Genomic DNA, 51909 nt, shown 5'->3' with positions numbered 1-51909 from the left:
TAGTTTGCTGTGTGTTGGTTTTTCAATTTTAGGTATCATTTGTTGACTTGGTGGTGTGGAAATTGAGGGTGCTATGCCCATGGACACACAGATTCTTACCATTTTAAAGTTCTATATTTTAGTTATGATTTAGAATAGCTCAATAGTTTTTACTTTATGTTTTTTCACAACTGGGCCATGTGGTATATATGCTTTTACGGCTTTTTTTTTTTTTTTTTCCCTTCCGCATAACTTTTTTGGAGAAAAAAGCTTTTCTCATTTGTATTTTGTACTTGACACTAATTTCTCCCCAAGCTCTCCTTCATTTGTGCCAGCTTCCTTTCAATATGTTCAAGCTTGTTAGGTATTCATTCTTGGGGATGTCTTCTGTTTTGGTATATTCTCGTCTGGATTGGTTTACGTCTTAGGTCTGCTACTCACCTGTTGGGTTGGTAGGTCTTCCATATTGTGTTAATCTCCTAATTTCCTTCTTGATTATCACCTCTATTTACCTTCCTGAGAAAATGTGTGGGAGATAGATCTTGCATGTTTCTTGTCACACTCAATTGGGCAAGTACAGAGTTCCAGGTTGAGGAGAACTTTTCCTTAGAATGATTATTTTTTTTTAATTTTTAAGTTTATTTCTTTGAGAGAGCAAGCAAGCGAGAAGGGGAGTGGCAGAGAGAGAGGGAGAAAGGGAATCTCAAGCAGGCTCTGCACCATCAGCACAGAGCCTGACGTGGGGCTGGAACCCACCAACTGTGAGATCATGACCTGAGCTGAAACCGGGAGTCAGACGCTCAGCCAACTGAGCCACCCAGGAGCCCCTCCTTAGAATTATTTTGAAGGCATAGGCCATTCATGGTTTTCTGTCTTCTAAATGTTGTTGAGAAATGCAATGCTATTCTGATTCTCAATTTTTTGGTATGTGTCCATTCCCTCCAATTCCCACCACAGGCCTATTAGGAACCTCTCTTTTTATGTAATATTTTGGAATTTTCCCAATGATGCACTTGGGGATGGGTCATCCATTGTGCTGGGTACTTTAAACTTTTAAGTATGGAAAGTCAAGTTCTTCAGTTCTAAGAAATTTACTTATTTGTGTATTCTCTCAACTCCTTTTCTCTTTCTGAAAATTATTTGGATGTTGGACTTACTGGGTTAGTCTTCTGATATTCTTTTTTTTTTTTTTTTAATTTACATCCAAGTTAGTTAGCATTTTTTAATGTTTATTTTTGAGAGCGGGAGAGGGGCAGAGAGAGAGAGAAGATGATAGACGATCCGAAGTGGGCCCTGTGCTGACAGCAGAGAGCCCAGAGTGGGCCTTGGACTCACAAACTGTGAGATTATGACCTGAGCCGAAGTTGGATGCTTAACTGGCTGAGCCACCCGGGTGTCCCTAGTCTCCTGATACTCTTATATGTACTCTTGGTTTCCCATCTTTATTTTTCTTTCTGGGAGATTTCCTAAACTTTTTTTTTCTAACCTTTCTATTTAGTTTCCTTTTTTTTCTGCTGTTACTATTTTTTTTTTTTTTATGTCCAAGAGCTTTTTAAAAAAATAATCCTTTGTTTTAATATCCTTCATATTAAAGGCCTTTTCAAATTCTTGGTTGTCTGCTCTTCTTAGGAAGTGGGGCCCTAAAAAGCTGATTGGAAGGTCTATATGGGGTGGGGCTTACTGAATGTCAGCTGCTCTCCTGTGATCTGGCTGAGTTGTCACGTTGTTACACAGGAACAGAATTACATTGTTACATAATTGTTACATAGGAGATCCCTGATACCGGTATTTTTAGATCTTTTAGATAGGTTAGATTCCCTCCTGAAGGCCTGTATGTCTTAGGGATGCCTACCTGGCAGATTTCTGGGAGTAAGGTGGGGCAAGAAGGCTTTGAGTTTCAGTACATAAACTTAATACCTTTGTTTTCAGTAAGGTACCCAAGTTTTTAACTGTGCCTGATGCTCTCCAGTTAGGATAGGGTTTACCCTCTCAAGTTTTGTACCAGCTTTGGGGAGGAGCAGTTCCTTGGGTATATAAAGGAGGGACGGGATCCAATTCTTTTGGCTTCTTAGTCTTTCAGCCTGCCCTGTTTAGTCCCACCTTCATCTCCACGTTCAGTTACCTGGTGTCACTAATCCAACTTGAGCCTTTTGGGAGTTCTGTGATGTAAATCAAGTTGCTTTTCTTTCCTATTGCTGGAAAGAAAAGATTCATCTTTATCATTCATCTAAAAACTTCCCAATTTCCAAAATTTTGTTTTTCATACTCCATTCTTGTGGGTTATTGCCTTTTGTTACAAATTTACTATTTTAAAATAGTAAACTTTACTATTATTAAATCGTTTTAATATTTACTATTGTAGTAAGGTTTCAGAAGGGAACAGAAGCTATTGTGTGCACTGATTCTCTCACATTCTTTAACTGGTATTTTGCCTGAAACCTGTATACCTTATTCATTTTTCAGGCTAAGATAGCTTAATTCCATCCAGACACAGGAACTGTGTAGGTCCCCCTCTTCCTTTCTTCATATTCTTTGTTTATAGCACAGTGCGAAAATGGAGTACATGACCTGGAAAACTTACTTTATTCCATGAACCCTAAACTGTTGATGTCATGGTTAAAAACTCCAACAAGCACTTTGAAGTGCTCTGGCCTTGTTTTTCTGTCCCCAGACTTTGCTTTAAAACGTGTGTGCTTTTTTGGGTAACATGTTGTACACTCATTTTACTGTATTACCAGTATCACAATCAAGAGCTTTATACTCGAGGTGTGTAGCCCAGTTTTAAGAACTGGAGAATTTAATGGAGATTATCTTGCCCACACCTTGAGTTCCCAGTCTAGTTTACTGTCAAGGGGGAACACTTACGGTTTTTCCACATTATTTTGTTCTCAAGCAAGTCCCTATCCCGAGAATTTTCTTTCCCATTTAAACTGGTTACTCTGCTTTTAAAATAACGCATCGTAAAAAACGAGGCAAAACAGTCCCTTTGCCTCCAGGTGTCTTTTTTACACAGTGAGAATGAAAAAGAGGATAGAAGAATTAAGGCTATGGAGATGCTGTTCCTTCAGAAAGGCTGGGCTAAAGTCGTGTTTTGGAGTCTGGAGACAAGGCAAAACTGGTTATCCTGACACGCCCTCACAGTACAAAGTGTCGCTTGCTTCCGAGGGATGCCTTTCCACCCCCCACCCCGCAGCGCGGCCAGTCTGTGCTTCTCGCTCCCGCCACAAAGTTCTGTCATTCTTCACGGGATCTGTTCGAAACGGCTGTTCTAGCTTCTCGGCTCTAGTTTGATCTGTGCCCCTTCTTAAAGTTTCCGAGGCAACACTTCTGAATACTATCCGCACAACGCTGCCAGGCCCAGAGCAGCGGGGAGGGTACTCGAGGACCCGCACTCCCAGCGTGTGTGCAGGTCTCCGAGGGGACTTCGGCTCCGCCCAGGAGCGCGAGGACGGCCCGACTGCGGGCCACGCACCGGGCACCTGCATGCACCGGGGCCGGGAGATTCTTCGCGTTGATGCACTCGGCTGTTCTTAAACCTCTCCAGCCTGGGTCTCCTCTCGACTCTAAAGTAACCCGGGCCTGGCCAGCTCACGCCTCGGGGGCAACCTCTGGGTACCGGCCGCCCGAAGAGGCCACTCTTCACAGCAGCCGCAGTAGGAGACGCGCGCTCTCCTGCTTTACGGCAAGGGTGCGCGCGTTTGCGACAGCGTGACGCCGGGAAAGTTTTGGCGGGAAAAGCGCCGCATTTGGATTCCTGTGGTGGCGGGCAAAGGACGGCCTGGTGAGGAGAGGCAGCCGGTAGGGTTGGAAAGGAGTCTGGAAAAGGACTTCGGGGGTCTACATTCGTTGAGAGGGGCATGGCGAGAGAAAGTTATGGGTGACAAGCGAAGTGGATCAGAGAGATTCCCGCGGAGGGGCGGTTTCCGAGACTGGAGGAGTTTGGGACCAGGGGGACCCTGTTGTAGAGGGATTGGAGAGACTACCTCTCTGCCTGCTGGGGACCCCAAAGGTTTGGGCGCCAGCCGTCCCGAGTGCCAGCTAGCCCTTCCTTCCGCTTCTTGGGGCAGTTTGGCCCCGCCCCAGGCTCCTCCCGGCCTTCTGGATGGCGTGGGGGTGGGAATTGGAGCTGAGCAAGGGGGGAGGAGGGGCGGCAGGCGTCGTCGGGAAACCCTGTCCTCCTCTAGCCCGCAGCCCTTCACCTGTCTCACCCCTTCCCTTCCCCAGTCACCTGCCCCCCAAAGCATTTGTGCCCCCAGCCTCTCAGCACAGCCGCTGCATTTCCTCGGAGGCCTGAGGGCGGCGGTTGTAGCTTCGGTTCGCGTGGGAGTGGGGAGTGTGAGCCAGAATTTAGTATACTTGCTGGTGCTTGAGAGCCTTGGGTAAAATACGGGTGAGGCGGAGGGGGAAACCAAACTGTTAGTTACGTTGAGGGATCGTGGCAGATGGTTGAAGCTTATCCTCAGCCCCATCTTTTCCGGGTTCCTGCCTTTTACAGCCGTGATCCATCCTGGAGTCATGGCAGTGCCCTTTGTGGAAGACTGGGACTTGGTGCAAACCCTGGGAGAAGGTGCCTATGGAGAGTGAGTTTGAGTCCTTTTACCTTGCCTTCACGCTTGCTTTCGTTTTCTGTCTGTTGTCTTGTTTGAGTACAGATTTGTTGTTTTGGAGTTGTGTATTCTATTTTATTTTCATTTATTTATTTAGACAGGGAGCGAGCATGGTTGGGGGGGGCGGGGAGGGGCGGGGAGAGGGGGAGAGAGAGGGAGAGGGAGGGAGGGAGGGAGGGAGGGAGGGAGAGAGAGAGAGAGAGAGAGAGAGAATCTTACACAGGCTCCATGCCCAGTGTGGACCCAAACTTGAGGCTCGATCTCACGACCCTGGGATCATGACCTGAGTGGAAATCAAGTCAGATGCTCAACCAACTGACCCACCTAGGCACACCAGGAGTTGTTTATTATAATACAGTGGCATCTCAGAGAACAGATCTTTGCATTTGAAATCTAAGACCTTTGGGAACTAAAGCCGCGTGAAATTTTGGAAGGATCAATTTTTTTTTCTTCCTTTTTTTAAAACATTTTTTTCTGTAAAGAAGTGGAAGAGACCTGTGAAGTCAGGTTCTCCTCCCACATATTCCTTGCTGGGTTTTAAGCATAGTGGTTAAATGAGCAAATGAACAGACTCTGGAGTCAGACTACCTGGTTTCAGATTTTCACTCTGTTACATACTAACACATTGTTTTGTGTTCTTAGGCAAGCTCCTTAATGTATCTCTGTTTCCTCAGGTCTACCATGACAATAATAGTACCTACCCCATAGGTGCTTAGAACAGTTAGCACAGGCATATATAGCATGAGGTTAATAAATATTAGGTAACGTTATTAAAATCAAATAAATAGAGCATGTGTATATGTGATGTGGCCTAGAATTACTGTTACTCTGTTTTAGTTTACTTTATCAAGCATTTATTAAATAACCTTTGGATACACAACATAATGACTTCTGTAGAGCATTAGCCATCATACATCACATTTCAGAAAGGAGTACTCTCTGTTGAGAACATGGCAGAAACCATCTTCTTGGCTTTTACCGGGTGGAGAAAGTAATGAAGGTAAAATTGTTGGATAAGTCAATATTTAATCTTTTGAAGTCTTAAATAGAATTCACATGTCTTCGTTTTCCTTTTTAGAGTTCAACTTGCTGTGAATAGAAGAACTGAAGAAGCAGTTGCAGTCAAGATTGTAGACATGAAACGTGCCATAGACTGTCCAGAAAATATTAAGAAGGAGATCTGTATCAATAAAATGTTAAATCATGAGAATGTAGTGAAATTCTATGGCCACAGGAGAGAAGGCAATATCCAGTATCTATTTCTGGAGTACTGTAGTGGAGGAGAACTTTTTGACAGAATAGGTATGGAAATAAGATTTAAGATATCTATTCTACTAATTAAGTTTCTAAATTTGTTTTTTAATCTTGGATCTGCTATTTGGTCATTGTCCACTCAGAACTGCTTATGCAACAAGGAAATTACAGGAAGTTTTCTTGTTTTTGCAAGTTATGTTAATACATTAAAGTATATATAGATTCATCAAGGAGAACCTTTTTCCCAAATAGTGCATGTGATTTTGGTTAGGGTTGCTGTTTTGTAGAGTTTAAGAATGATAAACTAATCTCATGGTGAAGTATTGTTTTACCTATACAGTGATTTTTCTTTATAGACATTCCAGTTACATGAAATCATTGCATGCATTTACAGAGCCAAAATAATAGCATGTTGTTATATTTGTTCTTTTTTGTTTAAGTGAAATAACTTGAGAACTTTTTAGAATTGCTTTACCTATATTTAGTAAATTCTGTACTTGCTACTTTCAGCATTCTATGTAGATTCAAAGGCTTGATGTTTCAGAACACTGAGAAGTATGTAAAAATATATTATGTGGATCTAAATTTATTGTCTACAGCTATTGTTTTCACAGTTAAAAACTGATTATTTAGAATCTCCAGTATGTATCTCAGGAGAGAGTTCAGTGTAAAAGAAATCAAGAGGTAAAGACAGAGATCAAAATAAAAAAGAAAACTGACAATAGAACATTTTTTAATAAAACTGTATTTCCCAAAGGAACTTTGCAGGCATTCATAGCTTTGTAGTATGAGGGATTAGATGAAGTTTCATTTTGTTGTTCAATATTTGGTGATACTAGTTTATGTTTGCCCAGGCTTATACTTTGGCAATTACATTTTAGTGATGAAGAAAACAATGTCAGAGCATTTAGAAGAAATTAGGGGAGAATTGGAAAGATACCAAATAAATCATGATTAGTGTAAGATAATCAGAGGCTTTCAAGGTATGGCTTGCATTCTTGATCTGGATAATAGTTTCTCTCTGTAGTTTTCCTGTGATGTTATTTTATTTTTGCCACATAACAGATGGGGAATGTGAGTTAATTAAGTACCGTGTGAATTAACAGACACTAGAGTCTTAATTGCTAGCATAAGATTCTGTTTGCCAGTATACCATCACAAATGTCTAAGCTTTGATTTAGGAGACTCTGTGGTTGTGCCTGATTATGTTTACATGGCAGGCTAACTTTCATTATTAATTCTTATAGAGCCAGACATAGGCATGCCTGAACAAGATGCTCAAAGGTTCTTCCATCAACTCATGGCAGGGGTGGTAAGTACAGTTGTTTCTTTTCCTTTTACATAAAATTAATATGAACGAAGTAAGTTAGCAAAGTATGCCTCTCTCTGTTTCTCTTTTAGGTTTATCTACATGGTATTGGGATAACTCACAGGGATATTAAGCCAGAAAATCTCCTATTGGATGAAAGGGGTAGGTATAGAATTTTGTCACTGTTGCCTAAATTATTTTAATCTATACAAGGCAGAGTTGAAGCTTTTGCATTATTGAAAATTTAGGGCAAAAAATCTGAAAAGTGTAGGAAATTTGAGACACTCAGTATATTTTACAAGCCCTTCCTGATATAGTTGTAGATGAGATAGAGAAATCTAATCTAGATGCAGGGTTAGCTCACTAAATGAATAACTGTATGAATAGTCTTAACTCTTCAGTGAATTAATAAAGGAAAGTTTATGTTGGAATACCCTGGACCATAGCCTTATCCTGTTTGTTCTAGTTAGTTAATTAGTTAATTTTTTTTTCAAGTTTTTATTTAAATTCCAGTTAGTTAACATAGTATAATATTAGTTTCAGGAGTAAAATTTAGTGATTCATCACTTACATATAACCCCCAGTGCTTATCATAACAAGTGCCTTCCTTAATACCCATCACCCATTTAACCCATCTCACAGCCCAACCTCCCCTCCAGCAATCCTCAGTTTGTTTTGTATGGTTAAGAGTCTGTTTTATGGTTTGCCTCTCTTCTTTTTTTCCTTATGTTTATCTGATTCATTTCTTAAAGTGCACATATGAGTGAAATCATATGGTATTTGTCTTTCTCTGATTGACTTATTTTGCTTAGCATAATACATTCTAGTTCCATTCATGTCATTGAAGATGGCAAGATTTCATTCTTTTTTATGGCCGAGTAATATTCCAGTATATATGTATATCACAACTTTATTCATTCATCTGTTGATGAACACTTGGGCTGTTTCCATATCTTGGCTATTGTTGAAGATGCTGCTATAAACATCAGGGTGCATGTGTCCCTTCGAATCAGTGTTTTTGTATCCTTAGGGTAAATACCTAGTAGTGCAGTTGCTGGATCATAGGGTAGTTCTTTTTTGAACTTTATGAGGAACCGCCATACTGTTTTCTAGAGTGGCTGCACTAGTTTACATTCCCACCCACAGTGTAAGAAGGTTTCTCTTTCTCTGCATCCTCGCCAACATCTGTTATTTCCTGTGTTGTTCATTTTAGCCATTCTGACAGGTGTGAGGTGATATCTCATTGTAGCTCTGATTTCTATTTCCCTGATGATGAGTGATGTTGAGTATCGTTTCATGTTTGTTAGCCATCTGTATGTCTTCCTTTGGAAAAATGTCTGTTCATGTCTTCTGCCTATTTCTTAGCTGGATTATTTGATTTTTGAGTGTTGAGTTCGGTAAGCTCTTTTTTTTTTTTTTTTTAATGTTTATTTATTTTGAGAGAGAGCTTGAGTGATCAGGGGAAGGGCAGAGAGAGAGAGAGAGAGAGAGAGGGAGAGAATCCCAAGCAGGCCCTGTGCTTACAGTAGGGCTTGATCTCACAAACCATGAGATGATGACCTGAGCCAAAATCAAGAGTCAGATAGATGCTCAACCAACTGAGGCCCAAGTTTGAAAAGTTCTTTATAGATTTTGGATGTTATTAATAACCCTTTATCAGATATGTCATTTGGAAATATCTTCTCCCATTCCAAAGGTTGTCTTTTAGTTTTTTGATTTTTTTCTGTGAAGAAACAATTTATTTTCTGTGCAGAAGCTGTTTATCTTGATGAAGTCTCAGTAATTCACGTTTGCTTTTGTTTCCTTTGCCTCTGGTGATGTGTCTCATAAGAGGTTGTTATGACTGAAATCAAAGAGGTTGTTGCCTGTGTTCTCCTCTAGGATTTTGATGGTTTCCTGTCTCACATTTAGGTCTTTGATCCATTTGAATTTATTTTTGTATATGATGTAAGAAAGTAGTCCAGGTTCATTCTTCTACAGGTTGCTGTCCCGTTTTCCCAATATCATTTGTTGAAGAGACCATCTTTTTTCATTGGATGTTCTTTTCTGCTTTGTTGAAGATTAGTTGACCATATAGTTGTGGGTCTGTTTCTGGGTTATCTGTTCTGTTCCATTGATCTATGTGTCTGTTTTTGTGCCAGTACCATCCAGGTTTAATGATTACAACTTTGTAATATAACTTGAAGTCCAGAATTGTGATGTCTCCAGCTTTGCTTTTCTTTTTCAACATTGCTTTGGCTATTTGGGGTTGTTTGTGGTTTTAGGATTGTTTGCTGTAGCTCTGCAAAGAATATTTGTTCTTCCAATCCACGAGCATGGAATGTTTTTCTGTTTCTTTGTGTCATCTTCAATTTATTTCATATGTGTTCTGTAGTTTTCAGCGTACAGATCTTTTATCTCTTTGGTTAGGTGTATTCTTATGGGTTTTGGTGCAATTGTAAATGGGATTGATTTCTTGATTCCTCTTTCTGTTGCTTCTTTATTGGTGTATAGAAATGCATCAGATTTCTGTACGTTGATTTTGTATCCTGCAACTTTACTGAATCCATGTGTCAGTTCTAACAATTTTTCGGTGGCATCATTCGGGTTTTCTACATAGAATATCATGTCACCTGCAAATAGTGAAAGTTTGACTTCTTCCTTGCTGATTTGGATGCCTATTTTTTTGTTGTTGTTGTTGTCTGATTGGTGAAGCTAGGATTTCTTGTATTATGTTAAATAACAATGGTGATAGTGGACATCCTTGTCTTGTTCCTGATCTTAGGAAGAAAGCTCTCAGTTTTTCCCCACTGAGGATTATATTGGCTGTGGGTCTTTCATGTATGGTTTTTATGATGTTGAGGTATGTTCCCTCTATCCCTACTTCATTGAGGTTTTGTGTTTTTTTTTAAGTGTTTATTTTTGAGAACGAGAGACAGAGACAAAGAGCGAGTGCAAGTGGGGGAGGGGCAGAGGGAATGGGGGACAGAGGATCCAAAGTGGGCTCTGTACTGACAGCAGAGAGCCTGATGCAGGGCTTGAACTCATGAACTCGGAGATCATGACCTGAGCCGAAGTCAGATGCTTAGCTGACTGAGCCACCCAGGCACCCCTCTTGAGGGTTTTCTTGTTTGTTTTTTTAGAGAGAGAACTCGAGTAGGGGAGAGAGGCAGAGGGAGGGAGAGAGAGAGAATCTTAAGCAGGCTCCATGCTCAGCATAAAACCCAACACAGGGCTTGATCCCACAACCCTGGGATCATGACCTGGGTCAAAATCAAGTCAGTTGCTCAGCCAACTGAGCCACCCAGGCGTCCCTATTGAGGGTTTTTATCAAGAATGGATGCTGTATGTTGTGAAATGCTTTTTCTGTCATCTACCGAGAGGATCATATGGTTCTTATCCTTTCTTTTATTAATATGGTATATCATGTTCATTGATTGCAAATATGGTATATCCTATTCATTGATTGGATGCTTTCAGTCCAAGAATAACTGTGTACTATTGGATTCAATTTGCTAGTATTTTGTTGAGAATTTCTGCATCCATTTTCATCAGTGCAGAGCCCAATGCAGACTCTAACTCACGAACCCTGAGATCATGACCTGAGCTGAAGTTGGACGCTTAACCAACTGAGCCACCCAGGAGCCCTTGTTTGTTCTTTTTAATCTGTGATTTGGATAGAGATGCAAGGAGTTTAGTTATATTTTATGGATGTCATGAAAACTGAGAGAGATGGATAGTGAAAGTGTTAGCTTATTAAGTCAGGATCAAAAAAGATGACAGAAATGTCTGTAGCATGAGGCAGTGATTTTTGTCTGTTTTGTTTAATGGTTATTTAGTGCATTAGAATAGTGTGTGGCCAATAGTAGGCTTTCAAAAATATTGAATGAATGAATACAGCAGGCCAAAGAAGTGGGTCAGGTTTAACTTTTCCAGGACAGAAAAATCTGAAGTTCAGGATTTGGATTTTGAAAAGTAACTAAGTTTAGTTGAATCACATTATCTTTGGTAGAAAAGCAGGTTAAAAAAGACTTTTACCAAGTAACAGATTTCATATTAGTCACCTGTGTGATGTAGTCAGTAGAAAACTAGGGTGATATTGAGAATGAGGAAGATAGCATTCCAACACTGCTTCAGTGAGGCCATACTGGAAATACTGGGTGTCCTGGGACACTACTGTAAAAGGTATGTAGATCACTGAAGTGCTTTTACAGGACAGTGATGAGACTGGTGGAAGGGGCACAAACTATGTAAAATAAGGAATAATTGAAGGAGCCCAGGAGAACGTTACTAGTGGTTAAATACAGTTTTTCTGAACATGTTGGTGAAAACTATACAGAAGCAGTGGATTAGTGCAAGCAATGGACCCTGTTATTGGACCTATCCAAAAATTGAATAGGTTGCTTTGGAATGTAATAAGTTTATAACATGAGAGTCAAACACTAGATTATTAATTATCAGGGAATATTATAAAGAGAATTTAAACATTGCTTGGCTAGTTGGACCAAAGTATTTTTAAGATCTTGTCCAACCCTGACGTTTAGTATTGCTGGCAGTGTTGTTCACAAGTCACTGTACTTTCTTTTCAGCCTCCTAACATTTTCCTGAACTCTGTAATTGACCTTCATACAAGGAGATAAGCTAAGAAAAGCCAGTTTATTTAATAAGTAATGGAGATGTGAATATTTGGAATAGGAAAGCTTTGTTTCCAAACTAAAAATATTGGGTGTTTTTCTTTATAAAGATAAAAGTTAATCATGAAGTAAGATGAAAAACATAAAGAAAAAGGTAAAAAATCACCAGAAATCCATCAGTCAGTTATAACCACTGTTAAGTTTTGGTGAATATCTTTCTGATATCCTTTTATTAACCCATCTACCTAGCTACCTAAGATCCTCCTTTGGTTATTTAGCCTTTTGCAAGTAGCTTCTTAAGGCACATAGCAAACATTTAGACATTTCGAGAATTTGGTGTATGGGAAAAAAGGAACAGAATCATTGATTGATGAGTCCCAAGAAATGAGAGCACAGCTGGAGAATTCCTTTATTTATTTATTTATTTATTTTTATTTTTTATTTTTTAAATTTACATCCAAATTAGTTAGCATATAGTGCAACAATGATTTCAGGAGTAGATTCCTTAGTGCCCCTTACCCATTTAGCCCATCTCCTCTCCCACAACCCCTCCAATAACCCTCACTTTGTTCTCCATATTTATGAGTCTCTTCTGTTTTGTCCTCCTCCCTGTTTTTATATTATTTTTGTTTCCCTTTCCTGATGTTCATCTGTTTTCTGTCTTAAAGTCCTCATATGAGTGAAGTCATATATTTGTCTTTCTCTAATTTCACTTAGCATAATACCCTCCAGTTCCACCCACGTAATTGCAAATGGCAGGATTTCATTTTTTTTGATTGCTGAGTGATACTCCATTGTATATATATACCACATTTTCTTTATCCATTCATCCATTGATGGACATTTGGGCTCTTTCCATACTTTGGCTATTGTTGATAGTGCTGTTATAAACATGGGGGTGCATATGTCCCTTCAAAACAGCACATTTGTATCCTGTGGATAAATGCCTAGTAGTGCAATTGCTGGGTTGTAGGGTAGTTCTATTTTTAGTTTTTTGAGGAACCTCCATACTGTTTTCCAGACTGGCTGCACCAGCTTGCATTCCCACCAACAATGCAAAAGAGATCCTTTTTCTCTGCATCCTCGCCAACATCTGTTGTTGCTTGAATTGTTAATGTTAGCCTTTCTGACAGGTGTAAGGTGGTATCTCATTATGGTTTTGATTTGTATTTCCCTGATGATGAGTGATGTTGAGCATTTTTTTATGTGTCCGTTGGCCATTTGAATGTCTTCTTTGGAGAAGTGTATTCATGTCTTTTGCCCATGTCTTCACTGGATTATTTGTTTTTTGGGTGTTGAGTTTGATAAGTTCTTTATAGATTTTGGATACTAAACCTTTATCTGATATGTCATTTACAAATATCTTCTCCCATTCTGTCGGTTGCCTTTTAGTTTTGCTGATTGTTTCCTTCGCTGTGCAGAAGCTTTTTATTTTGATGAGGTCCCAGTAGTTTATTTTTGCTTTTGTTTCCCTTGCTTAAGGAGACGTGTTGAGTAAGAAGTTGCTGCGGCCAAGATCAAAGAGGTTTTTTCCTGCTTTCTCCTCGAGGATTTTGATGGCTTCCTGTCTTACATTGAGGTCTTTCATCGATTTTGAGTTTATTTTTGTGACTGGTGTAAGAAAGTGGTCCAGGTTCATTCTTCTGCATGTCGCTGTCCAGTTTTCCCAGCACGACTTGCGGAAGAGACTGTCTTGATTCCATTGGATATTCTTTCCTGCTTTGTCAAAGATTAGGTGGCCATACGTTTGTGGGTCCATTTCTGGGTTCTCTATTCTGTTCCATTGATCTGAGTGTCTGTTCTTGTGCCAGTACCGTACTGTCTTGATGATTACAGCTTTGTAGTATAGCTTGAAGTCTGGGATTGTGATGCCTCCTGCTTTGGTTTTGTTTTTCAAGATTGCTTTGGCTATTCGGGGTCTTTTCTGGTTCCATACAAATTTTAGGATTATTTGTTCCAGCTCTGTGAAGAATGCTGGTGTTATTTTGATAGGTATTGCATTGAATATGTAGATTGCTTTGGTTAGTATCAACATTTTAACAACATTTGTTCTTCCTATCCAGGAGCATGGAATCTTTTTCCATTTTTTTGTGTCTTCTTCAATTTCTTTCATAAGCTTTCTGTAGTTTTCAGCATATAGATTTTTCACCTCTTTGTTTAGATTTAATCCTAGGTATTTTATGGTTTTTGGTGCAACTGTAAATGGGATCGATTCCTTGATTTCTCTTTCTGTTGCTTCATTGTTGATGTATAGGAATGCACCCGATTTCTGTGTGTTGATTTTATATCCTGCAACTTTGCTGAATTCATGAATCAATTCTAGCAGTTTTTTGGTGGAATCTTTTGGGTTTTCCATATAGAGTATCATGTCATCTGTGAAGAGTGAAAGTTTGACCTCCTCCTGGCTGATTTGGATGAGTTTTATTTCTTTGTGTTGTCTGACTGCAGAGGCTAAGACTTCCAATACTATGTTAAATAACAGTGGCGAGAGTCGACATCCTGGTCTTGTTTGTGACCTTAGGGGGAAAGCTGTCAGTTTTTCCCCTTTGAGAATATTAACATTGGGTTGTTCATATATGGCTTTTATGATCTCGAAGTATGCTCCTTCTATCCCTACTTTCTTGAGGGTTTTTATCAAGAAAGGATGCTGTATTTTGTCAAATGCTTTCTCTGCATCTATTGAGAGGATCCTATGGTTCTTGTCCTTTCTTTTAGTTATGTGATGAATCACGTTAATTGTTTTTGCAGATATTGAACCAGCCCTGCATTCCAAGTATAAATCCCATTTGGGCGTGGTGAATAATTTTTTTAATGTATTGTTGGAGCCGGTTGGCTAATATCTTGTTGAGTATTTTTGCTTCCATGTACATCAGGAAAATTGGTCTGTAGTTCTCCTTTTTAGTGGGATCTCTGTCTGGTTTTGGAATCAAGGTAATGCTGGCTTCATAGAAAGAGTTTGGAAGTTTTCCTTCCATTTCTATTTTTTGGAACAGCTTCAAGAGAATAAGTGTTAACTCTTCCTTAAATGTTTGGTAGAATTCCCCTGGAAAGCCATCTGGCCCTGGACTCTCGTTTTTTGGCAGATTTTAGATTACTAATTCGATTTCCTTACTGGTTATGGGTGTGTTCAAATTTTCTATTTCTTCCTGTTTCAGTTTTGGTAGTGTATATGTTTCTAGGAATTTGTCTGTTTCTTCCAGATTGCCCGTTTTATTGGCATATAATTGCTCATAATATTCTCTTATTATTGTTTTTATTTCTGCTGTGTTGGTTGTGATCTCTCCTCTTTCATTCTTGATTTTATTTATTTGGGTCCTTTCCTTTTTCTTTTTGATCAAACTGGCTAGTGGTTAATCAATTTTGTTAATTCTTTCGAAGAATCAGCTTCTGGTTTCATTGATCTGTTCTACTGTTTTTTTGTTTTCGATAGCATTCATTTCTGCTATAATCTTTATTGTTTCCTGTCTTCTGCTGGTTTTGGGTTTTATTTGCTATTCTTTTTCCAGCTCCTTAAAGCATAAGGTTAGGTTGTGTATCTGAGATCTTTCTTCTTTCTTTAGGAAGGCCTGGATTGCTATATACTTTCCTCTTATGACCGCCTTTGCTGCATCCCAGAGGTTTTGGGTTGTGGTGTTACCATTTTCATCGACTTCCATGTACTCTTTAATTTCCTCTTTATCTTCTTGGTTAGCCCATTCATTCTTTAGTAGGATGTTCTTTAGTCTCCAAGTATTTGTTATCTTTCCAGATTTTTCTTGTGGTTGATTTCGAGTTTCATAGCGTTGTCTGAAAATATGCAAAGTATGATCTCAATCTTTTTGTATTTACTTAGGGCTGACTTGTGTCCCAGTATATGGTCTATTCTGGAGAACGTTCCATGTGCACTGGAGAAGAATGTATATTCTGCTGCTTTAGGATAAAATGTTCTGAATATATCTGTTAAGTCCATCTGGTCCAGTGTGTCATTCAAAGCCATTGTTTCCTTGTTGATTTTTTGATGAGATGATCTGTTCATTGCTGTGAGTGGGGTGTTGAAGTCTCCTACTATTATGGTATTACTGTCGATGAGTTTCTTTATGTTTGTGATTAATTGATTTATATATTTGGGTGCTTTCACATTTGGCACATAAATGTTTACAATTGTTCTTCTTGGTGGATAGACCCCTTGATTGTGATATAATGCCCTTCTGCATCTCTTGATACAGTCTTTATTTTAAAGTCTAGATTGTTTGATATAAGTATGGTTACTCCGGCTTTCTTTTGTTGACCATTAGCGTGACAGATGGTTCTCCATCCCCTTATTTTCAATCTGAAGGTGTCTTTAGGTCTAAAGTGGGTCTCTTGTAAACAGCATATAGATGGATCTTCTTTTCTTATCCATTCTGTTACCCTATGTCTTTTGATTGGAGCATTGAGTCCATTGATGTTTAGAGTGAGTACTGAAAGATGAATTTGTTGCCATGATGATGCTTGTAGAGTTGGAGTTTCTGGTGGTGTTCTCTGGTCCTTTCTAATCTTTGTTGCTTTCTTTTCTCACCTCAGAGAGTCCCCCTTAAAATTTCTTGAAGGGCTGGTTTAGTGGTCACAAACACCTTTAATTTTTGTTTGTCTGGGAAACTTTTTATCTCTCCTTCTATTTTGAATGACAGCCTTGCTAGATAAAGAATTCTTGGGTGCATATTTTTCTGATTCAGCACACTGAGTATATCCTGCCACTCCTTTCTGGCCTGCCAAGTTTCTGTGGATAGGTCTGCTGCAAACCTGATCTGTCTTTCTTTGTAGGTTAGAGACTTTTTTTCCCTTGCTGCTTCCATGATTCTCTCTTTGCCAGAGTATTTTGTGAATTTGACTATGATATGCCTTGTTGATGGTCGGTTTTTGTTGAATCTAATGGGGGTCGTCTGTGCTTCCTGGATTTTGATGTCTGTGTCTTTCCCCAGGTTAGGAAAGTTTTCCACTATGATTTGCTCACATAACCTTCTACCCCTATTTCTCTCTCTTCCTCCTCTGGGACCCCTATGATTCTGATGTTGTTCCTTTTTAATGAGTCACTGATTTCTCTAATTCTTAAATCATGCTCTTTTACCTTAGTCTCCCTCTTTTTTTCTGCTTCATTATTCTCTATAAGTTTGTCCTCTATATTGCTGATTCTCTGTTCTGCCTCATCCATCCTTGCCGCAGCTGCATCCATCCGTGATTGCAGCTCAGTTGTAGCATTTTTAATTTCATTCTGGCTATTTTTACTTCTTTTATCTCTGCAGAAAGGGATACTAATCTATTTTTGACTCCAGCTAGTATTCTTATTATGGTGATTCTAAATTCTGGTTCAGACATCTTGCTTATATCGGTGTTGATTAAATCCCTGGCTGTCGTTTCTTTGTGCTCTTTCTTTTGGGGTGAATTCCTTCGTTTTGTCATTTTGAAGGCAGAAAATGAATTAATGAGGTAGAAAAATTGAAATTAAAAAATATTAAAATTAAAAACACGCACAGAAACAAAAATTGAATAAATGATGCTAGATCCTAGGTGTGTTTTGGTTGGGTGTTGAAAGTGGTTTGACAGATTACAGAAAAAAAGGGGTGGGGGGAGAAAAGGAAATCGTTTGAAAATTTGAAAAAATGAATACACTGAAGTAGACTAAAATGAGATGAGGGGAGTAAAACAGAATTTGAAAAAATATACGCAAAAGTAAAGAATACAGTAGAAAAAAATTAAAGAAAAATATTTTTAATAAAAATTAAAAACAAAATGAAATTTTTCTTTCTGTATTCAAGAAAAAGAAAAGAAACGAGAAAGAGAAAAAAGGAAAAAAAGGAAATCGTTTGAAAGTTTGAAAAAGTGAATACACTGTGGTAGACTAAAATAAAATGATGGAAGTAAAATAGAATTTGAAATAATTTACATAAAAGTGAAAAATGAAGTAAAAAATTAAAAAAATATATTTTTGATAGAAATTGAAAGTAAAAATAAAGTTTTTCCCTTTCTGCATTCACGAAAAAGAGAAAAAAAAGGAAATTGTTTGAAAATTTGAAAAGGTGAATACACTGAAGTAGATTAAAATAAAATGATGGAAGTAAAATAGAATTTGAAAAAATTTACACAAAATAAAAAATATAGTAATAAGAATTAAAAATATTTTTAATAAATTTGAAAATAAAAATGAATTTTTTCTCTTTCTGTATTCAAGAAAAAGAAAAGAAGTGTAAAAGAGAAAAAAAGGAAAAGAAAGAAAATTGAATAGATGAACCTGCTAACAGATTGAAGTAGGACTGAAATTGCTTCGTTTTCCCCTAGAAGTCAGTCTATGTAGCTCTTTATACTCCGTAAACTAAGCCGGCTGTGAGACTTTTGTTCTTGAAGAGTGAAGTTGGCCCAGTTGGGCGGGGCTCAGTGTAACAGCTCTGATCTCCACTAGATGGCGCTGCTAGCCTACTGGGGTGGATTGTTGCGGGCTTCTAGGTGCGTATGCACGGGATCGGTGAAAATGGCACCGCCCAGCTACCCAGTCTGTTCTCCCAGATCAGCAATGGCACACCAGCCCTCTGTCTTCAGCTTTTGTCCACTCCCTGCTTTTTCACTCTCTGTGACCAGGCCCCAGGCAGTACCTCTCTCCCGAGTTTTGTCTCAGATGCTGGAGAATTCCTTTAACTTCCATTTATCATTCTATTTTCATTACTTTTTGAATGCTAATAGCCTTGATGGTATTACAGTCAATTCCTCCCCTTCTTCATTTACAAATTAAGTCCTTTTTTGAATAAATGTAGGTTTCTAGCTAAATAAAACACTCTGGGAAAGAAGAATTGTGTGTCTACCTGTGAGAAGCAGTATAGCATATTTTTAAGAGCTTGAGATTTACAGTCATTTGAACCTAGGGTTAATCTAGGCCACCTCCTAGTAGGTGTATGGCCTTGAGTAAGTTGCTTGCCTTCTCTCTGCCCCACTTTCCTTCTTTATAAAATGGTGATAGTAGGAATCTATTTGGGTTGTAAGGATAAAGGAGACATATATATCTTTACCCATATATGTATTAACATAAGTTAGATCATAAGATATATGCTTTTTTAACGTGCATGTGGACTTTATTTTTCAGCCTTTTCCATTGTATTTATAGTGTAAAAATCTTTACTTTTAATGAAAACTTAAAAAAAATTCAGGCATGGGGCCCATCTGGCTGGCTCAGTCAGTAAAGCATGTGACTTTTGATTGTAGAGTGATGAATTCAAGCCTCACATTGGGCATAGAGCTTACTTAAATAAATTCAAGCACGTAAAAAATTATATAAAACATATAATACATATTATAATAAAATAAAAATACAGCAACCACCTGTGTAACAACTTGGTTTAAAAAATTAAACATTATACATATGTATACCACTCGAAGCAGTGGTGTTTATAATAGCAAAAAACTGGAAACAACCTAAATATCTGTCAACAATAGAATAGATAAATTATGAAATGGATAATTTATAGGTACAAGTAATGACATGGATATGTTTCATAGAAGTATTTATACCAGTATGATTCTATTTATAGGAAGTTCAAAAATACGTAAAATAAAACATTGTTTATTTGGGAATAAACAAATATGGGAAAAATTACAGAGGAAAAAAGCATATTAAAACCAAAATCAGAATGGTGGTTACTTATGAGAAGGTAGAGAAAGAAATAAATTGAGGGAAGTAATTACAGGGGATTTCAAATTTTTTTTTTTTTTTACATTTATTTATTTTTGATAGAGACAGAGCACAAGTGGGGGAGGGGCAGAGAGAGAAGGAGACACAGAATCCAAAGCAAGCTCCAGGCTCTGAGCTGTCAGCACAGAGCCCAACGCTGGGCTCGAATTCCCAAACCACGAGATCATGACCTGAGCCGAAGTTGGACACTTAACCAACTGAGCCACCCAGGCACCCCAATTAATTACAGGGGATTTCAAAGGAGATATGAATGTTCTTAAGTTGAGTATTGGGTAAATGGGATATGCTCACATCCTGCATATTCTGTAAACATTCTTTTGTTTCTATTCAATATTTAATAATCTTTTTTTAAAAAGATAATGTTACTGGGGCACCTGGGTGGCTCAGTCGGTTGAGCGTCCGACTTAGGCTCAGGTCATGATCTCGCGGTCCGTGAGTTTGAGCCCCGCGTCGGGCTCTGTGCTGACAGCTCAGAGCCTGTTTCAGATTCTGTGTCTCCCTCTCTCTGACCCTCCCCCTTTCATGCTCTGTCTCTGTCTCAAAAATAAACGTTAAAAAAGAAAAATTTTTTAAAAATAAATAAAAAAAGATAATGTTACTAATATAGTCCAAGTCCTGTGTATGCCTTCTCAAATGTACTCCCTTTTCTTTTTCTCAGAGATAACCACACTCCTCAATTTAGAATTGATTATATGCAGTTCTCTAACCTGAGTGTTATGTTGCAGACATAAGGAAACAATAAAATCTGAGGAATGCTACAGTCATCCATTAGTATTTTCAGTGATTAGTAACATAGAAGTAACTTGGCACTCTAACTCTCAGTGGTTTGTCAAGATTGTGTCATGTATAGCTATTAAAAGGATAATTACAGTAGCTACCTCCCAATTCAAATACAGGTAAACATTATCAATGGATTATGTATCATATTGTATGGATATGTATATACCTGATTTTAAAGAATCATTTCCCTATTTTAGGACATTTAAGTTGTTTCTAGCTTAGAAAATGGAACAGTGATGTCTGTTCTAAAGTTTTGCGCAGTCCCCGTATAAAACTTGGATCATGTTATAATGGATATTTGCTATGGCCCTTGTCCTTTTTTTTCCACTTATACCCTATTCCATGTCAGAACTATAGATAGACCTTTTCTTTTTTTAAACAACTTACCTACATAGTTTTCCTTGCATACATGTGTAACAAGATTTTACCATTTCTTTATTGGATATTTAAGCTATTTACAGATAATACTGCTAGGAATATTCTTGTGTTTGTCAATTTGGGGGATTATTTCTGTGTTTGTGTTCCTGGAAATGGGAATTGCTAGTTTAAAATTCTTTTTTAATGTTTATTTATTTTTGAGATTGAGAGGCAGCACAAGAGGGGATGGGCAGTGAGAGGGAGACACAGAATCTGAAGCAGGCTCAAGGCTCCAAGCTGTCAGCACAGAGCCTGACATAGGGCTTGAACCCACTATGAACTGTGAGATCATGACCTCAGCCAAAGTGAGACACTCAACCGACTGAGCCACCGAGGTGCCCTGGGAATTGCTAGTTTAAAGAGTGAATATTTCAATTTTGACATCTTTTGATAGATTGCCCTCTAAAAAGGTTATACCATTTGACACCTTGATAATAGGGGGTCTTCCCTCCTAAGATTAGGTTAGATTCCCTTGCTATAAGATCTAGTAATATCCTATGTTTTCGTAACTTTCCCAACAGTTGTCTGTTGTTAATCTTCTTTAGTAATTCACTTACCTGCATTGGCTAGCATAGCATCAGTCAGTTGTGGTGGATATTCACTAAGCACAGGGTAAGTTGAAAGTTCTGCTTGTAGTTTGTGTGTGTTTAAGATGAAGTTAGAGGAAATTTGCCTTTCTGGTTTATTTTCTGTGCGTAGTTCCTCCTCCTTTTCTAAAGTTAGCCACTTTGACACGAAATTTTAACATTTGTGGATCTTTAGTTTTGGTATGTCTTTACATATTTTCTTCCTGCTCTGTGGGTTTGTTTGCTGCTGAGAAAGTTGTACCTGGTTTGTTATTGATGTCTCCTTCCAGCCCTTTGTACAAGTTGATGAAGGACTTGGCTGTGCTTTCAGCCTAAGACTATAGTGCCCTTTTTACAGGACAGCCCCTTTTGACTCCATTGTCTTTAACCTGGTCCAAACTGTTTTGTGTATTGATGATTTTTCTTTAGTTAATAGAAGCTCTGAGGCCTTTTTCTAGGTTTAGCTAGGTGAAAATGTCTTTTATTTCTTTTAAAATGTCTTTTTTTGTCATTTTAAGGTAGAAAAGTTCTACAAACTTGAAGTAACACCAGTGATTTTCCAGTAATACTTAATTCCTTTAAGTATATCTATTTACAAAACATCTTTATTAAGTGCCATTCACTTTTCCTTTGGTTTAGATAACCTCAAGATCTCTGACTTTGGCTTGGCAACAGTGTTTCGGCATAATAATCGTGAGCGTTTATTGAACAAGATGTGTGGCACTTTACCTTATGTTGCTCCAGAACTTCTAAAGAGAAAAGAATTTCATGCAGAACCAGTTGATGTTTGGTCCTGTGGAATAGTACTTACAGCAATGTTGGCTGGAGGTAAGAGCTTTTTAATCATGATGAAACTCCTGTCTATGGAAAGCCAGATTTGTTGTACCAAAATAAATAAAACAAACCAGGGGAATCCATATTTATATGATAGTATTTTGATAGTAAACTTATTTATAACTAAGTTGGAACTTTTAATGTCAAAGCTTTTTAAAAATCAGTTTTATGTAGAGCTGCTAAATGAAATATCACAATAGCAACCTCTTTTAAAATTCATGTGAATAATTTTGGAAAGAGTAGGGTAGAAGTAGTTCATCTGTCTTTGAGGTGCCTCTAAAATTTCTATGAGTTAGCATTCTTAGTTTGAAAACCATATTGAATTAATTTGGAGGAAACATTTAATGGATTTGTATCACTGATTATTTTCCTTTAAAATCTTTACTATATAATGACATGAGCACTCAAAACTGGGACTTGTTTCTTTTTTAGAATTGCCATGGGACCAGCCCAGTGACAGTTGTCAGGAATATTCTGATTGGAAAGAAAAAAAAACATACCTCAACCCTTGGAAAAAAATTGATTCTGCTCCTCTAGGTAACTGGGTTATGTTGATTGAAAGCACTGATTTCTTGGATAATGAAGACTAGTGTTGTTTTAATTTTTTTCTTATAAATTTTTTCTTTTTAACTTTTAAATAATCACATAAATAGTCTGTGATCCTTGCAGATAGATTAGAAAATAACAATTTTTTAAAACCCTATAATCCCAGCACTTGGCACTCGTTAATAGTTTCTATTAATGTTTCGATATATAGTTCTACACTTTGTTGTAAAAATAAATAGCAAATATATGTTTTTTGTATATGTATATAAGTGTGTGTGTTTTTACAAAAAATAAGATCATACTGCACATGCTATTTTATAACCTGTTTTTTTTGTCTTAACGCTATAGTCAAGTACATTTTTCCATGACTATAGTTGTAGGTCTGTCTCATTATTTATAAATGAAAGCTGTGATGGTATTTTGCTATGTGGATATGTCTTACTATATGCATCCAATTCACTGTTTCAAAGACTTATATTTTAAAAAAATTTTTACTTATGAAAGAGATCCAGTGATCATCCCTATAATGCACATACTGTAAATCATTTAATTAAAAAGCAAATCCAGAAATATCAAGGATGTATACAGGTTTTTTGTTCTTTTTTTTTAAATATTTATTTTGAGAGAGAGAGAGTGAACACATGTTTGTGAGAAGGGGCAGAGAGAGGGAGAGAGAGAATCCCAGCAGGGTTTGCACCATCAGCATAGAGCCTGGTGTGAGGCTAACCATGAGATCATGACCTGAGCTGAAATCAAGAGTCAGTCATTTAACTGACTAAGCCACTTTGGTGCCCCTAGGATGTATGCAGTTTTTAATTATTATGGTTTACTTTGCCAAATTACTTTTCAGAAAGTTTGTACCATTTTACCACAGTCTCATTGGTTTATATATTTCTAAAAATATTTGATTATTAGCTTTTTGCCTGTTTTTGTGGGTGGTTTATTTTACTCACTTTTTGGCAGGGAGGTTTTCTTATTACTTTGAATTTTTTAAAACATTAATGTCATTAGATCTTTGCATTTGTTACAAATATTTTTCACAATTTGCCATGCATTTTTATTTTGTTTATGCTATTTTCATGTGCAGAAGTTTTATATTTTTATTTATTCAAATCTATTATTTTGTCCCTTGTGGTTTTCTGACTGTATTGTTATGTTTGGCAAGGTCTTCCCCACCCCTAACTTTAGAAGAAAATTCCTGTGTTTTCATATGTGTGTTTTTTTTTAATGTTTATTTTGAGAGAGAGAGTGCGAGTGGGGGAAGGGTAGAGAGAGAGAGGGAGACACAGAATCTGTAGCAGGCTTTAGGCTCTGAGCTGTCAGCACAGAGCCCACAGTGCGGCTGGAACTCAAAACCATGAGATCACTACCTGAGCCGAAACCAAAAGTTGGACATTTAACCAACTGAGCAACTCAGGCACCCCTTAGTTTATTTTTTATGTAGGTTCCATGCCCAGTGTGGGGCTTGAACTCATAATTCTGAGATCAGGAGTTGCATGCTTTACTGACTGAGCCAGCCAGGGGGACACCCCTCATTTGTGTTTTTATACCTTCAGTTTTTCATTTAAGTCTTTGGTCCATTAGAAAATAATTTTGGGAGGAGGTTAGAGTGGGAGAGAACAAAAGCATAAGAGACTCTTAAAAACTGAGAACAAACTGACGGTTGATGGGAGGTGGGAGGGAGGGGAGGGTGGGTGATAGGTATTGAGGAGGGCACCTTTTGCGATGAGCACTGGGTGTTGTATGGAAACCAATTTGACAATAAACTTCATATATTGAAAAAAAAAATAATTCTGGGGGTGCCTAGGTGGCTCAGTCGGTTAAGCGGCAGACACTTGGTTTCGACTCAGGTCATGATCTCACGGTTCATGAGTTCAAACCCTGCATTGGGCTCTGCACTGACAGTGCAGAGTCTGCTTGGGATTCTCTCTCCCTCTCTCTCTGCCCCTTCCTTACCTGCTCATGTTATCTCTGTGTCTCTCAAATAAACAAAAAAACCTCAATAAAAAAAGAAAATAATTTTGGTTTTGGGAGATGTATGAGTTCTTTATCAAAATAATTAAGGTACTTTAGGATGACAGTTACTTATATTATTATCTCTTAAAAAGCTACTAGAAAGTAATTTTTCTTTATAAAACTGTGTGAATGAGGATGTAACTTGACATATTGGCACACTGGAGTTTGGTGTTGAAAATGGATGAGGATTTTTAAATCTTTTTGTTAATGTTGTCAAATGGGGAGAAACATTTCCACCTGGTTCTTGCTTTACTTGTTTGCAGACAACTGAGCATCAGATCTCGGAATGGCGTTCTCAGATACAGACAGTAGCAAAGAGCAAATGCATGAAATTAAAGCAATAATTAAGTAGCTTTATTCTTTCTCCTCCCTGGAAATAATATTTGGATATAAGGAGATCAATAGAGAATATATTCCACAGTACAAGTTTCTAATTTGCATGTCTCTTTTGTAAATGTTGTCTTAATATTTTATTTTTAGCTTTGCTGCATAAAATCCTAGTTGAGAATCCATCAGTAAGGATTACCATTCCAGACATCAAAAAAGATAGATGGTACAACAAACCTCTCAAGAAAGGTAATATCCTTAAAATACAAGTATTTTTTTTCTGTGAAAGAAAAGGCACTTGCATTCAGTATCACAAATCAACAATACAGGATACCTATGGTCTCTGTCCTTATGTAGGTTATAATGTGTAGTAGGAAAAACAGAAATACAAAAAATAATTTTAAGTTTGTTAATAAAGTGGAAAAGCAGAGTACTATAGCTAAGTGTTTGACCAGGTCTTAAGTGACTTAGAAGACTTGTCTTCCTGAGGAAATCACATTAAATCTAAGAACCGAAGATTAAAAGGGACCTAGCCAGATGAGTACTAGCAAGATGAGTGGCAGATTCTGAACAGAGAAAGCAACATTTAGAGAGTCTTAGAGTTTGGAAGGTGATACATTTGAGGAACTTGAAAGAAGACCAGTATGGCATGGACCATGTCTGGCTTGTCATTTTAAGTAATTAGTCGTTAGCATGATGTGTGGTACATTGTAGGCTCTCAGTAAATGTTTGTTGAGTAAATGAGTGAATAGAGAAGGGGGAGAGGGAGAGAGGTTTGAAATGAAGTAGATAGTGACCGAAGTGTGAAGGAGGACCTTGTAAACCATGTTGAGGATTTTGGGCTTTAACTTAAGGCCATTGAGGAAGCAAGGAAATGACACGATCGTATATTTGGTTTTAAAAGGTCCTTCTGCCTACTTTTTTTTTTTTCCATTGTTTTTGAAATTTTTTATCCTAGATGTGAGAAGATGGTACCTTGGATTGGGTTAGTAGCAATGGATTTGGAAGGAAGAGGTAGATGCCAAAGAAACTTACAAACTAGAATTGATAGGACTGGTAATTGTTTATATGTAGAAAATGAAAGAGAATTAGGAATCCAGGATGACTCTTCTGGGGTGACAAACTCAGAAAATGGTGATGCCATTTACTGGGATATAACTTAGGAAAAACAGAATTGGGGAGAAATTTTATTTGGCTTTGGACATGTTGATTTTGAGAAATAAAACTGTCTAATAAGTGTGTGTGTGTGTGTGTGTGTGTGTGTGTAACTCAGGAGACAGGACCAGGCTTGAGATGTCAATATTTAGTTGTTTTCTGCAAATAGATGATAATTTAAACTGGTAGATGAAATTAAGTATATGAAATCTTAAGGAATGTCAACATTTAAGTAGTAAGTAGAGGCCAGGGACACACAAAAGTAGCCAAAGAGATGGGAGGAACATCTGGAGAATATGAAAAAAGTGAGGCCAACAGAAGAAAATGTGTGATAGTAGCAAACACTGTTAAGTGAATTAATAACATGAAGCCTGAAAATTTGCCCAGTAGTTATTCATGATCATGGCAGGAACTGGTTTGGTGAAAGGCTAGGAGTAATTTTACTTGACAGTGCAATGATTATAGTCTAAAAGAGAGATAATGAAGCAGAGTGTAGACAGCTCATTCAAGAAGTCTGGCTGTGAATGGGAGGAGAGAATGGCTAAAGATAAGTGAGGAGTTTTTAACTCTTCTCTGAATGTGTCTTTTCCCTTTTCCCTTTGTTTTAATTGAACTCAAGCTCTCTCCTGAGAACACAGCTTCCCTCAAGTGGTGATGTTTTTTTTCCCACACACTCCTACCCTTGAATCTGGGAGTGGGGCAGGCATCCTTTTTGTCCTTCATTTCTACTTTCTCCCTTTTTCTCATATTTCTCCCCTCTTCATTTTGAATCTCATATTATCAGACTACTTCCTAATGTTCCCTCCTTGTGATAATCAGTTTCTGAACCCCCATTTAAAACTCCTGCCACATTGTCACTCTCTCTAACGTGACTCTTGTACATTTTGTCATGGCTCTTGGTGATTTAAATATTCATTTGGATGACCCTTCGAATATCCTGATTTCATATTTCCTTTACCTTCTCTCTAGTGATCTTCTCTTCAGACATCCTGCTTTGACTACGGGCATATTTTTTTTCTGGCTTCCTCCTCTAGTACCCTGACTTCAACAATCCTTTGACCCTGCCTAGACTTGAAGTCCATTAATTCTACTTCCTTTTCACTATCTCTTACCTGTCCCCTCCCTAGGTCCTCAGTTCCATCGTCACTACTTTAAATCCCAAGGTCAGTCATTGTAATGACTTCTTTACTTTCAGCTTCAGTGTTCCTGCCCTGTTCTCTCTTGATCATGCTTACTGGACAAAACCTAATCCAATTTTAATCCAGTTTTCTACCTGCTCTATACTTACACCTGCACAGCTGATTGCACCTGGACCAAAATCACAACAATGTTCACTTTAAATTCAGGATCACTGATCTCCAGTGAGCCCTTAATTCTGCCAGGCAATTATAATGCATTTCCCTACTTCTTTCACAACCTCAGTCTTCTAAGTCACATTTGTATACCTTTTTTTTTGTTTTTCAACTTCTAGCACCTCCTTCCCCATCCTCACTCTCACTTCCTATTTCACTGGGAAATAGAAACAATCATAAGGCAACTTCCATAAGCTCCCATCACCATCTCCAGCCACCTAACCAGCTGCCTCTGTGCTCATATATTCTGCTTTCTCCTTTGTTGCTATGAATAAATTGTCTGCTCCAGATATATACTAGCTCTCTCTCTTATGCACTAGGCCCATTTCTCTTTTGCCTACTCAGAGACAATTCTTTTGTCTTCCTCCTGCATCATTAATTTTTCCCTCTCTACTGCTTTCTCATCAGCATACCAGCATGCTGTTTCTTTCCTCTTACTGCCTGATGTATAGTAGGCTTAATAAAATAAAATATTTCAATGAATTAGTTAGTAAATAAAATGTTCAGCTAAATGTAAGTGTGTTTAAATGACTTTGGGACCGTTCCAGTTGAGAGGAGGAGGCTGAAGGTCAAGAGAGAAGGAATGAAGGAGCATCAAGACCCCCTGAGATAGGAGGGCATAGGCTCACGTACAAGTACAGAGATGAACATTTTATGGGAGCATGGAAGAGGGAAGGATGGGTAGCAGTGCAAGTAAATTGACAGATTTAGTAGTGGCGAATTGAGGGAGTTTCTAATGACTTATTTTCTTTGTGCAGTTGGAGATGGTATCGAATGCGAAGCAGTGAGGTGGTGGGGGTGGGTCGTTATGGGTATTTGACAAGAGTATAGAAGTTTTGAAGAGATCATTGTGTAGAAAGGGAGAGGAAACTAACTAGAGAAACACAGTGTTGAAGATTCAGCTGATGGTAGTAACCAATGAATTTATAGTGGCATCATTTTCTGTATAATGATTATTCTTGGTAAAGCTTTTCCAGGGAGCAAAGAATGTTGGATAGAGCAGATTCATAATATTTATCACCACTGTCATAAATTGTTTTCTATTTTTAAAAGTTTTGGTTTTTTAGCTAGGTCTCTTTGTCTTCATAGAACACTGTTCTTTTACCATAAATGGTACCATTAAAATTGTGGCCTTAACCCCATACTTGGAACATGCTTACAGGTCAGGATTTGTGAAATGTGTAATTTGATAAGTGAGTTCTCATAAGTTTATAATGATCATATTTCTTTTGTAATCATGTACAAAGAGCCACTATTTGTCTTATATAACTATTCTGCTTTAAATAGATGGATTTAGATGTGTTTTTACTTCTTGAATTTTCCAGTGGGGTTAGTTAAAGAACATTGCTTAGGAGACTTGAAAATATTTGTATTTATGTTTTCTGTTTTTTAGGGGCAAAGAGGCCCCGAGTCACTTCAGGTGGTATATCAGAGTCTCCTAGTGGATTTTCTAAGCACATTCAATCCAATTTGGACTTCTCTCCAGTGAACAGTGCTTCTAGGTAAGATAAATCAGCAAAGATCAAATAGTTGTTGAATGTAGTACTCCCATAAGAAGTAATGCATATATATATATATATATATATATATATATATATATATATATATATACTTTTTTTTCTTAATAGTGAATGTAATGTTTATCAGTGTGAGAATGGTAATGTGATATAAGAAAGGCCAGATTGATTTTATCTAAAAATATATATTTTCCCCATATCTCAATGCCTCAGTGAAGAAAATGTGAAGTACTCCAGTTCCCAACCAGAACCACGGACAGGTCTTTCCTTATGGGACACCAGTCCTTCATATATTGATAAACTGGTACAAGGGATCAGTTTTTCCCAGCCCACATGTCCTGATCATATGCTCCTGAATAGTCAGTTACTTGGCACCCCAGGATCCTCACAGGTAAGGGAATTTAGTTTTTCAAATAAATAATGAAAACCCTCTAGTTTTTTGTCATAAAGCCTTTTTTTAAATGTATAAATCTTAGAAATGTTGTATTAACACTTTAACATATACAGATTTTTTTTTTTTTTTGCAAAGGAAGGAAGAATTAGAAGATACTTTGATGTATAAGAATCTTAAGTCACAGAAGAGAATTTTCAGACCAATTAGTTGTGATATGACTGCTTTTGGTGATACCAGATTCATTCAGGTCTCCTCTGTTTGACATGTAGAACCCTTGGCAACGCTTGGTTAAAAGAATGACACGGTTTTTTACCAAATTGGATGCAGACAAATCTTACCAATGCCTGAAAGAGACTTGTGAGAAACTGGGCTATCAATGGAAAAAGAGCTGTATGAATCAGGTATGTTTCATTGATTTTCCTAAAGAAAAATGTAAATATTTGAGTAAAAAAGATCATTATCAGTATATTTTCAAAAAAGAAACAATTGAAATTCAAAGGATTTAAGTAAAATGTTGTTTACCTTAAATAATATTGAAAGTCTTCTCTGAGGTTATTAAAAATACTGACTTAAGTCATTATTTTCTTAAAAACTACATATACTTAAATTGTAACAGTAACAAAGATTCCCTTTATGAAAGATGAATACGTTAACAATCCCATATTTCTTCCACCTCCCCTGCTCCCACCTACCAGTTTTTGTTGTTTATGTTATTATGGCATATTTGTATCATTGAAATTCTTTATTTTTTTATTTTTTTTAATGTTTATTTATTTTTAAGAGAGACAGAGTGTGAGCAGGGGAGGGACAGAGAGAAAGAGGGAGATAGAACTTGAAGCGGGCTCCAGACTCTGAGCTGTCAGCACAGCCCTATGCAGGGCTCGAACTCACGAACCAAAGTCAGACACTTAACTGACTGAGCTACCCAGGAGCCCCTGTATCATTGAAATTCTAATCTGTCTTTAGGTTTTTCAAAAACTTTAATGTCATGAAAAACAACATGAGGGGAATATTATGTATTAAAGAAGCCTGATAAATAATGTAATGCATGATCTTTCACTAGATCATGGATTTAAAGGGGAAAAAAAGCTTTAAAGAGTGTTATTGGGATGATTGGAGAAATTTAATATGGTTTTTATGTTAGATATTGTTTTTGTATCGGTGTCAGATTTCTTGGGTGTTGTCATAATATCGTGGTTTGTAGGCGAATGTGTTCATAGGAGAAATATGTTGAAGTGAAGTGTATGTCTTCTATAGCTTGGTTGAAAAACTTAAAAAAACACACACAAAAAAGACAAGTAAACATATACTTATCTAGGTTGATAAAATCAATGAAGGATATATGGTTATTTATTGTAGATTCTTTCAGTTGTTTTGTAGATTTGTAAGCTTTCAAAATTAAAAGTTAAGGGAAATTGTTACTATGCAGAAATCTGAGGCCAGTCTGATTTTCCTCTCCCTTGTGTGGGGTAACTTACTTTTTTTTGGTCAGGTAGATTTATTGAGATAAAACTCACATAACATAAAAATCATCACTTTAACCATTTTAAAGTGTACAATTTTGTGGTTTTGGTGTATTCACAAGATTGTGCTATTATCATCACTTAATTCCAGAACATTCCATTGCCCCCAAAATAAACTTTATACCAATTAGTGGTCACTCCTCATTCTTCCCTCCCTTCATTCCCTGGCAGCCACTGATTTACTTTCCGTCTTTGTGGACTGCCTATTCTGGATGGTTCATATAAGTGGAGTCATATAATGTCATATAAATGGCTCTTTGTGTCTGTGTTATTTTACTTAGCATGTTTTCAGGGATAATCTGCGTTGTTTACATTCATTACTACTTCATTCCTTTTTACGGGCAAATAATATTCCATTATGTGGATAGAAGACTACATTTTATTTGTCCATTTTCCTGTTGATGGACATTTGGGATGTTTCTACTTATAGGCTATTATATGAATAATGCTGCTACATATGTTAAAAAAATTTTTTTTGTAATGTTTATTTATTTTTGAGAGAACAGAGACAGAGCACGAGCTGGGGAGGGGCAGAGAGAGGGAGACACAGACTCTGAAGCAGGCTGCAGGTTCCGAGCTGTCGGTACAGAGCCCGACGTGGGGCTCGAACTCATGATCTGTGAGATCATGACCTGGGCCCAGGTTGGACACTTAACTAACTGAGCCACCCAGGCGCCCCTTATACAAGTTTTTGTATGAATTTACATGTGTTTTAGTTTGCCAGGGCTGTCATAACAAAACAGCAGAGACTGGGTGCTTAAACAACAGAAATTTGTTTTCTCATGATTCCAGAGACCGGAGTCCAAGATCAAGGTGCCAGCAGGGTTGGTTTCCTTGGAGGCTTCTCTTCTTGGCTTTCAGATGGTCTTTCCTCTGTGTGCATGCACACCTGGTATCTATGTATGCTAACTTTTTTTTCTTACAAAGACACCGGTCATATTGGATTAGGGCCCACCTAATGGTCTCATTTTTAACTTAATTACCTTTTTAAAGGCCCAGTCTTCAAATATAATCGTATTCTAAAGAGTTAGGGCTTCAACATACGAATTTTGAGAGGACACGATTGCACCCATAACAATATGTTTTCAATTTCTTAGCTCTATACCTGCTAATAGAATTGCTAAAGCATAGAGTAACTCTACGTTTGACTTTTTGAGGAGCTGCCAAGTGGTTTACCAAAGCAGCTGCACCATTTACATTCCCAGCAGCAATGTATGTGTTTTGTATTTTTCCAGAACATGATGTGTTGTTCTAGTTTTGCATAATTGTGGTACACCAGTGTATTTTTTATAGTCATTCCTTGAAGTGAGAATTATTATAGATATTTTTGTAATTTGGACTAACCTGATTTTTATTGCCTTAGGTTACTGTATCAACAACTGATAGGAGAAACAATAAACTGATTTTCAAAGTGAATTTGGTAGAAATGGATGAGAAGATCTTGGTTGATTTTCGGCTATCTAAGGTATGTAGAACAGCACTTTTTTTTTTTTTTTTTTTTTGAGAGACAGAGTGTGCTGAACTAAAATCAAGAGTCAGATGCTTAATCAACTGAGCCACCCAGGTGCCCCTAGAATAGCACATTTTTTAAAAAAACTTTGTTTTGCTTTTGTTAGAGAAGTATTACGTGTTCGTTGTAGAAACCTAAAAAATATGAAAACATATAGAGGAGAAAATAAAAATCAAGTTTAATCTTATCCAGAGAGAACAGAGACTTATTTTTTACTATATTATAGTAGTCTTACTACTTCTTTAGTATGTACTATATGCAAATACTCTTACGTAGAGATTTTTTTTAATGCCATTTATTTGTATTTACATGGCATGTGTAAAATATGGTAACTTGCTTCTTATTCAATGTTATGAGCATTCATTCTTGTCATTCTTCTAAAACAAAGTCTTTTTTGTAGAAAATGTAAATAAGTAAAAATGAAATAAAAATAATCCTAAATTATGCTACCCACCAGTAATTACCCTGATTATTTTAGAGCATTCTAAGCTTTGGGGCACCTGGGTTGGCTCAGTTGGTTGAGTGTCTGGCTCTTGATTTCAGCTCAGTCATGATCTCACCCTTCAGGAGTTTGAGCCCGTATCGGATTCTGTTCTGACAGCTCAGTGCCTGCTTGTGATTCTCTCTCCTTCTGTCTCTGCCCCTCCCCTGTTTATGTTCTCTCTCTCTCTCTCTCTCTCTCTCTCTCTCTCTCAAAATAAATAAACTTCAAACAAAAGGCATTCTAAACTTTTTCTTATTGAATCCAAATACATCTTTTTAATTACAATTATATGTTTGTCAAAATGTACAATATCATTAATGAATCTTTATCTGTCATAAGTAAGTCTGTGATTAATGTTCATGTACATAGAGTTTTGTTCACATTTCTGGTTATTTCTTTAGAGATTACTCGTTCTGATAGAAGACCAAAATAGCATTTTCTCTATTTCCTGAGAGGTTGTACATGGCTCTAAAGGAGGTTGGAGAAATAGGTCACATTCTGAAATTGGAGCTTTGCTGTTAGATGCTTAGTATGGAATTAAATTATTAAGATCCTACTGTAGTGAAATCTTTCTTATAACTGAGCTACTGGCTTTGTTGCCACAGTATTTTGGCAAGATTTCAGTGTAGTTGTGTAGCTTAATTTTAGTTTACAAACCCCCAGTGCCTATGGAAAACAGTGACTTAGGTCCAGAGTTACCAATGCTTGAAACAGACAAGCTGCCATTGTTTCTGCTCTCTGAGCCCAGTGTAGTGGGAACAGTGATGGGCCCAAAATCAAGTTGGAATTATTTATGTAGCCATTTCTTCGAGAATATTTGGTCTTCATAAGAAGACCTGAAGGGAATTGTAGCTGGACATACCTAAGGATATTTGCCTTTAGTTACCACTAAAGAAAGTTTGATTTTATGGCAGTCTCTTTTTTTGACTTTTTTTTTTGGGGTATTATTCCTAATATAGGGTGACGGATTGGAATTCAAGAGACACTTCCTGAAGATTAAAGGGAAACTGAGTGATGTTGTGAGTAGCCAGAAGGTTTGGCTTCCTGCCACATGAGAGATCCATTGGATTCCTGGTGAATATAGTGCTGCTATGTTGACATTATTCTTCCTAGAGAAGATTATCCTATTCTGCAAACTGCAAACATTAGTCCCTGAAGAGTTGTCTTCCCTCTAGCCAAACATTTTCCAATTCTTTTTGTATGTCCTGCATACAAACAATACCTGTATCTTCATTATAACTAAAGATTTGGGGAACGAATGGATAGAATTCATTAGATATTTCTTCATCTTGTGTTTAGTGTCTACATGTGATGGAAACCATACTTTGGGAATACATGAGCTTATCAGCTTTTATACCAATGTAATGAAAGATGATATTCTTGTCGCATTGTTAACAAAACATTTGGTTTTATCCAAAAAGTACATGTTTCCTTCATGTTGATTTAGTTATATGGATGGATTAGTAATAAAAGCAATCCCTGTAACTTTTGGACAGTAGATTTATCAGCCTATAAAGTGAAGCCAACTTCAAAAAATATATCCTCAAGATTTGTACTTCTATTTTCACAAGGGCATGACCAAGTATATAAATCTGTTTTTGAATTATAACTGTTAATTAAAATTGCAAGTAGGTATGTTTTTTTCCAGTGTGGTTAATAATATATATAATACTGGTTGGTCTTTCAAGTAGAAGTTGAGCATAAACTCTAATGCTTAACTACCTTTACTCTAAAACTACTATTGCACATTTTAAATATTTTTCTATATTATTTTCTACTTTCACAGCCATATTTTAATTCTTTATTAAAGAAATAAATTTTATTTTGAAAATGAAGAGCTAACTCTGTGGACTTATTGGTGACCAAGCTTCTAGATGGTAGGGAATAATAGAGGAGGGAGAAAGAAAGAAGCTGTGACAGAAATAGATCTGCTAGATTTACTAAGACTTTGTTTTTCTGATAAAATTTATATTAATTTTTGAATGTATTAGGTTGGGGCCTGTATTCCTTTTTGTTGGTAATTTATAAAATTAATCATCTTAGTCTGCTAAGAACATGAAGTTTTATGGTTAGAGTTTTATCATTATTAGTGTATACTGGTAAATTGTGTTGCTGCAGTATACCCATAGGAGAAATAAATTTGAACCAATAGGTGGCTCTGACGAATTGAGCCAGTAAAATCTCAAACATGAAAGGAATTTTCTTCTTGAGAACTTGTCATTAGTAACTCTCAAAAACAAAGTTATCTCAGGTTTTGACCTCTTCCCTGAGTTCCAGACTTTTACAGCCATAGCCAAGCTGACAATTTCCACTTGACTAATAGTGAACACACGACCAAAACCAACGTTTGGTCCCAGTCCTACAACCCATTCCTCCCTAGTTCCTCCCATCCTAGTAAATTACATTCAGCCCTCCAGTGCCTTAAGCCCAAACCCCAGGAATCCTCTTTGACATGATTTTCATATTCTAAACTTAATACAGCAAATCCTATTCAGTTTAGCAGATTTATCTACAACCTGTCCGACTTCACATCTCTCCTAGAAGTACTCTAGTTGAAGTCTCTGTTATCTCTCTTTTCATATTACTTACTCTTCAACAGTTCAAAAAAGTAGTCAGAATGACCTTTCTAAAATGTGAATCAGGTATCCCTCCCCAGTTCTCAACTCTCATGACTTTTCACCACACTTCAAACACAATTTAGAATTTTCTCTGACCTCTTGGCTTTATAGGACCCGTCCTCGCCACATTTTGTGCCTCCTCTGCTGCTCTCTGACTTACTCATCCTGCTGTAGCTGCATTTGCTCTGCTGTTCCACTCGCAGTGTAAGCACATTCTCACCTCAAGGTCTTTCTTTGCTGTTCCCTCTCTCTGGAGTGCTTTACTCCCCAGACTCATGTGATTTGTGCTTCACTTTAAGTCTGTACTTAAGTGTCACATGTTATACAGTCTTTCATTGACTTACCTAAAATGTTACCCCACTTATATCATTCTTTGTTTTTCATCATAACACTTATTATCTGACATTATATTTTTATTTACCTATTAAATGTCTGTTTCCTCCATTGCAATATGTAATATTTAAGCTCCTTGAAGTCAGGAATCCCATCTGTCTTGTTCAGTTCTGTGTCCCCAGCACCTAGAACATGCCTTATGTATTACAGCATGCAGCGAATGGTTACTTAATGAAGAAATAGACACTCAGTTATCTCCCCTCAGAATAGATCTGAAAGATGAACACTTCTCTCCATTTTGATTGCTATCACTCCAGTTCAAGCTCCTTCATCTCCTCCCTGGATTTCTTACTAAAAACTAATGTCTTCCCACTTCCACTCTTGCCATTTCCCAACCCTTGCTCCCTCAAAGCCTTTTCTTGACATAGATCCCAAGCTGGTTTTTTTTAAAAGATAAATCGTACTGTGACCTTCCTTGCTTAAAAACCTCCAGTGACTTCCCATTGCATCAAAAATGGAATCTAAATTCTTTGCTTGGACTGACCTGCAAGATACACCATCTGTCCTCTTTACCTACCGTACTATAGGCATAGTGGCCTTCTACTTCTTCTTCTATTCATTGGGTATGCCAAGGCTCATTCCCCTTACCGGGCTTTGATGTTTACAGCTGCCACTGCCTGGAACCCCTTCCAGTAGTTTGCATGGCTTATTTAGTATTCATATCTCAGCCCAAATGTTTCTACTATCCCCAATCACTGTCCCATTGTTTTGTTTTCTTCATAGAACTGATTACTATCTGAAATTATTTATTATCTGTGTCCCCTACTAAAATGTAAGCTTGGACTTTGTCATATCTTTTCCTCCTTTGTTTTCTTTCTTTCTTTCTTTCTTTCTTTCTTTCTTTCTTTCTTTCTTTCCTTTTCTCTTCTTTTCTTTCTTTTCTTTCTTTCTTTCTTTCTTTCTTTCTTTCTTTCTTTCTTTCTTTCTTTCTTTCCCCCCCTCTCCCTTCTTGCCCTTTAGTATATCTTATATATGGAACAGGATCTGGGATATAGCAGGTACTAAACAAGTATTTGATGAATAAATGAATGAATTAAATATCAGATGAAGAAAACACTACAGAACATTGTACGGGGAAGGTGAATAGGTGCATAGTAAACAAACTTTCTCAGCTATTGGGATTTGTGTAGAATAGTGGGGAAAGTTCCATTCAGACTTGGACAGATTAGCTCTCACATTTACAATTATGTGAGCCCAAGCAACTGCCTCTGGAAAACATTCTAGGGTTGTTTTTAATCTTAAATGAGTTAATGTGTATGAAGAGTATAGGATACTGGGTTGCACAAAAGGCATTCAATAAACATAAGCTGCTCTAATTTTTCTGCAGTGTTCACTATGCCATTTGGGAGAAGGCATTTACTCCCATTTTTAAAATTAATGTTTGTTTATCAGTGAAAATTTGCTAAGTGTAAAAATGGGAAAGGGATTCTTATCCCAAGATAACAGCTAAAATTTTGTTGGAGAGATCAATGAGTGCTGCGCACGCGTGTGTGTGTGTGTGGGGTTGGTGTGGTGTGGTATGTGTAGTGGGTGATTGCTGAGATAAATATAAACACATAAAACACATACAGTTTAATAAGCAGTTATAAAGTTAACATCTGTTTAACCAAACTGAATTGAAGAAAGAGCATTTCTGGACCCTTATAAGCCTTCCCTTGGCCCCTTCTTACAGACCACTCCCTTCCCCCAGAAGTAATTATAAAGCTTATTTTTGTAATAATCCTCTCTTTGGTTTTCTTTAGTTTTCTCAGCTATTTATGCATCCTTAAATGATACAGTTTAGTTTTGCCTGTTTTTGAACATCATATAAATGAAATTAGGCTGTATGTAGTTTTTATATGTTGCATTCTCTTTATATTTATGCTATGGCATGTATCGAATTTATCAATTTTAATTACTGTATAGGATGCCATTTATGAACATATACCACTAATTATGTATTCCCTCTAGTGCTAATAGGTTGGATTATTTATAGTTTGACACTATTATTAACACGCCTGCTAAGAACATTGTTGTACATGTCCATGAATTTCTCTAGGTCCTGGAGACTAGTATATATACCTCTGAGCAAATGGCTGGGTTTTAGGATATCTATATCTTCAACTTGAATAGAATAATGGAAACTTTTCTAAGGTGATTGTACCAATTTATACTGTCATATGAAAAGAGGATGCAATTGCTGGAAAAAGTTTGGAATGATCTAAAGTATCAGAATTTTCATAGCAGAATATGTATGTCTAGTGTTCTCAGATTTTCCACCTGTGTTTATTGTTATTGGTCTAATTTTTGCCGAATTACTGGTGTGTAATGTCTTTGGTATTAATTTGCTCATTCCTAAGTTTAAATGAGGTTGAGTATCTTATGATATACGCCCCCCCCCCCGTCTTTTCCTCATTTTTCTTCTGTTTTTTCTTTTCCTTAATGATTTTAATTCGTGTGTTCAGCGTACTAGTTCTTTGTCAGTTGCATGAGTAGTATGTACACTCTCCTGTTCTGTGACTTAGTGTTTCATGTTTCATGGAGGTTTATAATTTTAATGTAGTTCAAGTAAGACCTTTCTTGGCTGGCTTTGTTTCCTATTTAAGGACTCATTCTCTACTTCAAGGTCGTGAAGATTTTCTTGTATGTTATTTCCTAAAAGCTTTATAGTTTGGCTTTCACGTTTAGATCTACAATCCACTTGAAAATGGATTTTGTGTATAATGTGAGGCAGAGGTCAAGTTTCATTCCTCCCCTCCCCCACTTGGCTATCCAATTTTAAATTTATCCAATTTTTAAATTAAAAAACTGGCCGTTTTTTAAAACATTTTTTAGTTTATGTATTTATTTTGAGAGAGAGAGAGAGCATGAGTGAGGGAGAAGCAGAGAGAGAGAGAGAGAGAGAGAGAGGATCCCAAGCAGCCTCTGGGTCAGCATAGAACCCTACATGGGGCTCGATGTCATGAACCATGAGATCATGACCTGAGCTGAAACCAAGAATTGGACACTTAACTGACTGAGTCACCCTGGTGCCCCAGGACTGGTTATTGAAAAGATTATCCTACTCCCACTGACTGCTCTTCATTGATTCAGTGTTCAGATTTCCAATTCTTGTTTTTTACAGTACATTTTGGATCAGGATCCAAATAAGGCCCACGTCAGCAATTGACTGATGTTTTTTAACTTGATTTTGGTCTACAAATTCCCCTTCAGCCTCCCTCCCTCTTTCTGACTCTTTTAACCTTGAAATTATTGATAGAAGAATCCAGCTGGTTTACTCTGTAATTTTCTTTGGTCTGGATTTACTGATGGCATCATTGTGATACAGTTTCTCATGCTTCCTCTATTTCCTGTTTCTTTAAATATATACTTCAGGAGAGGCGCCTAGGTGGCTCAATCGGTTAAGCATCCAACTTCAGCTCAGGTCTTGATCTTGCGGTTCGGGAGTTTGAGGCCCCAGGTCAGGCTCTGTGCTGACAGCTCAGAGCCTGGAGCCTGCTTTGGATTCTTTGTCTCCCTGCTTCTCTTCCCCTCCCCTACTCGCTGTCTGTCTCTCATTAAAGAAAGAAAAACTTACATACATACTTCAGGATACTAGTTCTGTGTCAGTTATATGTGTTGCATATAACCATTTAAAATCATAGGTTTCCAGGAGTGCCTGGGTGGCTTGGTTAAGCGTCTGACCAGCTCACATCATGATCTCATGGTCAGGACAGTGCAGACCTACTTGGGATTCTCTGTCCCCTCTCTCTCTGCCCTTCCCCCACTTGGACACACACTGTCCTGTTTCTCAGAATAAATGAACTTAAATAAATAAAATCGTAGATATCCCTCTAAGTACCATTTCAAGTCATAAATTTCATTCGTTGTATTTTATCTGGCTCACATTTTTCTATCTCTGTGAGTTATTTTTGACCAATAGATTATTTAGAATTATGTTCCTGAATTTCCAAACCTTTGGGAATTGTTTTTATTTAAAAACTTTTATTAAGATGCAATTTATATGCCATAAAATTCACTCTTTAAAAAGTGTACCATTTAGTGGTTTGCAGTGTGTTCACAAAATTGTGCAACAATCACCACCACCATCTAATTCCAGGACATTTCATCACTCCACAAAGGAACCTTATACTCATTTTTTCCTCCCTTAGCCCCTGGGAAGCACTAATCTACTTTCTGTCTGAATGGATGTGCTTATTTTGGAATTGTATAATGTGTGGCCTTTTCTGTCTGTTTTTTTACTTAATGTGTTCAAGGTTTATCCATGTTGTAACATGTATCAGGTTTCCATTCCTTTTTATGGCTGAATAATAATATGTGGATACTACTTTGTGTTTATCCATCAGTTGATGGATATTTGGGTTTGTTCTACTTTTGGTTATTATGAAAAGGCTGCTGTGAACATTATTATACACACTTTTGTACATATTCATGCAATTTTCAGTTCCCTTGAGTATAAACTTATATTTGCTGGGTGGTAATAGTTTTGTGAATATTTTAAAGTAAATTTTAGCTTAATTGTATTGTGGTCATAAAGCATACTTTATATAGTTTCAGTATTTTGAAATTTGTTAAGTCTTATTTGGTGGTTCAGAATACAGTTAAATTTTGTAAATGTTCCATCTGTGCTTAAAAAGAATATGGTGTATATAATTGTTGGGTATAAACTTCCATATATATCTAATCAATGCAGGTAACATATTCAAATTTTTGATATCCTACTTCTTATTCACTGAATTACTGACAAAGTTAAAATTCACTACGATTGTGGATTTGTGTATTTTTCCTTGTGATTCTATTAATTTTACTTTGCATTTGGGGGCGATGATTTAGTTTACATACAGGTGCAAACTTGTCATATCTTCTCAGTGAATTAAGCCATTTGTTTATTTTGACATGGCATTCTATATGGATATAGTAATGCTCTTTGTCCAATACTAAGGTAGCTCCACAGGCTTTCTATTGGTTAATATTTGTATGGCATATCTTTTCCACTCCTTTTCTTTTAACTCTTCTAAGCCATGTGTAAAATGCACCTCTTTTAATTATCTTTTAATCCAATCTGATGATCTTTGCCTAACTGGCACACTTACTCCATTTGTACTCAGTTTAATTACTGATGTATTTGGATTTATTTCTACCATTTTACTTTGGTCCCCCTGTACTTAAATTCTTTTCTCCTTTTTTTTTTTTTTTTTTTTTTTTTTTTGTCTTGTTTGGCCTTCCTTGATATTTCTTTAAAACTCATTTAGTCGTCTTCGTCTAGTTTGAAACTATAACTCTTATTTTGGTGAGGGCAGGGAGGACCGGTTCTCTAGAATTTACAAGGTACGTACTTATCAAAGCCTGAAGCTAATCACTTACACTCTTTCTGGGCAATCTAAGAACCTTATATTTTTCTACTTTATATACTGTTGTTTTGTATTTTAATATGTGTGTTTATATGTAATTCTGTCTATATAAATGTTTTTGAGAAAATTATAGTAATATCTCATTATAATTTTGATTTGCATTTCCCTAGTAGCTAATGATGTTGAATATCTTTTCATGTGCTTTCTTGCCATCTGTGTATCTTTGATAAAATGTTTTTTTCATGTCTCATTCATATTCTAATTGGATTTTTTTATGTTGGGTTTTGGAAGTTCTTTGTATGTCCTAGATGCTGGTTCCGTGTTGGATATATGGTTTGCAAATACACTGTCCCATTCTGTAGCTTGCCTTTTCATCTTCTTAATGGGTCTGAAAATGACAGAAGTTTTAAATTAAAATCAAGTCCAATTATTAATTTTTCATTTTATGAATGATGTTTTGGGGATCTATTAGACAAAGAGTCTAATAATCCTTTGTCTAGGCTTAGATCTCAAAGATTTTCTCCTATATTATTTCTAAAAGTTTTTGTTCTTTCATTTTACATTGAAGGCTGTGATGCATTTTGAGTTAATTTTTGTGTAAGGTGTGAGCCTTCAGTCGAGTTTAATTTCTTTTTCCTCTGAATATCTAGTTGTCCCACTGCCGTATGCTGAAAAGGTTATTTTTCCTCCAATGAATTGCTTTCGCACCTTTGTAAAAACATCAGTTGGGTGTATGTGTAGGTTTGTTTCTGGGTTCTCTGTTCTGTGTCATTGATGTGTATGTATATCTTTCCAAAAATACCCCACAATCTTGATTACTACAACTATATAATGTGAATTTGGTAGATTGATTCCTTCCAGTTTGTCTTTTTCAAAATTGTTTTAGCTATTCTAGTCCTTTGTCTTTTCATATACATTTTAGAATAATCTGTCTGAATCTAAAAAAAATCCTGCTGTGTCTTAGTTTTAATTGTGGTAAAATATATACAATATAAAATTTATCATTTTAAGTATTTTTAAGTGTCCTGTTTGGTGACATTCAGTACATTCACACTGTGATGCAATCATCATCATCATCATCCATTCCCAGAACTTTTTCATCTTCCCACACTGAAACTCTTGTACATATGAAACTAACGCCTCATTTACCCTTTGCCACCGGCACTCAACATTCTGTCTGTTTCTATGGCTTTGAATATAGTACCTCTAGTCCCTCATAGAAGTAGAATCATACAATATTTGTCCTTTTGTGTCTAGTTCATTTCACTTAGCATTTGTTCTCAAGGTTTATCCCTATTACAGCGTGTATCAGATTTCATTCCTTTTGAAAGGCTGTATAATATTCCATTGTATTATAATCCACATTTTGTTTATCCATTTATCCTTTGATGGACATTTGGGTTGTTTGTACCTATTGGCTGTTGTACAGCTGTACGGCTGCTGTGAACATGAGTGTACAAATATCTATTTAAGTCTCTGCCTTCAGTTCTTTTGGGAATATACCTAGAAGTGGAATCATTAGTTACATGGTAAATCTGTTTTTAATATTTTGAGATAACACAATATTGTTTGCCACAGTGGCTGTACCATTTTACATTCCCACCATCCTATAGTTATTACAATATATTTAAAATTAACACCAACTTAATTTTGGCATGAACTGACTCTAGGCCTTTACAGCTTTGCTTCTTCCCTTCCCCATTTTATTGTTGTCACAAATTATATCTTTATATATCATATACCTATTAACATAGATTTACAGTTATTTTTAAAAATTTTTTTTTAACGTTTATTTATTTTTGAGACAGAGAGAGAGCATGAACGGGGGAGGGTCAGAGAGAGAGGGAGACACAGAATCTGAAACAGGCTCCAGGCTCTGAGCAGTTAGCACAGAGCCCGACGCGGGGCTCGAACTCACGGACCGCGAGATCGTGACCTGAGCCGAAGTCGGACGCTTAACCGACTGAGCCACCCAGGCGCCCCAGATTTACAGTTATTTTTTATGCATTTGTCTTTTAAATCCTGTATAAAAGTGGAGTTCTAATTGTTTTCTCACTACACATAAGGTTTTGTTTTTCTCTGGCTATTTTTAACATTTTTTTTTCCTCTGAATGTGGAAGTTCCTCAATTAAAAATAGAAATACTTTACAATCTAGTAAATCCACTTTGGGGTATTTACCCAACGAAAACAAAAACACTAATTAGAAAAGATATATGCATCCCATGTTTGTTGGATATGGAAGCAACCCAAGTGTCCATTGATAGATGAGTGGATAAAGAAGAGGTGGACTGTGTGTGTGTGTGTGTGTGTGTGTGTGTGTTGATAGAAAATTACTCAGCCATAAAAAATGAAAATTTGCCATTTATGACAACATGGATGGACCTAGTAGGAGTGTTGTGCTGAATGAAATAAGTCAGACAGAGGAAGACAAATACCATATGATTTCACTTGTATATGGGATATATATATAAAAAAAAGAGAAACAGAAACAGACACAAAGATAAAAAACTGATGGTTGCCAGAGGAAAGGAAGATGGGGGGATGGATGAAATAGGTAAAGAGAGTTAAGAGGTATAAATTTCCAGTTATAAAGAAGTTACAGGGATGAAAAGTACAGTGTAGGGAATATAACGAATAATATTGTAACTGTATGATGACAGATGGTAGTTGCACTTACTGTGGTGAGCATTTCGTAATGTATATAATTATAAAATCACTATGTTTATACCTGAAACTAAGGATTGTATGTCAACTACAATTAAAAATAAATTTTTTAAAGTTTTTTTTTGTCTTTAGTTTTTAGAAGCTTAATTATGATGGTTCTTAGTGTAGGTTTCTTTAGATTTTTGCTATTCGGTATTTTCTCAGCTTTTTGAATATATAGTTTATGTCTCTCTAAATTTGGGAAGTTTTCGGCTGTTATTTAAGTATATTTTCAGTCCTGCTTTCTTCTCTTTAGGGACTCCAATGGCGTGAATGTTAGATCTTTTGTTATAGGCTCTGTTCTTGTGTTTATATGTATATTTTTTGTTTAGTTTTTTGCTGTTTTCTGATTGGGGAATTTCTCTTTTCTGTCTTCTCGTTCACTTATTCTCCTTTCCTCTCCATTCTGCTGATGAGTCCAATCCACTGAGTTTTTTATTATGGTTATTATATTTTTCAGTCCTGAAATTTTTATTTGGTATTTCTATATGTTTTATTTATTTGCTGAGACATTTTATCTACTGAGGCTTTCTATCCACTTTTTTCAAGAATGTTCATAATTCCTCATGGAAGCATATTTATTATAGCTGCTAAAATCTTTTTCAGATAATCCAACATCTCTATCATCTCAATTTTGACATACATTGTCTTCCCCCGCCCCCCTCCCCCCCCCCCCCCCATTTAGTCTGGGATCTTCCTCGTTCTTGATATGAAGAGTAATTTTTTTAAACTTGGACAGTTTTTAAAAATTTTATTCATTTATTTTGAGAGAGAGAGTGTATGCACAAGTAGAGGAGGGGCAGAGAGAGAGAAAATCCCAAGCAGGCTCTGCACTGTCAACACAGAGCCCAATGTGGGGCTTGAACTCCTGAATTGCGAGATCATGACCTGAGCCAAAGTCAGGCACTTAACCAACTGAGCCACCCAGGTGCCCTGAAACAACATATTTTGAACTGTGTTTTGGAAGTTGAATTTTATTTAAGCCTTTTGTTTTAATTGGCTTTTTTGCAACACTACTCCAGCAGTGAGAGGGGACAATATCTTGTGCTATCAGGTAGAGACAGATGTCCAGGTTTTCCATTGGCCCTTCATTGACACCCAAGTCGGGGAGCTCTTCATTACTGCTGTGCACGGTAGACTTCCAGCTCCACATGTAGTCACCACTGATACTATCATGGGGCCTGCCTCCTTACTCCTGGGTAATGGGGAAAGTCCCAACCCCACTAGACTGCCTCTGGTACCACTCCAGTGGGGATGGGAAGTTACTCCCCATTATTGCTGAGTGGAGGCAGAAAAGTCCTGGCTTTCCCCATGGCCTGCGCTGACACTGTTTGGGAAGGGCCTTATTTCCTACTGGGGATGAAATCCCAACTCCGTACTTGGCCTTCTCTGACACAACTACAGCAGAGGTGTTGGGCAGCTGATTATATCCTCATTATATAGAAAGAAGTGCAGGCTCCTCACTTGGCCTGTGCTGGTATGGGTGGGTATGGGACCATAACTGTTACTGTGGTATGTAGCTGTAATTGATTGGTTGTTGTCTTTTGACAGGGGGAGGGGATGGGGGGGTAAAAAAGCATTTAATAACAAATTCCTTACATTTGTACAGTTTACATTAAAAATTTTTTTAATCCCCATAAAGTTAACATATAGTGTTATATTAGTTTCAGGTACACAATATGGTGATTCAGTAATTCTATGCATTATTCAGTGTTTGTCAAGATAAGTGTACCCTTGGGGCGCCTGGGATGACTCAGTCAGTTGGGCATCCAACTCTTGATTTTGGCTTAGGTCATGATCTCACAATCATGAGATTGAGCCCCACATGGGGGTCTGTGCTGAGCGTGGAGCCTGCTTAAGATTCTCTTTCTCTCTCTTTGTTCCTCCCCCACACTCCCTCTCTAAAAAAAATAAAAATAAAAAAAAGTGTATTCTTAATCCCCTTCACCTATTTCACCCATCGCCCCCCCCCCCCCACCTCCCTCTAGTAACCATCTGTTTGTTCTCTACAGTTAAGAGTCTGTTTTTTTGGTTTGTCTCTTTGTTTTTCTTTTTTTTTGTTTCTTGAATTTTACATGAGATCATACGGTATTTGTCTTTGTCTGACTTACTTCACTTTGCACTCTCTCTAGATGCATCCATCTTGTTGCACCTGGCAAGATTGCATTCTTTTTATGGCTGAATAATATTCCATCGTGGGGTGTGTGTGTGTGTGTGTGTGTGTGTGTGTGTACATGTGCACGCACACCTGTGTATATCTCATATCTTCTTTTTCCATTCATCTACGGATGTACACTTGGGCTTCTTCTATAATTTGTCTACTGTAAATAATGCTGCAATAAATATAGGGATGTATATATCCTTTTAAATTAACATTTTGTATTCTTTGGGTAAATACCCAGTAGTGTGATTTCTGGACCAGATGGTAATTCTATTTCAAAAATTTTGAGGAGCCTCCATACTGTTTTCCACAGTGGCTGTGCCAGTTTACATTCCCACCAATAGTACATGAAGGTTCATTTTTTTCCACATCCTTGCCAACATGTGTTGTTTCTTACGGGTTTTTTTTGTTTGTTTTGTTTTGAGTTTTTTGTTTGTTTTTTTTTTAGCCATTCTAACATGTGAGGTGATAGTTCCTTGTGATTGATTGTTTATTGTCCTTTTTTTTTTTTCTTTCCTATTGGCATTTTCAGGTTGCCAGATTCTTCACCTCCATATCTGGAATATCTGAGGGTAAAAAAAACAAACAGGGAACTCAACACTGTTTTTCCTTGCATCCCAAGGTCCCTAGCTAGTTTACCTTCTTGTCTCCCCCTTTCAGATTCGTATGTTTTATAATGTCCAGGGGTTTTGGTTGTCCTTTGAGGGAGGCATAGGGAAAAGTATGTTTACTCCATCTCACAGAAGCGGAAGTTTAGACGTGTATCAGTTTTAAGTGTCAACATATGGAATATATTTTAATTCTTTGAGACATTATTATTTTATTTATGCAATGTAGATTGAGCCAGATTCTTTTCCTTTTCTTTCTTTCTTTCTTTCTTTCTTTCTTTCTTTCTTTCTTTCTTTCTTTCAAGTGTTTTCTTCTCATTTCTTCTTATGGAGTTTCTGGGATAATTTTCCTTTTGTTTGAAGTTCATCTTTTTAATTTTTTCCTTTAGGGTCTGTTGGTGGTGATACTCTTAGTTTTCACTTGTCTGAAAATGTCCTATTTGACCTTCTTTTTTTAAATGTTTATTTATTTTGAGAGAGAGATGGTGAGCAGGAGAGGGCAGAGGGAGAGAGAGAAAAAAATCCCAAGCAGGCTCCACACTGTCAGCATGGAGCCCAGTGTGGGGCTCAAACCCATGAACCCCAAGATCATGACCTGAGTCGAAGTCACTCACTCAACCTACTGATCCACCCAGGCACTGCTAAATATTTTAAATATTTTCCAGTATTTTTAGTTTTGTTTTTTTTTTCAGTATGAGGAGTAGTCCAAATAGCCTAAGTTTCAGTTGGTGTTATTTTTCCTCTGAATAATTCAGTATGCATTTCCTAGGAACAAGGACCTTCTCATAGACAACCTAGTTTAGTTTATAGAAATCCAGAAACTTAACACTGATATAATACTCTTATCCAGTTCATAGTGTATATTCAAATCTTATCAATTTTCTCAATAATATTCTTTAGAAAAATGTTTAGGTCAGGGTCATGCATGGTTTTCATGTCTCCTTATTCTCCTTGAATTTGAAACAGTTCCTCTGTCTTTATGTTTCTTGACCTTGACATTTTTGAAGATTATAGACCAGTTATTTCATATAATTTCCCTAAGTTTTGTTTTGTATGATGTTTTCAGATGATTAGGTTCAGATTATGTATTTTGGGTAGGAAGATCACTGATGGTGTGTCCGCAGTTATTGATGTTTGGATTTTTGTTTACCATATTGACACTGTTTGTCTACCAGTTTTCAATTTGGCCCAAGGGGTTGTTCTTTTATTTTTTTTTTCCTTTTCTACCTCATTTGAGTTAATCAAATATTTTTTTAGTATTCCATTTAAAATTTTCTATTGGGTTTTTAGCTGTTGCTTTCTGTATTTTTTAAAATGACTTTTCTCTAAGGATTACTCTATCTTTTCTCAGTTCAGTTAAATTAATATTGTACTATTTCACTTAAAAATAAGAAACTTTTGAAATAGTTCCAGTGACCTCCCCTGTCCTTTGTGCTATTATTGTTATATATATTATATCTTTCTACATTACAAATAATTTTACCTTTAAGTGAGCATGACTTTTAAAATTATGAAAAGAAGGGACGCCTGGGTGGCTCAGTCAGGTAAGTGTCCGACTTTGGCTCAGGTCATGATCTCACAGTTCATGAATTTGAGCCCCATGTCAGGCTCTTTGCTGATGGCTTGGAGCCTGGAGCCTGCTTCGGATTTTGTGTCTCCCTCTCTCTGCCTCTCTTCTGCTCACACTCTGTCTCTCTCTCTCAAAAATAAACATTAAATTTTTTTTAGTTAGGAAAATAAATAGTATACATGTCTTAAATTTATCCACATATTTACTTTACCTGTTCTCCACCTTTCTTCCTGTAGATCAGAGTTGCCATCTGGCATCATTTTCCTTTAGCTTCCTTGCACGTGAAGAAATTCCTGTAGCTTTTTTTTGTAGTATGGGTCTGCTGGTTGTGAATTCTCTTCCTGTTTGGTTATATGAAAATGTCTTCATCACCTTCATTTTTGAAGGGTAATTGTCTTGTTTGTAACATTCTGACTGACAGGATTTTTTTTTTCTTTTATGGCTTTAAACATGTAATTCCCTTGTTTTCTGTTCTCTCTTTTTTTTTTTTTGATAAGAAGTCAGCTGACATTTGTATCAGTGTTCTCCTATATAATAATGTATCTTTCGTTGGGACCAATTTTGAGTTTTTCCCCCTTTATCTTTGAATTTTAGTAATTTGACTGTTACGTGCCTATATGGTTTTCAATTGTATTTCTCCTACCTTCAGTACACTGAACTTCTTAGATGTGTAAGTTTACGTTTTTCAACCCATTTGCGGAAATTTGGGCCATTATTATTATTATTATTATTATTATTTTGTCTCATTATCTCTCCCCTATTCTTCTGGGACTCCAATTACCTATATGTTACGTTGCTTGATATTGTCCCGTGCAAGTCACTGAGGATTTGTTCTCTTTCTTTAATATTTTTTCTCTTTTTCAGATTGGATAATTTTTCAGATTGGATAATTTTTCAGATTGGATAATTTCTGTTGAGCTCTCTTCAAAATTGCTGACTCTTACATGGTCTCTAATATGCTGTTAAAACTATCTAGTGATTTTTTTCAGTTATTGTCCTTTTCAGTTCTGAAATTTCCATCTGATTCTTTTTTATAGTTTCAGTTTCTATGTTGAGATTCTGTATCTGTTCATTCATATGACACTATTTTCCTTCAGATTCTCGAACATATCTCTAATAGCTGCTTACTGCTTTTGTTCACTGATTCCAATGTCTGGTACATCTTGGGGTCAGTAACCTTTTTTTTCTTTGCTATGGGTCACATTTTAATTTCTGTGTCTATTAATTTCTTATATAGTGGACATAGTGAATGATGCATTGTAGAGGTTCTGGATTCTGTTCCTCTGAAGTGTGTCGACTTGTGTTCTACTAGGTAGTTATCTTAGGTTGACTTGTACTCCAAACTCTATCTCCTTTGAGGTATACAGCAGCACAGATCTCTGCTCAGTTCTTTTAGCTTCCAGCTGCTATTGTTGTCAGACCTCCTGAAGTCCGTGATCAGCCAAGAATTTGGTCACAGTTTATACACATTTTGAGGCTTATCTGTGGCTTCTTCCTTTCCAGAATTTCCCTAATTTTACAGCTGCTTTGCCAGCCCTAATCTTGGTTCTCTGAATCTTCAAACCAGTAAACTGTGGGGTTGTGCCCTCCCTGTGTTATGTGGATGAAGAAGTGCCCTTAAAATAAAGCCACAGACTTGTAAATCTCACCCATTGCTGTTCCTATCTTTTTAGGGGTGACTTCCCTCCAGTTCCTTTCTTTTTTATTTTTATGTGTATTTATTTTGAGAGTGTTCACATGAGTGAGAGTGGGGGAGGGGCAGAGAGAGAGGGAGAGAGAGAGAATCCCAAGCAGGCTCTGCACTGTCAGCACAGATCCTGATATGGGGCTCAGTCTCACAAACTGTGAGATCATGACCTGAGCCTATCAGGAGTCAGACACTTACCCAACTAAGCCACCAAGGTACCCCTCTTCAGTTCCTTTCAAGGAACTTTTAAATAGTTCTTTCTTATGTTTTACCCAGTTTATAATTTGCAGGCATGAGCAAGACATCCAACTTGTATATTCTTATCTAAAGGAGGGGTAGTTCAACCAAACTATTCCACTATTAATGGAAGCCAGAACTTCCCTTCTTTTAAATTTTAACATATTTGAACTTAGTTCCTCAAAATACATAGCTAATAGATTTAGCTATATTTTATAGAACAGATTTAGCTGATATTTATCCCCTTCCCTCAAAAAAAAAGTGTCAACTGTGTTAGTAGGATTTCATTTTCATTCTTGCCCTCAGTAGACCATATTTCAATTGAGAATTCATTTGTAATTTTAGTTCCAGGTTTGGGGGGTCTTTAGTTTTGAATGCCAGTTTATCAAGGGATAGTACTATGTATCTAAAATAATTCTCACTCAGAAATTTGAAAAGGAGTGTGAAAGAGCCTCGATACCACTGCCGTTTATTTTAGCTTGTGACAAGATTCTCCAGTTTGTCTTGCTTAGGATCCTGCAATTTTAACAATTTTGTATGGTTGTTTTCGAGATTAAAAGAGAAAGCATAAACAAAACTGCTTCTCATGGCACAGAGTATATATTCTGTAAATGCTATTCCCACCCTCTTCACACTGATGATTGTCTTCATGGAAATACATACACAACATCAGTGCCCAACTCATTCATTTGGTTCTTAAATAGGACATATTTAAATCCATAGGTGAAAATACTAAATTAACCACAGCTTATATTTCTCTATTAACATACAAAAATGTTGAATGTGTTGTCAATATGGATATTCCCATAAAAAAACAAGTATGAATGTAACCATCACTGAGTTTTAGCCAACGGAAATACATGCCAAGAAACATGTTGTTTTGTTTTGTTTTAAAAAATTTGAAGTTCCATTGTCTTCCAGGCAACAGTTATTGCCAACAAAGAGTCTGTTACCAATATGTTTTTGGGAGAGGGTTCATGGTGTGTGTGTGTGTGTGTGTGTGTGTGTGTGTGTGTGTGTGTTTAATTTTTAAACTTCACAAACAATAAAATTTGTTTCTTGATGTACTATTCCAAGAGTTCTTAAGCATGAAATCTAAAGCCCTGTACATAAAAGAAAAAAAAAATGATAAATTAGATTTTACCAAAACTAAAGGCTTTTGCTCTGCAAAAGACATTGTTAAGACCACCCAGCTGACTGAAAACTATAGAAAGCTTATGAAAGAAATTGAAGAAGACACACACACACACACACACACAAAGGAAAAATATTCCATGCTTATGGATTGGAAGGACAAATATTGTTAAAATGTCGATACTACCCAAAGCAATCTACATATTCATCACAGTCTGTATCAAAATAACACCAGCATTCTTCACAGAGCTAGAACAAACAATCCTAAAATTTGTATGGAACCAGAAAAGACCCTGAATAGCCAAAGCAATCCTGAAAAAGAAAACCAAAGCTGGAGGCATCACAATCCTGGACTTCAAGATGTATTACAAAGCTGTAATCATCAAGATGGTATGGTACTGGCACAAGAACAGACACTCAGATCAATGGAACAGAATAGAGAACCCAGAAATGGACCCACAAACGTATGACCAACTAATCTTTGATAAAGCAGGAAAGAATATTCAATGGAATAAAGACAGTCTTTTCAGCTAATAGTGCTGGGAAAAGTGGATGACGACATGCAGAAAAATGAACCTGAACCACTTT

The 51909-nt window shown here is 36.9% G+C and overlaps 1 protein-coding gene across 2 annotated transcripts; it reads left to right on the top strand.

The window, feature by feature from the left end:
• Positions 1 to 3092: 3092 nt before the first annotated feature.
• Positions 3093 to 34714, top strand: CHEK1 (checkpoint kinase 1). 2 transcript variants are annotated; one of them, XM_053900298.1, is made up of 13 exons: positions 3093 to 3760; positions 4475 to 4559; positions 5665 to 5888; positions 7088 to 7152; positions 7242 to 7311; positions 21861 to 22049; positions 22488 to 22592; positions 25098 to 25193; positions 28845 to 28953; positions 29182 to 29359; positions 29632 to 29763; positions 32249 to 32350; positions 33839 to 34714. In XM_053900298.1, exons 2-13 carry the CDS (start codon positions 4495 to 4497, stop codon positions 33932 to 33934), a joined length of 1431 nt encoding a protein of 476 aa, XP_053756273.1. In that variant the 5' UTR covers positions 3093 to 3760; positions 4475 to 4494; the 3' UTR covers positions 33935 to 34714. The 2 variants fall into 2 exon arrangements, with proteins under 2 accessions (XP_053756273.1, XP_053756271.1); XM_053900296.1 differs by having other exon boundaries at positions 3685 to 3777.
• The last annotated feature ends 17195 nt before the right edge of the window (positions 34715 to 51909 follow it).

The sequence above is a fragment of the Panthera pardus genome, unplaced genomic scaffold (genome assembly GCF_024362965.1).
Source record: "Panthera pardus isolate Hobbes unplaced genomic scaffold, ASM2436296v1 HiC_scaffold_12, whole genome shotgun sequence".
In the NCBI taxonomy this organism is placed as follows: Eukaryota; Metazoa; Chordata; class Mammalia; order Carnivora; family Felidae; genus Panthera; species Panthera pardus.
This window is presented reverse-complemented; position numbering and strand designations above follow the sequence as displayed.

Coding starts and splice junctions, on each gene's coding strand:
- CHEK1 (XM_053900298.1), top strand. CDS start 4,495: ATGGCAGTGCCCTTTGTGGAAGACTGGGACTTGGTGCAAACCCTGGGA. Junction 5,889..7,087: donor AGAACTTTTTGACAGAATAG/GTATGGAAATAA, acceptor TAATTCTTATAG/AGCCAGACATAGGCATGCCT. Junction 7,312..21,860: donor TCTCCTATTGGATGAAAGGG/GTAGGTATAGAA, acceptor CCTTTGGTTTAG/ATAACCTCAAGATCTCTGAC.